Genomic DNA, 71,014 nt, shown 5'->3' with positions numbered 1-71,014 from the left:
TTTAGTATTCTCTAGTTTTAGCACTTATCTTTCTTCCTTTAACTCTGTTGCATTCCTGTTTAGTTAGAAGTTTTTGGCAAATATCTGACAGATTTGTGTTCATATCTATGTTTCTGTCTCCGATCCATTTGCGATAACAATGTTATCACCCAAGTCCTTCTGAGTTATTTCTTCAGGTGCAACCAGTTGTCTACTCAAATTCTGATGTTAATTAAACTGGGGCATGTCACTGAATGGGAAGAGAACCATTTGTGGATCTCCTCTTTTAGTCTGTCCCTTGCTATTGTACTCTTAATTAAACTAGCACATATGCCTCTACTTCGATGATTGGTTCGCCCATATTTTCTTTGGTTGCAATATTGCTACTTGCCATGGCCTTAAATCAGGTTATTCACAGCCAGTCTACTTCAGGTTGATAGTCTAATTCAATTCAATTTATCCGAGAATTTTGTACTTCATCCAATAATCTTCTGCTCAAACAGGAGATTGTCGGAACCAAGAGCTGTACGAAGTCTGCGACTGTGCTATTGGGGCATTACATCCTTTTTGTTCCATGGCTTTAAGAATAATGATTTTTCTCAAAGCCCGACCTTTGGCGAATGGATGTAGATAATGCTAAACACCTAACCTTTGTTGAGTATGAGATAGTTGTACCAAAAAAAAAGAAGGGGAATACATTCCTTGCACTTGACGGAGGGTTGAAGCTAATGTGAAAACGAGAGATCTTTGAGTTGTTTATGCCAAGATAATACACGTCGTGGAAAGTTTTCCAGTCGGCAGAATCAAGGATAACTCTGGAGAGGAGACTTGCCATTGCAACTTGCTGTGAAAGTAGCTTCAGATCAAAGTCTAGATCCCAAAGAAAATACTTGAAATTCCCAATTATTAAATCCTATAGATGCCGAATTTCAACTCTCAAAATTCTCTCTCCCTCTCAATATAAACGTGGGCTACCAAGTGGCCCATCGTTCCTGATTACAAGATCCCTATCATCAGATGCTGCCTTGCAGGGAAGAACATAATGAATTGAGCATCGTGAGATGCTTCTTTTTAGAGAATGCTTAACATGATAATATTAGAAAGACATCTGGTTTTACAATAAAGGAAGATCCTACAAGAGTATGACAAACTTGCACCATCTTTACGGTACACAAATAGACACATACATTATATGTAAAGTGATAGCTTAAGTTTCTCTCTTCTCCCCCTTCTCCAGCACGGTGCCCTCACGTTGGATATTAGCGGAAGGAGGAAAGTGACAATCCTCGACAGTTTTGCTTAATTGCATGTATTGATGCCGCGAGTTGTACAATTCATGAGGTGAAATGAACCAAAAATTAACTTGGTCTTTATTCCCCTTCCCAGCCCATTTGGCGGGCTCGTTTCTCCCACATCAATGTCACCTTTCTCTCCTTTATCAACAATGCCTCCGCACGCTCTCTTGCCTCCTCACAAATTTCTGTGGCAGAGTTGCACTTCTCTGCTTCCCTTTGATACTGGGAAGCCACTCTTTTTGCTTCGGCAAAGGTGATGTTCATATGGCGAATGTGCTCTTCAGCCACGCCTTCTTGCAGCTTTAACTCCTCCGCTAGAAGATCAACAAACTGCTTCTCCATCTCTTGCTTGAGATCAGGGTCGTTACTCCCGCAATCTGCATTTCTCAATATAGAGAAAGCACTTATAGTTTCAGATCCTTAAGTTTCAAATAAAAACCAGATTTGAAATTCTTAAATGCAAAAAGAGACTCAAAGCCACTATTATAACTAGGGGTGTGCAAAAAAACCAGAAACCACTCGGAACCGGACCGGACTAGCCCAGAACCCGCGGTTACCGGTTCCAATTTATTGGAACGGTGAGTACTAGTCCGGTTCCCAATTCCAAGCATGGAACACCCGGACCGAACCGGACCAATATATATATTTAAAAAAAAATGGGAGCATTTATCCTAAAATCACAATATTATTTTGTGTCAAATGATAAGCAAGAGATGGAACCAAATGTCCAAATGGGAGTATTCATCCTAAAATCATAGTATCATTTCGTGTTTGATAAGCAAAGACCCTCATGCAAATTTCTTTATTATTCTTACATTTTCCCTTGCAAAGAAGTACCCACATAAATTTAGGTTCACCATGACATCAATTGATGAATGTAATTTTGTAGAGATTGGGGACCAGTTTCATGGACCTACTCGGGAACTGGATTGGACCGGCGGTCCGGTTCCCGGGTGGATCTATGGAACCAACGGGCGGTTCTCGGCTCCAATTTTTCAAAACCGGTCCTTAGTGGGCGGTTCCCGGTTCCAGGGTAGGAACCACCCACCCGGACCATACTCACCCCTAATTATTACATTATCCCTAGCAAATGAGATGCTTCCTATAGTTCAAGATGTCTCTTTGTGCATATATATATTCAAAACAACCATCATTGACGAATGACGAGGGAAAAGGAACAGGGATCAGCGAAGAAATCTGTTTTGAGCCTAACACTGCTGCAGTCAAGATTATCTTAAATGATTCTCATCTGCAATTAATGGTTATCACCACATCTGACGAGAGGCCTATATTCTGCACATATTGTGAACAAGAAAATCACAATTGGATGGTGACAGAGCAAGATGAGCTTTGCGACATCTTTTTACATGCTAAGTTGCTTTCTCAAACAAATAGCTCCCACAAGAAATTGACTAGCGACTTGTGAAGCTATTTCAATAGTTGTCCAACCCAATGACTAAGAACGAGATCAAATATTCAAGAGTAGATTTGCAATTTGTATGTAAAAAAAGTGTGCGAGAAACCAAAGTTAAATGAGAGTTGGCAGTCTGACCAAAAAGAAAATGAGAGTAGGCAGGATGAGAACTGACCTGTAACAGAGAGGTTTGCCAACCCTGCCAGAGTGACAGAAATATTCAACCAAGAATCAGTACATTAATAACACATTTCCAGCATCTTATCGAACATAGTGATACAGCAATTAACATGAGAGAGAGAGAGAGAGACTAGTCTAAAGGACAAATCAACATAGGCTACTATAAGAGAGAGAATGCGACTTATCACTCGAATGTGACTAATTGCTCAAAGGTACACAGAGAAAGGTTGCGAAGATGAGCATGTATGCTCATATGACCAGATGTGCAAAACCACTCACCCTTCAAAAAAAGCCTTCCATGAAGAAACCATCCTAACAAATTCCATGGCGTTTTTGTTTCAACAGTAGAAATCAAAAGATACTTCTTGACTTTATCAGCAAGACGAGTTATTTCGCTATAAATGGCTTAATGCAAACTTTTATATTTATTAAAGGTTTCAAGTATTGAGTATTGAACAAAGACACATTGCAAATGCTAAAAATAATAGTATAGATAAAAGTTAAAAGCAAAAGTTCTTCCAAACACACCACAATGTCAGAGCCCGATGACTCCTGGTGATAGAAGAAACCAATGGACTTCTATCATCGTAGCTCGAGCTTTCTTTCCCACAGTCAGAAGGAGATAAGGTGCAATTCCATTCAACTAGAAAGCTAGCAAAGAAAAAGTAAGGACGAAGTGAACAAGCCACATCACCATCACTACAATTTGGAAAATAGAATCCTTTTCCGTGTGAAATTAGTAGCCTTCAACACCATTTCACAATGTTATTAGCTAACTGGGTTGAATGAGGAACTCCTTGGAGATTCTTATGAGAACGCATTTCCACATACTCATGGAGAAAATGCAACTTTAGATCACAGGTACAGACGAATGGTTCAGAGGAGATTGTTTATCTTTCCACTTCTCATTACGCCTCACAGTGCTTCAATCAAGGAAATCTTCCCGTTTTCAATCCGAAGTTAGTTCACATTAGTCCCGACAACTCTGCAGTCAATTTACACGCTATCGAGACATGGTGATACAATCAACCTAAGCCTGCAATAGGCTCATACGTCCTAATAATTCTGCTAGACAAGCTCTACAATGGCTCAGATGACATAAGAAAAATTCACCACCATTGACACGAAACCTCCTCATCAAACAGCTGCTACAGTTAGTTCTCTCATCACACCAGAGCCAACTGGTAGGAAGAGAATGTCCGAGCAGATCTCCGCACCTAACAAGAATAGCAAGCTGACAACTACAACCGCACAACAAAACACGGTCCGCATCCCAACATGCGGAACAGCTCAAATTTAGTTTCGTTTCGTTTCATTTCATTTCATTCCCTCTCGTGCGCAGACATCAACCCATCCAAAAAAATCAGACAGAAACGGCAACAATGGACAAAGATCTCATCCCTAAACCCATCAATCACGCCCCCAATCTCCAAGTCCAGCTACTCAAACCCACGAGCACCCAGGAACGCGCATCCGCCAATCACGCCAAAGAATCAACCAATGTCTAACAAAACCAAATCAATCATATCAAAACGCCACGAGAGGGGGGGCAGCGAATCACCGGGAGCAATGTTGAGGAGGGAGAGCGGGGGAGGGCAATCGCAGACGCAGGGAGGGCAAGAGCGGTGGTGCTTGTCGTCGGCGCCGGCGAGCTTGATGCCCTTCTTGAGCTTCCAGTAGAGGGCGGGCCCGCACACGCCCAGGGCCGACACCACCGCGAACACCACCAGGCAGCACCGCAGGCAAGCGCCCGATCTCCTCGTCATGTCCTCCTCCTCCTCCTCCTCCCTTCCTTCCTTCCTTCCTTTCCCCGCCCGCCCGTCGCCTTTCGCGCTCAGCGCATCCACCACCGCCGCCCTCTCTCTTTCTCTCTCTCTTCTTCCACCTCCCCTATCGCGCAGGAACAGCAGCTGAAGGAGAGATCTTTGGCTATGGCGAGCGTTTGCAGAGACGGGTTCTGAAATCTGAATCTACCTCTCTCCCTCTCTCCTTCCTCGTCCTCCATGTGAAAAATGTGAATTTTTTTTTCTTTTATAAATTCTGATATTCTTCCATGATCACTCTCAGTCTCAGTCAAAGCAGTTATTTTTTCCAATTGCAAAAACGCGTGGCCCGTGGCAAAATTGCAAAATATTTAGTAGATATATATGTACGTGCCAGCAGTTATATTTATTTTTGTGAAAAATACATCAAAAATCCTGAACCATTCCTGTTGTAACATATTTATTGTGAATTTTTTTTGCGACACTAAAAATCCCGAATTATGTCTACCATGACACGTTTATTTTAACCTTTTTTTTTACATTAAAGCCCCTGAACCATTTACCACCCGTCAAGATTTTGTCGGATGATTTTTCAGCCAAAATAACGTTATCACATGAGTGCCATGTCAATAAGATATACTTTCTTGTGTCCATCTAAATCTATCAAATGTGTCACATGGACAGAATAAAATTAAAGGTAAATGTGAGACAGTGGACATAATTTTTTATTGGTTTTTTCCCTTTATGTTTTTATAAGAATTTTTGAATAGATCACTTTTCTTTCATTCGTCGGTGAAAAAAAAGAAGATAATGAGTGATTTTCGCTCGGACCTATTGGGTACAAGGAAATAGGACGAGAATATAAGTATGATGTTACATGTAGGGGTCACGGCTCAGTTGTTTGGGAACAATATGGTGACTTAAGCTTCCTTGGATTGAGGCCACTAGGAGAGAATACTTTATAGTTGGATAGATACAAATGAGAAGGATGATACATTTATATAGTAGATGGCCTCAGATTACATCCGTTGGTCGACTCTTGAACGAGTGGCTAGGATCACATCTTTTCATTCACCAACTACCGGCATTTATGCCGAGAACTCTCTTAAACACGTTACAATTACCATCTCGCCTGTCCTTGGGAATGTCCCAGAAGCTTCATTAGGGATTGGAGTCTTAGTCGATGTTGCATGGTTCTTGGCACATGAAAACCTCGCGATCGTGACATAGAATCGGGAATCGCACCGGACCATGGAACTGTCCACTTTTTTATTTTTTTCCCACCACAATGAGAGAGCGACAAATCTTGACATATTGATGGAAGCGACCATGAGTGAAGAATCATTGTGATACGACGACAAGGGAAAAGCATTGTACGTGGTCTTAGTCTACATTTTACTAATTTTTTTGAAAAAAAAAAAAAAAAAAAGTATATGTAGCCGGTCCAAATTGATTTTCACTTAGAACTGGGAAACAGGAATCGGACCGTTCGGACACCGGTTCCACTTTTAGGAACCGGAAATCGGACCGACACTCCCAGGAACTGGACCAAACCGGCCAGTCCGGACGGTTCTTGATCCGGGCGATCCGTTTTACACACACCTAATTACATGTACATCGAGCGGCGACTTGCGTGTTTCTAATGTCGTTGGACTTCAAGCTCGAGTCGAATTCCAAGTCGAATCGGGTTTTCGCTTCGAGCCATGAATGATAAACCCATCATAACGTAAATGTGAATGCTGGCTTAACTGATCACGATCATTCCTCACTCTGTTAGTGTATCCTTCTCCTTCTCAATAAGCGATCGGACATTAGCAACCTTTCAGCCATTTTCCATTTCAGGGGGCGGCCAACTTTGCTTACCTGCTCTACACCATGCGTACAAGCTCGGGCGCAATGACTTCCATTTGACTCCTCTCGGACAGCCTGGAGAACGTACCGTTCTACAGATAAGTGCACGCGCTCGTGCACACGCAGGCACCGTCTTCTATGCAGATCGAGAAAGCCGAAATGAACGCAGTTCAGCCATTCACATTTATTTAAGTTCAATCTATAGAAACTCCGGAATTAGAAGAGCGAGAATACAGAAGTAGTGTAATTGAGCTCTTCAGGGTCTGAACGTGGCATGCTTTGGAACCATCGTTTGCTCATCATGATCTAAGGTCGGCGTAATATTCGTCAATCCAGCTGTGGATGATGTCCACTTCCTGCCTCCTCTGCTGAACAAGCCAGTCGGGATCGTCTTTAGTTGCAGACCGAAAATCGACATGGTGGGCTCCTGAACATTGCATATCATCGATGGTAGGCAGTTCAGTGTTACCATGCGGTAAACAGAAAAGGTAAGGACGAAATGAATATAACAACAGTAGAAAAGAACTGGTACCTTCTTCAGTGACAAGAGCAACAATGCTAGCAGATATGTTTTTGAGCACGCTGCGAAGTAAGTGGAAGTTTGACACCGGTTAGATTAGTACGAACTGAACCGGTTGAAACTAATGCATCAAACACAATGTTCAGATAGTTTTCAGATGATCCAACAAAATCAGCTCTAAATATAATTGTGCTTTACATCATTAATGAGGTCACTCCAATCGTGCTTTGAGTTTGTCTCGTGTGTCTGAAAAAGTTCGTGAGGGGCCAAAAGTTGTGATGCACAATATCATCCCTAAAAGCCATTACAAAGTAACCCGCAAATTTGTCAGTCTCAGAACCTAAATGTAGGTGCTTGCCTGATTCGTGAGAATAATGTCCGCACAACAATGTGTGCGCATGATCATTGAGGTAGTATCATACTCGTGAGTGAGATTGTTAACATCTCATGATGATACAAACAGTAGGTGTGTTAAAAATGATATCATGGACAAGAAAACAGTATAAAAGCAGCACTCAAAAGAGAAGGAGAAGAAAAAAGAAGTGATTACCCTCCTCTGCTCCAAGGATCTTGCATCCCATTAGAGAATATGATGTTGCTGCCAAATCTCTTAAGCATTAACTCGATTCGCTGAAGAAAAAAGAACATAGTAAAGATGATATTTTTTAGCCTTTTAATGGAATGGCACTTTATGTTCGAAGCATGTAACTGACTAGACTATTTGACTCACTTTGCCACCAAATTCAGTTGTGATCCAATGTGGCCGAGGTGTGACTCCATACTTCTGCCTGCACTGTTCCGCGAATGCATCGTAATTAAAGGAATATGGAGTAAACATGCTCTCGTTAGAGCAACTCAGGGGCATGACCATCTCCGTGCAAGCCTGCACAATTACTTTAAAGGGATTAGATCAAGTCGGGACATATCTCGTGATCAACCGCTGGTACTTGATCGGTTTAATCTAATTCAGTTGCTGTATTCTACAGATAGTAGAAACAAGATTGTTGTCGGGTTTAAGTTGAGAGGAGACTCTAACCTGCCAATCCCAACCATGCAGGCCATGAGAATCGGATCCGTGTTCGATGTTAAAGCAGTTTTCAGTTTGTGAATAATTATAGTATAAACTTGCAGCGGCAAAAGCCTTGCTTAGCTTCGTCTCTCCAGGAGGAAGTGCGTCAATAATCTTGCACATCTTCGATGAAAACAATGGGAAAGAAAAAAAAAATTAGAACAAGGACATCCCACATTAGAGGCTTCACCAGATTTGATTCGGTTAGACAAGTGCATTTAGATCGTACCTCCTTCACAGGATAGGCAGGTAAATGCATCATGAAATTGGCTTCAGTTGGATAGTTCACCATTGCGGTGTAGACGAAAGCAGACCATAGCCAGTCTTGAGCTGCATCTACTGAGTGGAGGCCTCTGAAGGTAAAAAAAAATCAAAAGGATAGGAATTTCGAAGCTATGAATATCTTAAAGCAGATTAATAGGTCGTGATACGATAGTACATGCTAGTTGTGTTTTAATTTGGAAGCATACTCACAATTAAAAGGTAAAAAGAAAGTGCTTCCCTTCAATTTCCTGTATGACACTTGATTCTTAATTATTTTAGCCCAACCCACTAAGTAGAATAAGGCTTTTGTTATAGTTGTCGCCGTCGTTGTATGTTGTTTTAAGGGTTTTAACTTGCACTAGTGCGGTAAGTTCAACACACTCACTGTTAAGAGCTCTAGACTTTCCCTGTATCGATAAAAAGTGAATGGAGAAAAGGCTTACTTGCAAGATTTGAAGTTTTTGCTTAGTTCCGCCAAACCTTGCCTTTGAGATGACAAGGCCTCTAGCTCTGCCCAACTTCCCTTGATCACTTGAAAGCAATTCAAGCTCACAGACTACACATGAAATTGCAATTAACAAACACCAAGATGAACAAAAAGAAACAACTTTATAAACACATGCACACGGCAGAGAATTGCGAGGAGAGACGAGACCACCTTAAAATCCTGGGAAACACCATCATAGAAGCCTGTTTGTGGAGTGATGTCATCAAAATACAAGATAGGGGCTGAAGAAGCCAGGGCTCCAATTGCAATATGAGGGTACTTCAGTCTGAACCAGGCTGCTAGCACTGGAGAAGAAGTAACATCTCTTAGTAAATAAGCACATCAGCCTTTTCTTTGAGGGTGGCTATCATCACAATCTCATAAAATGCGGATAACCTTAAAATATACAAAGCGCATTAATAGCTCATCATTCTAAAAGACCCTCCCATTCATTTATTGCAAAAAAAAAGGGATTCATTTATTGCTAGTTCTTGAAAGAAATGGAGCAATATTTGGCACTTTTAATTATGGTTGTACCATTCATGCTGTTTCATCAGACATCAAGAACCAAAAACCCATTCCTAAAAGAGATCATTGAGGGAAAAAAGAAGGAAAACGAGTTCAAAATCAGATAGCTTACTTCCTCCATAGGAACCCCCAAACACAACGACAGGGGAAGCTTCAGAAGACAGATTCTGCTTCAAGCTCCTTATGAGAACGGCATAGTCAGCTAAAGCTTGCTGTGAATCTAAGTACCCCACCGTCTCTGCAGAATTATAAGAGTCTTTCCCAAATGGCATTGACTCTCCATAGAATCTATGCTGAAAAAATACGAGAAACAAACCCATCAGCCAAAAGTCCCAAAAGCCCAAAAAAAAGAAGAAAACTATGGCTTGGATTAGCTCATTGACAGTCGCTTCTTGTGAAATCATATCCTAACATTCCAAAGCTTTTCTCGGAAACCCAAATGCATATTTAATCTTTTCAAGAGCACTAAGATACCCTTTTGCGGTATGCTTCATGAGATAGCATAAAGGTGCAATTTTTATCCCCTTTTTTTTCCAGCTTAGTAGACTCTCGGGGGCTCTAAAAGTAAAGAAGCATTGAAAAATTACTTCGATGAAAACCAGGAGAGCTCGGAACTTGGGGGCAATGTCCAGTAAAAATCCAGTGTTAGCAGCGAACCACTCAATGTTGCCTTCATTCCCTGTGTAAACAAAGATTGGACCTCCATGGTGCCAAAACTGACTGTTGATGAGATACTTTTGGTAGAATATTTTGTAGCTCCGGGGTTTGTATGTGAAGTGGTCAAGAATCTGTGGGAAAAACTGGGTCTTGTAGGGAATTTTTGTCTCAGGGGTCTCGTTTTGTTCCAGTGCAGAAGATTGATAGGTTGCTCTGGGGAAGAAAACTGGTGGTGATTGTGAAGCTAGTGTTGCAGGGAGAGTGAAGAGCAGGAGAGAGAGAAGAGAGAGGAACAATGGGATCAGCACCATCATCATCATCATCATCATCATCTTGTTTCTGTCGAGTATCTTGGGTTGCCGCTCCAGGATTCCTTGATTTTTTATTATGTGTGAGTGAACAAGCCAGCCGTCCTTTTCATTTCCAGTTAGCCAGAAGGATTGGAATCTCTTGAAAAGGAAGTCCCGATTTTCCTTTTACAAATTATGACATGTTGTCATAGTAGCATGCCAATGAGATAAAAGACACAAACAATTCTTAAACTTTAACCTAATATATAATGTAGTCATTGAACTTTTAGTTAATTCAGTGGAGTCCCGAACTTTAGCCTAATATAGTAAATGTTCAATAAGGTCTTTGAACTATATTAAAATGATGAATGTAGTTACTGAACAAGAATTAATAGAAAATTATATTGAACATTTTATATAATTCAGGGACTAAATTGAACATGCACCAAAAGTTCGGGGACGACAATGAACAAATTAAAAGTTTAGGGATCACATTACACATTGAGTTAAAGTTCATGAACTACATTGAATAAATTAAAAGTTTATGGATCATATTAAACATTGCACTAAAGTTAAGGGATTATTTGTGTCATTTTCTTTATAATTAATTATCAATTATTTTTTCTAACATGACTGATGACTTCAACTTCAGGCACCGACTCTGCAGAAATGGAATAATGCTGGCACAAGCGCGGCAATGCGAATGGGCCAACGTAATGCAGAAATGGAATCATCACATGAAAATCTCTTTTCAGACAATAAGGGTGCGCATGGAATGTATTCCAGAATAAAAATTTTGTTCCGGAATGCATTCCGGAATAGAATGATGTTTGTTAAAAAATTTCCGGAATGCATTCGGGAGCGATTTTTACATTCTGGAATAAAAATGCGTTTGTTAAAAATACTTGATTCCAGAATGCATTCTTGATTCCAGAATGCATTTTTGATTCGGAATGAGTTTTGGCAAGAAAAGAGAAGCTACTTTTTGTAGCTTCGATTCGTTCATTCTTATATTTTCTCACAAATTTTTTTTTCAGAAAATGCATAAAAATTGAAAAATTCTAGAAAAATTCATAAAAATTTCAGGAAAATAAAAAAAAGTCAAATTTGGAAAATATGAAATTTGGTGAATTTTTTAAAAATAAAAAAATAAAAAATTTCAAAACTTCGAGATAGCTTAAAATACGTGTGCCACCCATTTTTGAGTGAAATTTAAATTTTTGAGGTGCCCAAAAAAATCAAAAATTTCAAAACTTCACAAAATGGCTTAAAATACCCATGCCACCTTTTTGGGTGAAATTTAAATTTTTGAGGTGCTAAAAAAAAAGAAAAATAATAATAAAATAAAAATTTTCAAAACTTCACAAAATGGCTTAAAATACCACGCCACCACTTTTATGAAATTTAAATTTTTTGAGGTGCTAAAAAATAAAAAATAAAATAAAAATTTCAAAACTTCATAGAATGGCTTAGAATATCAGAACCACCCACTTTGAGTAAAATTTAAATTTTAAGGGTGCCCAAAAAATTAAAAAATTAAAAAATTCAAAACTTACAAAATGGCTAATACGTACCCACTTTGAGTGAAATTTAAATTTTTTAGGTGCCAAAAAAAATTTAAAAAATCAAAAAAATCAAAACTTTACGAATGGCTTATAATACATGTGGCCACCACTTTGAGTAAAATTTAATTTTTTTAGGTGCAAAAAAATCAACAAATCAAAATAGATTTCGTTCCCGAAATCAATTTCTGGAAGCGAATTAGTCATGTTTTACCAAACAGATTTCTCCTCCAAAATCAATTTCAAGAAATTCAGAAATCAATTTCTTGCAAGAATTTGATTTACGGAGTAGAATTTCGCCATTTGCACCCAAGATAATGCAGTCTCCTCAAGGCTTGGATTACTACAGCCATTACATTATCCTTATTCTCCTCCGAGAAAACTCCCAAATAGAAACGCCCAAGAATATTAGTACAACGTCCACAGTTGTCCACATCATACCCAAAATCTCATTCCCTATTTTTCGCTATTACACCTTATCTTATAAAGGAAAAATGACATAAATAATCCATTAACATTATTTCAATGTACAATGTCGTCTTTAAACTTTTAATTTGTTCAATACGGTCCTTTAACTTTGGTCCATTGAGTAACATCGTTTCCGAACTTTTAATTCATTTAATTTGATCATTGAACTTTAGTACAATGTTCAATATGATTCATGAATTTTCAAACATTTTCATATAGTTTAGGAACCGCATTAAACATTTACCAATAATTTAAGGATCATATAGAATAAATTAAAAATTTCAGGGTGGTATGGCACATTAGGCCAAAGTTCAAGGATCACATTGCATGAAATAAAAGCTTAGGGATGATATTGTAGCAGAAGTCCTAAAACTTGTCACAAAAGTGCAATTGAGTCCTAAAACTTACAAAATGTGCAATCAAGTTCTAAAATTGGTCAAATTGGTTCAATCGAATCATAAAGTTAACGCCGTTTAATTTATTAATGGAAAATGCTGACGTGGCACTGACGCATTTTATTTTATTAATTTTCGTGAGATAAGTGGCGTTCAACAAGCGCCACGTCATAAAAATTTAAAAAATATAAATTAAATTAGAAAAAAGCTATACAAAATTTTTTAAAAAAAAGAAAAAAAGGAAAGAAAAAGCCACAACCAGAGGTGGGTTTTTTTTCCTTTTTTTAAAATTTTTTAGAGCTTTTTGCTAATTTAATTTATATTTTTTAAACTTTTTCTGACATGTCGCTTGTTGGATGTCACACCATTGGCACATGTCTCAAGAAAATTAATAAAATAAGACACTTCAAAGCCACGTCAGCATTTTCCGTTAGTGAATTAGACAGTGTTAACTTTGGGACTCGATTGAACCAATTTGACAAGTTTTAGGACTCGTTTGCACCTTTCACAAGTTTTAGGATTTAATTGCACTTTTATAACAAGTTTTAGGACTTCTATTGAACATATCTCAATAAAAATTTAGAGATTATATTTGTGCTATTATACCTATGAAGAAACTGCAGCAAATAAGGAAAACAAAAAAGAGAAACAAGAAAACCAAAAAGAGAAAGAAAAATCCTCCTTTTCCATGTGAACCTTGAGACAACCCCTTCTTCCTCTCATTACCTCAAAACCCTTAACAAGGAAAGTGAGAAATGGCGAAGAATCTTATAAAGAAAGAGTAATTTAGGGTGCGTATGTTTGAGGGATAGTATTTTCTCGGAATTAGTTTTGCGAACTTTCCCTTATTTGGTTCGCTAAAAATGATTAGCCAACGAAAACACTTTCCGGTTAGGGAAAATATTCATGCATAGAATTAGGAAATTGAATTCCTAAATATAAGAAGGTGAAAATATTTTCCGAAATTATTTCTCTCGAATTTTTTAATTTTTAATTTTATTTTTTCTTTTCCTTCTTTCTCCTTTGCCTGTCGCTAGGTCTTGGCGACAGGTGGCAATCGGCCACAGGCGAGATCGGCAAGCTCAAGACTCGCCATATCTCGGCGAGCTCCACCTTGCTCGAGGCTGGCCAGGTTGGCCCTTGACAGCCCTTGCTAGTGGCCTATCGCGGCCATTGCCGAGGCTTGGTCACAGAGGAGGAAGAAGGAAAAGAAAAAGGAAAAATAAAGAAAATAATTTTTTTGAAAATTTGAATATTTTTTTACTAAGATAGAATCATTAGATTCAAATCGTTTTTCGAATGAGATCCAAATACTAGAAAACGTTTTCGGTGACATATCACCAAACAAAGGAAAATTAACTATTTTTCTGAAAATAATTTCCCGAAAAATGTATTTTCTTATCATTTTTCTCCAAAGAAACGCATCCGCGTAAGGAAAATAAAAAAAAGAGAAACAGGAAAACCAAACGGAGAAAAACAAGATTCTCCTTCTCCCCATGAAACCCTGAGACCCTTCTTCAGTTCTTATAAAAAAAAAGAAATTGACAAATTACAAGGTGCATGATCTCGATTTGCTTTTACATTGTCCTTATCCGCTGAGGGAACTCCCAAAAAAAATCGCCCAAGAACAAGCCCACATCACGCCCAAGAACAAGGAAAGAGGAAAATGGGAAATAATCTTTATAAAGAAACCGAAACAAATAGGGAAAACCAAAAAGAGAAAATCCAAAAGGAGAAAAAAAAATGTCCTCCTTTACCCTTTAAAACCCCGAGACAAATCAATCCTTCTTCTCACTACCTCAAAACCCAAGCACAAGGAAAGATAAAAAAAAAATGGCAAAGAAAGAGATGGGAGTCGTGAAGGGACTCTTCCTTTTTGTCCCGCTGCTCTCTTCTATGTTCATGTGTGTGCTGTGCGTACGGGAATTGAACTTTGGACTCGACCCCTTTTACCAGCTAGACAGCGTGCCTTCGGTCGTGAAGGATTTTGATTTAAAGAGATACTCGGGACGTTGGTACGAGATCGCCGCCTTCTCGTCGTTCTTTGAGGCCAGGAATGCCGTGGACACGAGGGCCACATACACTCTGAAGGAGGATGGGACCTTGGATGTGTTGAACGAGGGCTGGGTCAATGGCAAGAGGGAGTACATTAGGGGCACTGCCTACAAGGCTGACCCGAGCAGCAACGAGGCCAAGCTCAAAGTGAAATTCTATGTGCCTTCGTTCTTTGCCATCTTCCCCGCGATTGGGGACTACTGGGTCTTGTACATTGATGCTGATTATCAACATGCTGTCGTTGGTCAGCCCAGCAGGAAGTATCTTTGGGTATGCAACTTTCTTGTCAAGTTTCCTTAGCTTTTTTCTTGATTTTTTCCCGTCGGAGACAGTTAAATTAGACCTATCAAACGGGTTAAGAAATGGGTTTATGACCCATTTTGACATGTCTAATTAGAATGGATAGTTTCTTGTTTTGTGAGTGATGGTTCCTCGGGCAGTTTGTCTGAATTGTGATTTGGGTCCTATTTCTTTTTTCTTTTGATTCTTTCACTTTTTTATTGGCTAATCGGTGGGATTTTTGTTTTTGCAGATTATAAGCAGAAAGAGTCATATAGATGATAAAATCTATAATCAGCTGGTTCAGAAGGCTGTTGATGAAGGGTATGATGTGAGCAAGCTCCACAAAACTCCACAGAGTGACGCACATCCGCCGCTATAAGAAGGATCCAAGGAGGACGGCAAAGCCATTTGGTGGATCAAGTCCGTCCTAGGGAAATTGGGAAACTTAACTTTTACAGCAGCTTGATGAAGATGATGTTGAAATTATATGCTGTCAATAAATAATAAAGAGAAGAAGTATTTGGATATGAAAGAAGTTATTAATGAAATGAAGAGAATAGATTGTCACACCTTAACTCCCACAAGAATCAGAGAATCACATTGTCATCCTTCCACCCCGAGATACGTAGTCCCAAACACAAATCAATATCGACTTAGAAATCTCATATATATCCAAATCGAAGAACTTAGAAACTATTTAAGATGAATGGTACGAGCAATCACACAGCAAGCACTGCCCAGCGAGTAGTACATAACTCTTTTAAGTAGATGGAGCATCTAATATGTGCATTTATAAAACAATATCAGAACACACTTGTTTCTAATCTAGTATATGATACACTTACAAGATCAAATGAGTCATATCACTTTAATATAATCATATACATATAAGAAATATTCATTCAATCAACAAATATCGGAACAAATATCAATTGTCCAGTTTATTTATTAATTTCTTGCTCAATATCCAATCATGGTCATGACAAAACGCAAGGTAACAAGGCGGCCAAGATCCCCCTCACAATATCCTCACATATTATTAGCCGGTAGCTCAGCCAAAAAGGTTATCTTAAAACCAGTATGTATATCCAGAAACCACTAACTAGGTTCACATCGATAATGATCATGAAACCATAATCGTCCAATAATCGACAAATCAAATCCAAAATCCATTTTCTGCGTCAGAGTACATTTTACAAACCATTTCAAAATTGATTTCCTAAATCGGGTTCAAACTTAGAACATATATTACATTTTCTAACACGTTTCTCAAATCATTTCTTAAATCATTCACAAAGGACCAAATAGTAGTAAATGCTCAATCCAGATTTTATGCAAAAAACATATATTTAATAACTCATGATATATCGAATCTCCATAACTTTCAAGACACGAGTTTACGAATTTAAAGAAGAAATAAGCACCACTCACTTGAAAATTTTTAAAACAAACCATGAAAGTTATTTCAAGCCGACAAATTTAAAATCCTATCAATTTAGTGGAAAACAATATCAAAATCAAGTAAAATGGTTACCCAACTACAAACCGACTAAATTAAGCTTATTCGACAACAAAATGACTTATATGCGCTAACAAAATGTTCATGCAAAACAAATATTCAAAACTGTCCACAGCGTGGAGTTTGCGCTCAAAACTATACAAAATTGTTTCGATCAAATCGTAATTCGGAATTAATTTCCCTCTAACCCCTATGGCTCCACAACACACTAAATTATCATTTCCATAAAAATTCACAATTTAACAACTCGTAAATTGAACATCGCAATTCAAAATTTACATAACTTCAAATTTGTAATTTAACTCCAAAATTTTCTCTGATTAAATGAACAAATGGCTTAAATCCTTATCGTGCGTTGCGAAATGTAGTTGTTAATCAAACTCGTCAAGAAGTTTGAAATGCACTTGCACTTTCTATTCTCTGCTTTTTCTTTCTTATTCCCCTTCTCTTCTTGTTATTCTTACGGTCTCCCTCTCTCTCCTTTCGATCTTCTTAGTTATTTTTCTATGTTTTCATCTTCAGGCGGTGAAGCTTTAAGGCCACAATTGAAGGGTTTTTGGGATGGGCATTGGGCCCATTATGTTGATCATGAAAAGTAGTGATGGTTCCGATAAGGTACATATTACCAATAGATGTTATTGAAATGATAAGAAATAGAGGTTGATCATGAAAAGTGGCGATGATTCCAATGGGACAAGAGATGAAATATTTGATTATCTAAAACTAGGACCAGATAACACATTTTTCATAGTAACAACTTTCTCTTCTTCATGGCTCTCTCTTCTTCACAACATTCTCTTTCTTCATAATTTTTTATTCTTCTCTTTTCTTACACAAGCTTGACACACAGTCTCTTGGACATCAACAAAGCAAACATGTATTTGTTACTAAATTTATAGCACTACTGGCGGCTGGTAAAAAGGTTGAATGGCTACGAAATATGCTATCAGATATAGGGTTCTGGCCACAACTAATGACAGCCATATAGAATGAAAAATCTAGACATATTAGTTTATGACATGAGTATGTTCGACAATTAATTACTAATAGAATTATTTCAATAATTTATGTTTAGACATATAATAACTTAGCTGATCCATTCACTAAAAAACACAATTCGCGGATAGTTTTGAGATGATCCGACCAAATTAGCTATGCATTTTATCGTGCTTTACATCAATGAAGTAAATTGCGAATCCTGCTTTGCTTAATCTTCGAGTGTTTGAAATGTAAGGCTTGTCGCGACCGACCTCCCGCTCTCTTTTTTTTTTTTTATCGCACATGCAAAGAAGGGGGTTTCGCCTGGTACGTGCTAAGTCTAGGTTCGGGACTTAACTCGGGCTCTCCCAAGCTCATACCATATCGCGACTTAGGGTTTAAGTTTTTAACATGCAAGTGGTTTATATCAAAGAGTCGCCACTAATCGATTTGGGGTGGGTCGATTTGAAACCCAAATAGGGTGATGAGAGAATCGCCCTATTCCTACGAACCAGAGATTAAATGAGTTCCGGGACTTGGTTACACTAGTTGGATAACTAATGCCATTTCGGCACCTTTTTACCCTGTTCATTTCTGAAAATATTTGTCAGGTAATTTGGATTGATTTTTTGACCTTTCTCCTAATAGGTGAGGTAGTCAAACGAGTGCATAATCATAAACGATTAGCAGTTAAAATAGATATGCAACCTAAGGTTCTAATCCTAACTAAGTTAGATGACATTAAAAAATACAACAATTCATGAAATTATTTTTTAATTAAAAACATGCATAATAATAACGCAATGGTAATAGAAATAACATGCAAAATACTACCGCGCAATCTCATAGGCTTGTCTAAATTAAACATAGCAATTTATGAAATTATAAAAACATGCATAATAATACAATAAATTGAAACATTCAGATATACTACGTAATTAAAAAAAAAAGTAAATACGGAAGAAAAAGAAGAAAAAAAAAACGGTTTTTTTTAATTTTAAATTTTTTTTAAAAAATAAAATAATAATAAAAATAATAATATAATATTAAAACCGGGTAGGGTCGCGGATCCGAGTCGGATTCAACCCGGGTCAATGGATCCGACCCAAGTCGTTGACCCGGGTCGGATCTCCGGATCCGAACTGGGTCAGGGTCAACCTGGGTCGTTGACCCGGGTCTTGAACCGGATCGGGCTCCTCGCCCGACCCGGATTTTCCCCCTTCACAGACCCGGTTTCTTCCCCTGTTTTAGAGCTTCGCTCGGCCGGGCAGAAATCCGGCGATTTGCTGCCCGGGCCATTGGTCCCTATCTCCTCAGTACCTCAAGCTGAAGATATTGGGGGCGACGGCTCACCGGACGGCTGATCGGAGCGGTCGCCGGTCAAGCTCCGATCGGGGCTCGTTGAGCCCAAACGTCGGTCGGAACTTGGCCAGTCGACCTAGGTCATACTTTGACCTGTTCTGGCTTCCAATGGTCGTCACAAAGTCGATCAAAGGGCTCAAAGGTCGCCGGACAGCCTGTACATCGCCGGCCGAGGATCGTCTCAAACGGACTTCACGTGGGCATTTCGTCGAACACGTAGAGTGCATGACCTAAACAGGGGAGTTTTGACCTATTCCGAGGTTCCGAGTGCTGCTCCGACGACCATGGCTCGCTCCCGACGGCGATTATTGACCGGGAGGAGGATCGGTATGGGCGGGATTAGCGCGCTAACGGCCGGCGCGAGTCCCGGCCAACCTGCGCTTGAAAACAGGGGAAAGCAGGGTACAAAAAAGGGCGAGAAGAACCTACTGGTCGGGGGGGTGCTTCCGGGAGTCGCCGGTCGGCTTGATGGCGACGATGAGGCCGGCTGGCTTCCCTATTCAACCTGCGAACACTCAGCTCTCACAATTTCTCTCAAAATCTCTCCCAATCTCTCGGTTTCTTTTTGTCTCTTCTCTCTCTATTTTTTTTGTTCAGAACCGCCCTCGCTCGGCGGCCGGAGGTTATGCGCAACGGCGAGGCTAACTGAGGCTCCCTCTTCACTCTGTCTTCTCTCGAATTCGCTCAATTTCTCCGGGTCTGTCTCTCACGGCCTCTCTGTTCTTGCTCACCAACGAACCAGCCCAGCCGACCTCCTCTCTCTCTCTCCTCTCGCTGGCTGTATAGCCGACGGAGGCCACCTGCTCCTGCCCCCAAAGTCGTGGCCTTAATGGCTCTGCACCGGCCACGACTTTGGTGGCCATGGCCGTGTGGTGGAGCGGTTTTTCCGCGTCGTCCCGGGCGCGGTCGGGACGGGGAGAATAGAGAAGCGGGGGGAGAGAGGGGACAGCCGAGCCGAAGAAGAAGAAGAAGAAAGAAGAAGTGGGTGGGCCGAGCCCAGCTCGCGGGAAGAGGAAAGAAAAGAGAAAGGCGGGTGGGCCGCAGCGGGAGGAAAAAGGAAAAGAAAAGAGTGGGGTCGGCCCGGCCCCGACCCTGCCCAACTCAAATTTTTTTTTTAATTTTGAATTTTTTTTAAAATTAAAAAAAAACTCTAATAGACCCTATTAATACAAATGTGCCTAATTTCTATATGCAATGCATTTAAATTGAAATATATATATTTTTTTAGGAATTAAAGAAAATTAACTCCTAAATTTGTGCAATTAATTTTGGGCAAATTAAAAATAGGTCTCAACAGCTGCCTCTTTTTGAAGGTGAGCTCGCAGAGGTTGATCTCGTAGAGGTTACATTCAAAGATAAAATGACACCTAAATTTGGCACATGCATGCTCAATGAATGTTATTTTTGGCGAGACCGTGAGTCCCATTTTTTTTTTTTATGATGTGATAAGATGATGCGTGCTAAAGCAAATAAAAACATACATGGGGCTACTTACTTTGCCGAAGGGTAAAGTAATTCCAGATAGTTGATATTGTGTGTCGAGGACCCGAACCTTTCTTCAGTCGCCTTAACGGGGGAAATGGTTTGTCTAAGACCCGAACCTATCTTTGATCGCCTTGATGAGGATTACTTTTGTCTAGGACCCGAACCTTTCTTCGGTCGCCTTGACTGAGAAAATCACTTGCCTATGACCCGAACCTATCTTCGGTCGCCTTGACTGGATTTCGTTTGTCTAGGACCCGAACCTTTCTTCGATCGCCTTGACTGGGGTGCCTAATGGCTTTGGTGAACAGAGGATCGGTCCAATGTTCAAGGGGTACCTGGGGGTCCTCGCCCGAGGATTTGATGGTTTGCCTGGTGGGTCCTCGCCAGCAGGCCTTGAAAAGGCTCAAACAATGAGCACCTGGAGGTCCTCGCCCGAGGATTTGATGGTTTGCCTGGTGGGTCCTCGCCAGTAGGCCTTGAAAAGACTCAAACAATGAGCACCTGGGGGTTTTCGCCCGAGGATTTGATGGTTTGTCTGGTGGGTCCTCGCCAGCAAGTCTTGAAAAGACTCAAACAATGAGCACCTGGAGGTCCTCGCCCGAGGATTTGATGGTTTGCCTGGTGGGTCCTCGCCAGCAGGTCTTGAAAAGACTCAAATGATGAGCACCTAGGGGTCCTCGCCCGAGGATTTGATGGTTTGCCTAATGGATCCTCGCCAGTAGGTCTTGAAAAGACTCAAACGATGAGCACCTGGGGGTCCTCGCCCGAGGATTTAATGGTTTGCCTGGTGGGTCCTCGCCAGCAGGTCTTGAAAAGACTCAAACCATGAGCACCTGGGGGTCCTCGCCCGAGGATTTGAAGGTTTGCCTGGTGGGTCCTCGCCAGCAGGTCTTGATAAGACTCAAACGATGAGCACCTGGGGGTCATCGCCCGAGGATTTGATGTGAACAGAGGGGGTCAGTCCCATGCTCAGGAGGGGTACCATAACAATCATAGGTATATGGCGAACAGAGGAGTCAATCCATTGTTCAGTTTGTGAACAGATGGGTCAATCCAATGTTCAAAGGGTACCATAACAATCGTAGGTACATGGATTTTTGGAACCGGGCATGGGTAGAATATACTTACCTGGGCACGTTCCTGCCTCTTAAGGGCATGTCTCCTGTCAGACAAGTTTTTTTGTGCAAAGACATACGCATTCATTGGAGAAATAGACAACTGAGGCTATTCTAGAATATCGTATGAAATATCTTGACCAGCACGTCAAGATACTTTTCTTTTTCAAAAGAACAACCTGTTTACCTTCTGGGTAGTTTGAAAAGAATTCTGATGAAATACCTAGGGTTTCTTACCCGGAGGTTTGATGTATTATCTGCTGAATACCCGACCTTTTTCGGGGCATCTCTTTTGGGATGATAATGAAGGCTCTCCAGCGCCCGAATTTTCGTGTCCTATCACTGGGGATTACAACTCTGAACTGTCAAAGACGATTAGTGCAAACATGCGTGCATTCATCAAGGATAGACAAACTAGGCTATTCCAGAATGTGTATTTGAAAGTTCATGCATGATGATTTTGCCATGTTTGCATCACCAAACATCCACCGAGGGTAATTATCAATCAAGACAATTTTCGCTCGCAAGGTGGACTTCTATAGATGATGAACGAGGGACCTTCAGTCAGAAAGGACTTTCTACTCACTCTCATTGAAAAGAGTTGTTTGTCCCGACCATTAAGGCGGGAACATCGAAAACACTCAATCTGACCGTTGTCACATCAACAAGGGTTTGAGTTTTTTCGCAAGCGGTACGACGATACCAATCTGAGAGGTCTTCTTCAGGGTCATAATGTAGGCTTGGTCAATGGTTTAACAAAGGTGACTGTCCAAGTTAAGGCTATGAAAGAAAATATTCTGCAATCATCTCTAGGTTTACAAGTCAAGAACCCTGCAAAACGAGATAGAAGTAGTCTTGCTCGCACTTCCTCGAGCGTTATTTATAAACATTTGAAATGCCGCGTTAATTCAAGTGCCCTAGTCAGAAGAGACTTCATGAGGGATGTAACGTAGGCTTGGTTCACAGGTTGAGGAACGAAATGATCGTTGGGCTAAAAAATGTGTGTAAGGGTGAGAGTTGGTGATCATCTTGGCATTGTCACAAGTCTTCTTCTCCACCGTCAGGATCCTTCTGGAAAACTCCCTGGGTAATCCCGTGCTTTGGCTTCTTGCACAGCTTTTTCTTAAGGAGCTTCTGTGTCAAGTATTTTCCTGGATACCATTCAATCTCTGTCCCAATTGCTTTCTCCAAAATAGGTTCGTCTTCATCTATCATGTGATAGATCTTCGTCAAGACAGAGATCTTAAAGTGGGGGTTTGTATCGAATAAGAACTCAAGTTTAAACCCTTTGGGGTTGTCTATTCTACACCGCTTAACATCTTTGAGGTATTTGAGAGCGCCTTCATCACGCTCAGAAATCTCCTCAGCTAAAACTTTATTGTTTTTTATAGCAGTTACCTAGAAATTAGGGACTCCTTTTTCTTCATCTTTTTTATCGTTTTTCTTCTTCTCCTTCTTTTTATTTGTTTTTTATTCATGGGCATTGGCCTTGCTTTTACCAGGCACACTGCTTTTTTATGCCCCTAGTTTTCAGCATTTTTTTTTTGCTGTTCTTTTGGTGTTGTCAGGACTAGCCTAAATAAGTTTGAACAGAACAATGTTATTAGGCTCTTGGAGTCTTCATATTCATTCGGTACTTTGGACCATGATGCTTAAATTGTGGTGACTTTTGCCTTGCCCCGGTGTGGGGGATGATCACCAACTGGGTTCGTACGAAATGAAATCGCCGGCTCAATTGGGCTAGCAAGGGATACAAGTGTATGGATAGAAGAAGAATTGCTTTTCGTCATCCTAGGGCACTTAAATTATCGTGAGAGTTCATCTGCAATAATAACACTCAAAGATTAATGCAAGTGAGAGCAAGAAAATTTCTATTCATCTTTTCACCTTGTGCGAGCTGTTGCGGCTGATGATATAGAAAATTTTAGATATTACAAACTCCTCATCCTTCTTGTCTTGCCCAGTTCCTAGGTGAAAACATCACTGTTATCAACGAGATGTTGGCATTTCGGACAGGCTTTAGCTTGCTGCTCCTCTCTTGACAAAGCCCTCTTAGCCTCGACCGTCCTGCCATCGATGGTGTGGTTGTCTTGGAGGACCCTGTTGAGGACCACCGGATCCGTGAAAATGACGAGGCCGAAGCCACGGGAGCGGTGATCGAAAGGGAGGGATGCTTTTCTTGCTCTTTCTGAATTTGAATCCTCTCTGTGATGCGGATTTACCTCAAGTTGCTCCAATGTGGGGTGATTTTTGACAGGGGTAATTTAAAAGGAACCTCCGAGTGTATGGGCTAAAAAATGGTCAAGCAAAGGATCAATGGTAGTGTATGGGGCAGAGAAATGAACTGTCTCTCGTCATTTTGGCTACCGCACTTTATGTGAGAAATCCCTTTACCTTGTAGAAATGAAACCTTTTCACTCATCTTGCAAGGATTTGGTACGTGAGAATGTGTATAGACTAAAGATTGCCTCTCCTTATCCTGACACATCTCGTTCAAAACATCGAAGCAGTTCGACACCATTCGTCGAATTGTCAAGAATTTTCACAAGGAATTGGTGAATTAAACAAGTAAAATTACCATGCGAAATTCTTTTCAAAAGACATGCGATGCACTTGGGGGAAGGTTAAACATTTATTTGCTTTAACATGCTTCCTCTTTCTCTGTTTCTTTGTACTCTTATGAAAATTTTTTTAGAGAAAGAGATACTTACCTATGCTGCAATAGTAGGGCAAACCTGCAAGGTAATAAGAAAGACCGTGTTAATGAACGGCTCTTTGAGGGACAGGAATTGAGAACGATAAAACATTATCCTTCGTGATTCCCCTCAATTGAGATTAAATTGACAACTCCTTGAGTTTTCTCGGATGTCGATAATTCCCTTCCGACAAAAACATGAGCTTATGTTAGAAATGAGATGATTGAGAGTAAATTGAGAACGATACAAATTACCCTTCTTCCATTTTACCTTCAAAGCTAGTAGAGTCTTTTTTCCTCTCATGGTTGGTCTCGAAGCTCGAATGAAATCCTCTATGATTAGGGGTGCTTCCAAATAGACGGTCCTATTGTCAGCACATGCTATGTTAATACGGCTCCGGTACGTCGGGGAGTTTCTCGGGAATCATATGATTCCTGACTGCACAGGACATGTGCAATTGCTTGCATGGGGATCTTCGCAGCAAAGCTAATCTCTGCTTTAAAGGTCTTTGACGGACATGAGCGTGACTACTATCGAGACTTTCATGGTTGCCAGGATCGGCCTTGACGCAATTTTGTCATGTGTGAAACCCTTTCCGATTAGACTTGCTACCATGAGTGTTCTTTACTCAATTTTGTCCTATGTAAAAGGAAAATATATGTCATTTCTATACTAAAGTGGATGAACTTTAGGAACGAAATACACCCTTTTCGATGGACTAGGAGATCGCATGCCCCTTAGTCTACTCTTCCAATTAAGCACTTCTTCGTCATGTTTCATTCGAGAGGTCCCAACATTGGTGCTCTATCCGGCTCGCTAGCACGTCAGAGTCTAGCATGTTCCCCAGTTCATTATCTGCAAAAGAAAATGGATGGAATTTCATTTCCAAAATTTGTTAAGGAATAAGACATACCTTTTTTCTTTCAAAAGGGATAATCTTTTCTTGATCTGCCCCCGACTTTTGTACGAAATGATGTTTCACTCATCATGGAGTCAAGGAATGCTCAGCATTCTCTTTACTTTCTGGGGCTGATATCACCTACTGGTAGTAATGAGATTTGCCCCATGTTTCATTTGAAGGTTGGATGATCTTCGCTCGGACTGCCCCTATTAGATGAGTTGGTCTACTAGCATCACTAGGGTCTGATGTGCTCTTCAGTTTGTGTCATTTTCAAATGTCCCCTTTGTAATAACAAATCAAAAAGGAGTATGCTTTGAGACACGAAGTGAACAAGTTAGAAAAACAAATAGGGCATGAGCATGCACGCTTTTCCACCACCGTTCTTTTTTTCCCTTTTGAAAAATGATAAAACGTTTGTTTTATTTTCAAAAGCTTAGAAACAAGGAAGCATGAGGAAGCCTGGGCCTCAGAACACTTTCCTTGGCATGGCTGGATATAATCAACGGGCCGGTTTGGTATACTACCTCATGCCCTCAAAACATTGTTTATTTACAATATATGGATTTACAATCTCAAAAGAGGGAGAGTTCAAAAAGACATTTCTTCCAGTAGAAATGACGACAAAAAGCAAAAATACAAGGATAGCTCCTTTTCTAGGAATTCATTCAAAAGGATGAGAGGAGTTCTACTCAAGCGGGCTTGCGTCCATTCCCTTCACCAGTCTCGAATGAGAAAGTCTTGGTATCCAGCAGGTTTTGAATTCAGTGCTTAAGAGTATAGCGCCCATCAGTTGAATGTCCCACCTCGCCCACGTGATAATCACATTTTTTAGGCGGATTATAGTTTGAAAAACTCTCAGGATTAGGTCGCTTTGGTTCAGTGGAGAGCAGTCCCTTCTTCCGTAGTATTGCCAGTATCTGAGACGGAGGTCCTGGGAGGGGAGTGAACTGTCTCCGATTGTTTCGCTTTTATAATGGAGGGATACTGGGTTTGTATTGTTCATGTTGCATGAACTTTGGGCATAGGGTGCTCAATTCCTTAGGATCGGGGGACTCGTGAACATTGTCAACTATGACATCTTTACCCTTTTGGTTGACACTAGAGGGCTCCATTTGAATCATCGCCCCTGATCTTGGATAGCAAAACGGAGTCATGGTGAGTTGATCTGAGCGGACTGACAGATGTTCCACTTGTTTCGAGAGTTGTCAAAGAAAGGCGAAGACTTGCTTCATTCAGTCTCCATGTCCGCCACACGAGTTGTCATATCTTTTTCAGCCATTTTTACTTGGCGGGTTGGTATAATTCGTAATTACCTGTTAAAAAAAATGGTAACGAATGAGTATAAAATCTCATAAATGATCAGTCCATGACTTAGTCTAGTATTGTGTCTAGCTATCAGATATTTTTTATATTTGCAAAAAATAAGAGAAGCCAAAAAAAGTTTTTTCATTTATATATTCATTACAAACGGCGTCCCCGGGGTTCGAACCCCGGTCGCCTCGGACCGCCTTCATTCCCGGATACCACTCGGCTAAGGCCGCGATGGTGTCATTAAAGCGTAAATTCTTTTATTTATAACAAATTTTCTCCCTTTCAAAAATGACAAGAAAACGTATGGGAGAACAATAATTTGTAATGTACTTATAAAAATAAGGGTATGGGTTGGAAGTAAATACTTTGAAAAAGTTTTAGTAACTATTTCTTCCAAAACGACACGATTTTAAATCCACAACTAACCTAGACTAATCATGGACCGATCGGGATATATAAAAAAATAAATTGCAAAGTGCATGAATAGAAAAACTTACTTTACCAGGAACCATGTAAATCACAACAACATGCACATGAGGAGTGAGATTCGATTTCTATCTAGACTGGTTCAGCAAAATGAAATTAGAAGGGTGCCTGACCGTCGCAGTCTCGCGTTGGTGTCAAGTCCTCTTAACCTCGGCCAAATCGAAAGGAATATCTTATAGTCACGCGAATAGCGGCTAAAGATATTTCTTTACGATTTTTTTAGAAATAAATTTCGGGGAAAAGAAAGGCAACCTCTACATCGCGGGCTCGCGTTCGAGGTCGTATCTTTATTAACACCATCCTAAAATGCCCTATCGCGACCCTGGTTCGGCAGTGTGGTTGTGTGTGCAACAGTGTAGTGCTAAATCATTAAAGCATGCATAACAATTCATAAACAATCAATTTGCACCTACAAGAACAAATAATACCTTAATGTTAAGGTCATACCTGGAATCCTCGCTGCCAAACAAAAATTATTGTTGAACAGGATAAAAAATTTTGGCTTAAGTCCACTTTAAAAAAATGAAAGTCCCCAGCGGAGTCGGCAGTCTGTCGCGACCGACCTCCCGCTCTCTTTTTTTTTTTTTTATTGCACATGCAAAGAATGGGGTTTCGCCTGGTACGTGCTAAGTCTAGGTTCGGGACTTAACTCGGGCTCTCCCAAGCCCATACCATATCGCGACTTAGGGTTAACATGCAAGTGGTTTATATCAAGGAGTCGCCACTAATCGATTTGGGGTGGGTCGATTAGAAACTCAAATAGGGTGATGGGAGAATCACCCTATTCCTACGAATCAGAGATTAAATGAGTTCGGGGACTTGGTTACACTAGTTGGATAACTAATGCCATTTCGGTACCTTTTTACCCTGTTCATTTCTGAAAACATTTGTCAAGCAATTTGGATTGATTTTTGGACCTTTCTCCTAACATGTGAGGTGATCAAACGAGTGCATAATCATAAACGATCAGCAGTCAAAATAGATATGCAACCTAAGGTTCTAATCCTAACTAAGTCAGATGACATTAAAAAATACAACAATTCATGCAATTGTATTTTAATAAAAAAACATGCATAATAATAACACAACGGTAATAGAAATAACATGCAAAACACTACCACGCAATCTCATAGGCTTGTCTAAATTAAACATAGCAATTTATGAAATTATAACAACATGCATAATAATACAATAAATTGAAACATTCAGATATACTACGTAATTTAAAAAAAATTAAGTTTTTTAAATAAAAAAAATTAAATACGGAAGAAAAAGAAGAAAAAAAAGGTTTTTTAAAAAAAATTTAAAAAAAATAATAATAATATAATATTAAAACCGGGTCGGGTCGCGGATCTGGGTCGCATCCAACCCGGGTCAACGGATCCGACCCAAGTCATTGACCCGGGTCGGATCTCCGGATCCGAACAGGGTCGGGGTCAACCCGGGTCGTTGACCCGGGTCTTGAACCGGATCGGGCTCCTCGCTCGACCCGGATCCGACCCGGATTTTCCCCCTTCACAAACCCGATTTCTTCCCCTGTTTTAGAGCTTCGCTCGGCCGGGCAGAAATCCGGCGATTTGCCGGCTGTTCTGCCCGGCCATTGGTCCCTATCTCCTCAGTACCTCAAGCTGAAGATATTGGGGGCGACGGCTCACCGGACGGCTGATCGGAGCGGTCGCCGGTCAAGCTCCGATCGGGGCTCGTTGAGCCCAAACGTCGGTCGGAACTTGGCCAGTCGACCTAGGTCATACTTTGACCTGTTCTGGCTTCCAATGGTCGTCACAAAGTCGATCAAAGGGCTCAAAGGTCGCCGGACAGCCTGTACATCGCCGGCCGAGGATCGTCTCAAACGGACTTCACGTGGGCATTTCGTCGAACACGTAGAGTGCATGACCTAAACAGGGGAGTTTTGACCTATTCCGAGGTTCCAGGCTGCTCCGACGACCATGGCTCGCTCCCGACGGCGATTATTGACCAGGAGGAGGATCGGTATGGGCCGGGATTAGCGCCTAACGGCCGGCGCGAGTCCCGGCCAACCTGCGCTTGAAAACAGGGGAAAGCAGGGTACAAAAAAGGGCGAGAAGAACCTACTGGTCGGGGGGGTGCTTCCGGGAGTCACCGGTCGGCTTGCTGGCGACGATGAGGCCGGCTGGCTTCCCTATTCAACCTGCGAACACTCAGCTCTCACAATTTCTCTCAAAATCTCTCCCAATCTCTCGGTTTCTTTTTGTCTCTTCTCTCTCTGTTTTTTTTGTTCAGAACCACCCCCGCTCGGCGGCCGGAGGTTACGCGCAATGGCGAGGCTGATTGAGGCTCCCTCTTCACTCTGTCTTCTCTCGAATTCGCTCAATTTCTCCGGGTCTGTCTCTCACGGCCTCTCTGTTCTTGCTCACCAACGAACCAGCCCAGCCGACCTCCTCTCTCTCTCTCCTCTCGCTGGCTGTATAGTCGACGGAGGCCACCTGCTCCTGCCCCCAAAGTCGTGGCCTTAATGGCTCTGCACCGGCCACGACTTTGGTGGCCATGGCCGTGTGATGGAGCGGTTTTTCCGCGTCGTCCCAGGCGCGGTCGGGACAGGGGAGAACAGAGAAGCAAGGGGGAGAGAGGGACAGCCGGGCCGAAGAAGAAGAAGAAGAAGAAGAAGTGGGCTGGGCCGAGCCCAGCTCGCGCGGGAAGAGGGAAAGAAAAGAGAAAGGCGGGATGGGCCGCGCGAGGAGGAAAAAGGAAAGAAAAGGGCCGGGTCGGCCCGGCCCCGACCCGGCCCAACTCAATTTTTTTTTTAATTTTGAATTTTTTTTTAAAATTAAAAAAAAACTCTAGTAGACCCTATTAATACAAATGTGCCTAATTTCTATATGCAATGTATTTAAATTGAAATATATATATTTTAGAAATTAAAGAAAATTAACTCTTAAATTTTGTGCAATTAATTTTGGGCAAATTAAAAATAGGTGTCAATAATGCTAAAAGTCTTGATGCGCAAGATCCTTCTCAGACAAGGCCATTAGAAAGTAATCAGCAGGATCATCTCTCGGTGCACAGATGTAGGTGCTTGAACTCTTGAAAGTAACATCCACAACAATGTGTATGAATGTCGGAGTATGTCATTAAGGTAATATCAGATTCATGAGTGCGATAGTTAACATTTCGTGATGATAGGAATAGTAGGTGCGTTTAAGCATAAAATCAGCACACAAAAAAAGGAGAAGAAAAAAGAAGTGATTACTCTCCTCTGCTCCAAGGATCTTCAATCCCATTGGAAAATATGATGTTGCTGCCAAATCTCTTAAGCGTTTCCTCTATTCACTGCAAAGGATAGAACATGATATTTTTTAGCCTCCTAAAGAAATGGCACTTCGGGAAAAAAAGAAAAAAAAGAAAAAGAAATGGCGCTACATGTTAACAGCATGTATCATAGGTAATAATTGACATGACCAAACTTTTTGTACTCACTTTGCCACCAAATTCAGATGTGATCCAATGTGGCCGTAGCGTTACTTCATACTTCTCCATGCATTGTTCCGCTAACGCGTTCCAGCTACAGGAAAAAATGGAGCAAACATGCTCTCACCGGAGAAACTCATTGGCATGATCATCTCCATCCGAGCCCGTATAATTACTTGAAAGGGAATAGATCAATTGGCAGTCGGCACAGATCCTGTGATCAACTGCTGGTAAATTTTACCTTGATTGGTTTAATCAAATTCGGTTGCTATATCCTATAAATAATGGACACAAGACTGCTGTCTGGTTTAATCAAATCCGGTTTGCTCTCTTTCAAACCCACCAAAATAATTCTGTGTCAAGCGGAATGAACTCTGGAGAAGCCAATAGTTGAGAGGAGACTCTAACCTGGCAATCCCAACCATGCAGGCCATGAGCAACGGGTCCGTGTTCGATGTTGGAGCATCTCTCAGTTTGTTCATAATTATAGGACAAACTTGCAGCTGCAAAAGCCTTGCTTAGCTTCGTTTATCCAGGGGGAAGTGCGTCAACAATCTGGCGCATCTTCAATGAAATTGTTGGAATAATAAAATTTGGAATTGATATTCAAATATGTCTTGAAGGATTATATAATATTTATAGACCCTTTAGATAACTAGAACAATTAAAAACTATCTTGAAAACAAGCAACAATAAGTAAACATAATTTCCTCGATAACAATTTCCAAGACTCCAAGTCTCTAGATAATAATTGCAAGAATCCAATTTACTAGATGAGCTTGGATTACGAAAAGTCTTTTTTATTTCCAACAGCCTCCCTTAAACCAAGCTCATCTTGACCATGCCGATCATTCTCTTGAGTTTAAGGAAGGAGTCCGTCTTCAACGGCTTAGTAAACATGTCGGCCACTTGGTCTTCCGACTTGCAAAACTGTAATACAATCTCCTCAGACTTCACTAGATCTCGAATGAAATTATACTTTATATCAATGTGCTTGCTTCTTCCATGAAAGACCGGATTCTTTGCAAGGGCAATTGCGAACTTATTATCACAATTAATCACCGTCGGATGCTTACCTCAAAACCCTTAACAAGGAAAGAGAGAAATGGCGCAGAATCTTATAAAGAAAGAGTAATTTAGGATGCGTTTGTATGAGGGATAGTATTTTCTAGAAATTAGTTTTCCAAACTTTCTCCTGTTTGGTTCGTTAAAATTGATTAGTCAATGAAAACACTTTCCGATTAAGGAAAATATTCATTAAATTCATATCATTTTTCGAATGAGATCTAAACACTAGAAAACGTTTTCGGTGACATATCACCAAATAAAGGAAAATTAACTATTTTTCTGAAAAATGATTTCCCAAAAAGTATATTTTGTTATCATTTTCCTCCAAATAAACGTATCTGTGTAAGGAAAATACAAAAAGAGAAACAGGAAAACCAAAAGGAGAAAAACAAGATTCTCCTTCTCCCCATAAAACCCTGAGACCCTTCTTCAGTTCTTATAAAAAAAAAATGACAAATTACATGATCTCGAATTTCCTTTTACATTGTCCTTGTCCGCCGAGGGAACTCCCAGATAAAATCGCCCAAGAACAATTGCCCACATCACGCCCAAGAACAAGGAAAGAGGAAAATGGGAAATAATCTTTATAAAGAAACCGCAACAAATAAGGAAAACCAAAAAGGAGAAAAAAAAATATCCTCCTTTTCCCCTTTAAAACCCCGAGACAAATCCTTCTTCCTCTCACTACCTCGAAACCCAAGCACAAGCAAAGAGAAAAAAAAATGGCAAAGAAAGATATGGGAGTTGTGAAGGGACTCTTCCTTTTTGTCCCGTTGCTCTCTTCTATTTTCACGTGTGTGCTGTGCGCACGGGAATTGAACTTTGGACTCGACCCCTTTTACCAGCTGGACAGCGTGCCTTCGGTCGTGAAGGATTTTGATCTGAAGAGATACTCGGGACGCTGGTACGAGATCGCCGCCTTCCCGTCGTTCTTTGAGCTCAGGAATGCCGTGGACACGAGGGCCACATACACTCTGAAGGAGGATGGGACCTTGGATGTGTTGAACGAGGGCTGGGTCAATGGCAAGAGGGAGTACATTGTGGGCACTGCCTACAAGGCTGACCCGAGCAGCAACGAGGCGAAGCTCAGAGTGAAATTCTATAGGCCTCCGTTCTTCCCCATCTTCCCCGTGATTGGGGACTACTGGGTCTTGTACATTGATGCTGATTATCAGTATGCTGTCGTTGGTCAGCCAGCAGGAAGTATCTCTGGGTATGCAACTTTCTGGTCAAGTTTCCTTCGCTTTTTTCTTGTCTTTTTCCCGTCGGAGACAATTAAATTAGACCTATCAAACATGTTAAGAAATGGATTTGTGGCCCATTTTGACATGTCTAATTAGAATACATAGGTTCTTGTTTTGTGAGTGATGGTTCCTTGGGCGGTTTGTCTGAATTGTGAGTTGGGTTCCAATTCTTTTTTCTTTTGATTCTTTCACTTTTTTATTGGCTAATGGGTGGGATTTTTGTTTTTGCAGATTATAAGCAGAAAGAGTCATTTAGATGATAAAATCTATAATCAGCTGGTTCAGAAGGCTGTTGATGAAGGGTATGATGTGAGCAAGCTCCACAAGACTCCACAGAGTGACGCACCTCCGCCGCTATAAGAAGGATCCAAGGAGGACGACAAAGGCATTTGGTGGATCAAGTTCGTCCTAGGGAAATTGGGAAACTCAACTTTGCAGCAGCTTGATGAAGATGATGTTGAAATTGATTGTTGTCAATAAATAATAAAGAGAAGAAATATTTGGATATGAAAGAAGTATTTAATCAAATGAAGAGAATTGATTCACACCCCAACTCCAACAAGAATGAGAGAATCACATAATTATCCTTCCACCCCGAGAGACGTAGTCTCAAACACAAATCAATATCGACTCAGAAATCTCGTATCCAAATCGAAGAACTTGGAAACTATTTAAGATGAATGGTACGAGCAACACACAGCAACCACAACCTAGCTAATGTTTGTGGCCTCAACTAATGGCAACCACATAAAATGAAAAATTTGGACATATTAGTTTGCGACATGAGTATGTTCGACAATTAATTATTGATCGAATTACTTCAATAATTTATGTTTAGACATATAATAACTTAGCTGATCCATTCACTAAAAAACACAATATGCGGATAGTTTTGAGTTGATATGACCAAATCAACTATGCATTTTATCGTGCTTTACATCAATGAAGTAAATTGTGAATCGTGCTTTGCTTAATCTTCGAGTGTTTGAAATGTATAGCTAAAATTCTTGATGCACAAGATCCTTCTTAGACAAGGCCATTAGAAAGTAATCTGCACGATCGTCTCTCAGTGCACAGATGTAGGAGCATGAATTCTTGAAAGTAACATCCACAACAATGTGTATGAATGTCTCAGCATGTCATTGAGGTAATACCAGATTCAAAAGTGAGATAGTTAACATTTCGTGATGATAGGAAGAGTAGGTGCGTTTAGGTGATTTCATGGTTAAGAGAAAAGCATAAGATCAGCACACAAAAGAAAAGGAGAAGAAAAAAGAAGTGATTACTCTCCTCAGCTCCATGGATCTTGCATCCCATTGGAAAATATGATGTTGCTGCCAAATCTCTTAAGCATTTCCTCTATTCACTGCAAAGGAAAGAACATGATATTTTTTAGCCTTTTAAAGAAATGGCACTTGGGAAAAAAAAAGGAAAAAGAAATGGCACTCCATGTTAAAAGCATCTATCATAGGTAATAAATGACATGACCAAACTTTTTTACTCGGTTTGCCACCAAATTCAGTTGTGATCCAAGGTGGCCGAAGTGTGACTTCATACTTCTCCATGCGTTGTTCCGCTAGCGCATTGCAGTTATAGGAAAAAATGGAGTAAACATGCTCTCACTGGAGAAACTCATTGGCATGACCATCTCCATCCGAGCCCGTACAATTACTTGAAAGGGAATAGATCAATTGGCAGTCAGCACAGATCCTATGATCATCTGCTGGTAAATTTTACTTTGATTGGTTTAATCAAATTCGGTTGCTATATCCTATAAATAATGGACACAAGATTTGTAAGGACCTGGGGTCTATACTGTGTAATATTGTCCGCTTTGGGCCAACTGACCCTCACGGCTTTAAAACGCGTTACAGAGACCTCTGGTCGTTGGACCTGGTTGTTACATTCTCCCCTCCTTCGAGCACAGCGTCCTCGCTGTGGCCCCACACGCGGTCGGGAATCGGCTCTGATACCATTTGTAAGGACCCAGGATCTATACTGTGTAATATTGTCCGCTTTGGGCCTACTGACCCTCACGGCTTTAAAACGTGTTACACAGAGTAGAGAACCCAAGCCTTATAAACTAGACCAGGACTCCCCCCCTAAGCGATGTGGGATAAGAGACATGCCCCTCTTGCCATCCTAGAAGCTTGCTAGGAGCCGCTCCTTGTCCAGGCCCTCTGGCCCCGGCGACCACTCCCCGCCCTCGTCAGACCGGGTCGTTACAAGATTGCTGTCTGGTTTAATCAAATCTGGTTTGCTCTCTTTCAAACCCACCAAAATAATTCTGTGTCAAGCGGAATGAACTCTGGAGAAGCCAATAGTTGAGAGGAGACTCTAACCTGGGAGTCCCAACCATGCAGGCCATGAGCAACGGGTCTGTGTTCGATGTTGGAGCATCTCTCAGTTTTTTCATAATTATAGGACAAACTTGCAGCTGCAAAAGCCTTGCTTAGCTTCATTTATCCAGGAGGAAGTGCGTCAACAATCTGGCGCATCTTCAATGAAATTGTTGGAATAATAAAATTTGGAATTGATATTCAAATATGTCTTGAAGGATTATATAATATTTATAGACCTTTAGATAACTAGAACAACTAAAAACTATCTTGAAAACAAGCAACAATAAGTAAACATAATTTCCTCGATAACAATTTCCAAGACTCCAAGTCTCTAGATAATAATTGCAAGAATCCAATTCACGAGATGAGCTTGGATTACGAAAATTCTTTTTTATTTCCAACAGCCTCCCTTAAACCGAGCTCATCTTGACCATGTCGATCATTCTCTTGAGTTTAAGGAAGGAGTCCGTCTTCAACGGCTTAGTAAACATGTCGGCCACTTGGTCTTCCGACTTGCAAAACTGTAATACAATCTCCTCAGACTTCACTAGATCTCGAATGAAATTATACTTTATATCAATGTGCTTGCTTCTTCCATGAAAGACCGGATTCTTTGCAAGGGCAATTGCGAACTTATTATCACAATTAATCACCGTCGGATGCTTACCTCAAAACCCTTAACAAGGAAAGAGAGAAATGGCGCAGAATCTTATAAAGAAAGAGTAATTTAGGATGCGTTTGTATGAGGGATAGTATTTTCTAGAAATTAGTTTTCCAAACTTTCTCCTGTTTGGTTCGTTAAAATTGATTAGTCAATGAAAACACTTTCCGATTAAGGAAAATATTCATTAAATTCATATCATTTTTTGAATAAGGTCTAAACACTAGAAAACGTTTTCGGTGACATATCACCAAATAAAGGAAAATTAACTATTTTTCTGAAAAATGATTTCCCAAAAAGTATATTTTGTTATCATTTTCCTCCAAATAAACGTATCTGTGTAAGGAAAATAAAAAAAGAGAAACAGGAAAACCAAAAGGAGAAAAACAAGATTCTCCTTCTCCCCATAAAACCCTGAGACCCTTCTTCAGTTCTTATAAAAAAAAGAAATTGACAAATTACATGATCTCGATTTCCTTTTACATTGTCTTTGTCCGCCGAGAGAACTCCCAAATAAAATCGCCCAAGAACAACGAAAGAGGAAAATGGGAAATAATCTTTATAAAGAAACCGCAACAAATAAGGAAATCCAAGAAGAGAAAATTCAAAAAGGAGAAAAAAAATATCCTCCTTTTCCCCTTATAAAACCGCAAGACAAATGCTGTCACGCCTCGTACCCCCATCGAGCTCGCGACATCCCCTGCTCCGGTCGAAATGATGCGACGTCTCAGGAATGTCGCCGACCCAATCCAAACATCAGAGCCACATGCGGAAGCGAAATATAAAAGCCCCGAACAGAAAGATGACGACAACGGGGTAGAACAACAGAACAATCCAGCAACCACATATACATACAACATCAAATATACAAACATTGTAATACAAACATATATAGCAACCAGCATCCGGAATCACCGTTATAACAAAAGATCAGGGTTTGGTTAACTTAACTTCCCTATGGGTCAACCCAATTTATACAACCCCTAAAATGGCCTAGGGAAAAACCTAAGGGTCGCCCTTCTCCATTCTGCCCCTAATTCATCTGGCTCAATCCTCCGAAAATCTCTTGGGCATCGCTTGCGAATCCACCGGCACCATGGGCGGCTCTTCGTACTTCAAAAAGAGGAGGCGGTTCCCTGGGTTTATGGCTGGGGGTCTGAAAGTGGCGGTTATACAACCGTGAGACGAATCTCAATAAGTGTACAACCCCAAACCCCACGTAGGCACTCACGTACCGCCAGACGAAAACACACATAACACACAATGATCAGCCAAACTAACAATCACATGCGACCCTACCTGGAATTCCTCACGCACGTCCCTGCACGTTAGTCAACCACACAGCCAGTATGCCACAGAAATACATCACCGCCGCGCGCGTGCCCCGATTATAGAGCAAAACCCACTTAGGCACGTCCCATACCATGCCTAGCAGTTTTTACCCCATAATCGAGCATCACACCACGCGATACAAACACGCTCGCACACCTCACGGCCATACACACGAGGCGTACGGCCAAGCCACATTCTGTCCGAAACACACACCAAACCAGCCAACAACAACAAACAATATAATTAATCCAATAAACTCAATCAAGCCAATATAATTCCAATCAATCACACTATTAATCCCGATCGATCCTCAACATCACAGTCCTAACCGAGCCTCCTAAACCTCGAATTTCCCTCGTCAATCAGTCCACAATCACCTAAACAACCAGCCATTAAACACAATTCACACAACCATGTACAAATTTCCATTCAAGACGCAATCCCGTCAATTAATCGCACAATTCAGCCGCGATCATTTCGCATCACCTCAGCCCTATTCGAGCCTACCAAACCACATAAATTTAGTCCCGAAATCAGTCCACAACCTCCGAACAACCAGCCTCCAATTCAGTCCCAAAACAGCCACAAAATTAACTAAACCGAGTCCTAAACGAGCCTAGAAATACCCGAGGTCCTAAATGGCCATTGGGGAAGTCACTTACCTAAGAAAAACGCGACAAACTGGCTGGACAAGGGGCTGGAACAGCCGGACCACCAGCAGCAGCAGCAGCGCCGTTGGCGACGTACGGACGCCGACGTACGGACCCGTACGGACGTCCGTACAGAAACTGTACGGACTCGTACGGACGGCGACGTGCGGCGACGTACGGTGCGGCTGGACGTCGTGGCGGCAGCGGCTCGGTCGTTCAAGCTCCGGTGCGGCGGCGGCGAGCTCCGGCGTCCTTTGCCGAGAGAGAAAAACCAAGAGGGAGAGGGAGAGAACATGGGAGAGGAGAGAGAGTGATCAGGTCAGAAATGAGAGGAGAGAGAGAGAGCTGGTCAAATGTAGTGGGCTGGTGGGGTGACACGTGTCGCGATCCTACGCGATTTCCCATTTTGCCCTTGATCCAACGGCCCTCGTTCGTTCCAATCCAATAATGCAAGGGTAAAAGCGTCCAAGGTCCAATAATGCAGCTGATTTTTCAGACCTGATCAATCCCAAAATTATTCTAAAATTCGGAACTGAAAAATAGCCCAAGGGCAAAATGGTCATTTTTCCGGTCCCGAGGCGAAATTTCAATTTTTGTCCAAATCAACCCCAAATGTGCGTGGCCACCATAATATGGCGTCGGAATCGCGAAAATAGCTTCTTAAGCCCTCGAAAATCGACTGGAATAAAATAATATTATTTTTCGCTTCCGAGCCAAAATTCCAATTTTTGGCCGTAACTACTCCAAATGCACGTGGCCACCCCAAAATGACGCTAGCCTCGAAAAATAACCTCAAACGACCTCAAAATCCAACATTGGTGTCCCCAGGGGCAAAACCGTAATTTTTCCGGCCCCGAACCGAAATCCATTTTTTTGCAGAAATGGGTGGCCCCAAGGTTGGCCAAGCCAAAAACGTCATCGGACGCTCAAAATTGTCACTTTCAAAATTCTCGATTCCCGGGCCCGAATTCCAAGAAATGACTAAAATTGAACAATCGCGACTTTAGCTTATCTCTGGCTAACGGGTGGCTCATTGGGATTACGCGTTCTCGACCCGTGACCGACACTAAGTCAAATCACGTTTAAGTTTACTCTACCCGGGACGACCTCGGTTGTCATATAATTGCGAAGGTCTGTCACTAGTGCCCTTCGGACACGATCAATCAAATAGATTGGTCTCTGTTGGCTCAAAACATTCCCTCGTCAATCGATATGGTCGAAGATCGAACCAAGATCGAGTTCTTTGGTGGTGCGAACTCAATCCCGTACTGGGCTTACCCCTAAGGTTAGCATCCCGAGAATGCGCGGGTCCCGGGTGAGATCTCACTATAGTGCATTGGTCAAATTCATTTCCTAAATCCCGGGAAAAGGATCGAAAATTCAGACGGTTACAAATGCTTCTTCCTCTCACTACCTCGAAACCCAAGCACAAGGAAAGAGAAAAAAATGGCAAAGAAAGAGATGGGAGTTGTGAAGAGACTCTTTCTTTTTGTCTCGCTGCCTTCGATGTTCACGTGTGCGCTATGCGCACGGGAATTGAACTTTGGACTCGACCCCTTTTACCAGCTAGACAGCGTGCCTTCGGTCGTGAAGGATTTTGATCTGAAGAGATACTCGGGACGCTGGTACGAGATCGCCGCCTTCCCGTCGTTCTTTGAGCCCAAGAATGCCGTGGACACGAGGGCCACATACACTCTGAAGGAGGATGGGACCTTGGATGTGTTGAACGAGGGCTGGGTCAATGGCAAGAGGGAGTACATTGTGGGCACTGCCTACAAGGCTGACCCGAGCAGCAACGAGGCGAAGCTCAAAGTGAAATTCTATAGGCCTCCGTTCTTCCCCATCTTCCCCGTGATTGGGGACTACTGGGTCTTGTACATTGATGCTGATTATCAGTATGCTGTCGTTGGTCAGCCCAGCAGGAAGTATCTTTGGGTATGCAACTTTCTCGTAAAGTTTCCTTTGCTTTTTTCTTGTCTTTTTCCCGTCGGAGACAATTAAATTAGACCTACCAAATATGTTAAGAAATGGATTTATGACCCATTTTGACATGTCTAATTAGAATGCATAGGTTCTTATTTTGTGAGTGAAGGTTCCTTGGGCGGTTTGTCTGAATTGTGATTTGGGTTCCAATTCTTTTTTCTTTTGATTCTTTCACTTTTTGATTGGCTAATCGGTGGGATTTTTGTTTTTGCAGATTATAAGCAGAAAGAGTCATTTAGATGATAAAATCTATAATCAGCTGGTTCAGAAGGCTGTTGATGAAGGGTATGATGTGAGCAAGCTCCACAAGACTCCACAGAGTGACGCACCTCCGCCGCTATAAGAAGGATCCAAGGAGGACAACTAAGGCATCTGGTGGATCAAGTCCGTCCTAGGGAAATTGGGAAACTTAACTTTACAGCAGCTTGATGAAAATGACGTTGAAATTGATTGCTGTCAATAAATAATAACGAGAAGAAATATTTGGATATGAAAGAAGTTATTAATCAAATGAAGAGAATTGATTGTCACACCCCAACTCCAACAAGAATGAGAATTCTCTCATAATTATCCTTCCACCCCGAGAGACATAGTCTCAAACACAAATCAATATCGACTCAGAAATCTCGTATCCAAATCGAAGAACTTGGAAAATATTTAAAATGAATGGTACGAGCAATCACACAGCAATCACAGCCTAGCTAATGTTTGTGGCCACAACTAATGGCAACCATATAAAATGAAAAATTTGGACATATTAGTTTGCGACATGAGTATGTTCGACAATTAATTATTGATTGAATTATTTCAATAATTTATGTTCAGACATATAATAACTTAGCTGATCCATTCACTATAAAGCACAATCTGCAGATAGTTTTGAGTTGATATGACCAAATCAACTATGCATTTTATCGTGCTTTACATCAATGAAGTAAATTGTGAATCGTGCTTTGCTTAATCTTCAAGTGTTTGAAATGTATAGCTAAAATTCTTGATGCACAAGATCCTTCTTAGACAAGGCCATTAGAAAGTAATCTGCACGGTCGTCTCTCAGTGCACAGATGTAGGAGCATGAACTCTTGAAAGTAACATCCACAACAATGTGTATGAATGTCTCAGCATGTCATTGAGGTAATACCGGATTCAAGAGTGAGATAGTTAACATTTCGTGATGATAGGAAGAGTAGGTGCGTTTAGGTGATTTCATGGTTAAGAGAAAAGCATAAAATCAGCACACAAAAGAAAAGGAGAAGAAAAAAGAAGTGAATACTCTCCTCTGCTCCATGGATATTGCATCCCATTGGAAAATATGATGTTGCTGCCAAATCTCTTAAGCAGTTCCTCTATTCACTGCAAAGGAAAGAACATGATATTTTTTAGCCTCTTAAAGAAATAGCACTTCGGGAAAAAAGAAAAAAGAAAAAGAAATGGCACTCCATGTTAAAAGCATGTATCATAGGTAATAATTGACACGACCAAACTTTTTTACTTTCTTTGCCACCAAATTCAGTTGGGATCCAATGTGGCCGAAGTGTGACTTCATACTTCTCCATGCATTGTTCCGCTAGCGCGTTGCAGTTATAAGAAAAAATGGAGTAAACATGCTCTCACTGGAGAAACTCATTGGCATGACCATCTCCATCCGAGCCCGTACAATTACTTGAAAGGGAATAGATCAATTGGCAGTCGGCACAGATCCTGTGATCAACTGCTGGTAAATTTTACCTTGATTGGTTTAATCAAATTCGGTTGCTATATCCTATAAATAATGGACACAAGACTGCTGTCTGGTTTAATTTAATCCGGTTTTCTCTCTTTCAAATCCACCAAAATAATTCTGTGTCAAGCGGAATGAACTCTGGAGAAGCCAATAGTTGAGAGGAGACTCTAACCTGGCAGTCCCAATCATGCAGGCCATGAGCATGGGGTCTGTGTTCGATGTTGGAGCATCTTTCAGAGTGTGCATAATTATAGTACAAACTTGCTGCTGCAAAAGCTTGCTTGGCTTCGTTTATCCAAGAGGAAGTGCGTCAACAATCTGGCGCATCTTCAATGAAATGATAGGAAAGAAAAAAAAATTAGCAACGACATCCCACATTAGAGGCTTCATCAGATTTTATTCGGTTAGAGAAGTGAATTTTCGATCGTACCTCCTTCACTGGATAGGCAGGTAAATACATCATGAAATTGTGGCTTCAGTAGGATAGTTCACCATCGCTGTTTAGACGAAAGCAGACCGTAGCCATTTTTGAGCTGCATCTACTGAATGGAGGCCTCTGAAGATCAAAAAATTCAAGAATAGGGTATAAGTTTACTCGTGGGGTGGCTAGCACCACAACAAGAAAATAAATTCAAGAATAGTATATCTGAGAGTCATTCCCAAATGGCATTGACTCTCCACAGAATCTGCGCTGAAAAAACACAACCGAAACAAGCCCATCTGCCAACTGTCCCAAAAACGAAAGACAAAAGAAGAAATATCTGGTTTGGATTAGCTCATTGACTGTCGCTTCTTGCGAAGTCATTTTCTAACATTCTAAAGCTTTTATCGTGAAACCCAAATGCAAATTTAATCTTTTCAAGAGCAATAAGAAACCCTATTGCTTTCGGCTTCATGATATCGCAAAAGGGGGCATTATTTATCATTTTCTCCCCAGCTTAGAAGACTCTCGAGAGGGCTTTGAAACTAAAGAAACATTTAGAAAATTACATCGATGAAGACCAGGAGAGCTCGGAACAGTTGGAAAAGTATTAGATAATATTTAAAATAAGAAATTGATGAAAAATCTGTTAGAAGAGTTGAGAAAATAAACTTAATTGTCTGAGGTGTGCAAGTATTGTTATGGAGGATAATTCCCCCCCTCGGAGTATTAAACTCGGTGCGATAGGCTCTAACGGCTATAACAACAAACCTTTTTCTTTATTCCTCACAAAATAGTAAAATGAACATGTACAACATTACGTATATAACCTAGCAAAGAAAGGAAGGATATATAAAGAGGAAAAAAAATATTCTTATTTTGATATATTTATATCACTTTTGAATTATGTTTGGAGTAACAATTTGTAGGTAAAAGAAAGAGAGAACCGTTTTCCATAATCAATTTTTGCATTTAATTGAAAAACGTTACAAATAGTGGCCGGAGTCTAGGTAACTTTTCTCTGGAATAGTCAGGGAGATGATCGGTTCATGGTTGCGTCGATAAGTTTCTACCCTAGTAGCAAACTCATTCGAGAAGTCTTGACACTTTTCTTTGAGTTCAGAAGACTAGGTAGAGCTGATATTATCTTTGCACAACTCGCCCAGTAGACTTTTTTGAGCCTGCCCAAGATTAGCCAGTTGTTTACGATCATTATAAAGCCACCGCTCGAGAGATCCAGGAACTCCAGCAATTTGATTCTTGTGTTTTAGATGATGGTTTCAGGAGAAGTTGGAATTCTGGAGGCTAAGTCATTAGGATCGACAGCTAAAACTTGACAGGCCTCTTCCAACATGTGTCTAGCTTTGACAAGAGAACTCGGAGAATCCTCAGCACTGGCTTGATGTGGTTGCTGCACCAAAGAAGGAGACGGCAGAGGAACACCAGATGGGTTCTCGGTGGGAGTAGAAGTTGATGGAAGATCATAAGTGGCTATGACAGCAGGACCAATGTCTTTGCTTGGTTCAACAGAAGGGCATCCTAAATCGACAACTTGATTCGGAGCAGACGATGGAGTCAGCAATGGAGCCTTATTGACACCTAACGGAATTGAAAGATAGACTTATTTGACTGAGTACACCAGACAAGATCAGAAAAGAAGGATAACATACCTTGTCCGACCGCAGGAAGGAGTAAGAGAGCAGGTTGTGTCGACAAAGGTCCCTGAGACGTGTCCACTGGCACATTTGGTGAGTTCTGGTTATTGGTATTAATCGGTGTACCTATAGATCGGTTCTGAGCCATATCAGTATCGTGTCAAATAAATAATCATCAATGTATTGAGAAATACTTACTCCCTGCTATGGAGTTGGAGCAGGAACGAGCGACATATGTGAAGGAGAAGAAGGATGGAAACTGTGGCTTACTCCGACGGGTGTACTACCGCCATCACCGGTAGAAAAATCATCAACAGAAGCAGCTCGATCTTCTGGATAAGGCGAAGTATCCGAAGTCCCAATTATATCAAGAGTAGATGAGGGAGGAAGCCGAGCCAAATCCATATGGCCATGAGGATTTTCAGATTTTCTCTCTGACAAAACCAAACAATTTCTCTTTCTCTTCCTGGATAAGGGCATGTCGATATCTATTCTCTCCTTTTCTTGAGAAACTTGAAAGCTCAGCCAATTGAGAACTCCTAGTCTTTAGAGAAGTATATGTCGAAGACAAGAATATACCAAAAAAGGTAAGTTTGTGTTTGAATCTCTTCAGTTTCTTCACCCATCACTCCATCAGCGAGTCTGAGTCTTGTCAAGGAGAATCATTTTGGTTGCTAACTTGCTGCAGTTCCATTTGGACAGAGGCCCCCGTTTGATCTTTAGAATCGATGACTTTCTTCCCCTTTTTATCGACATCTTTTGATTTAGGGCGAGGAGTACATGATTTTATTCGGCTCAAGGCAGACTTAATGGCATCTTCTTAAGGACTCTCGAAAGCAAAAGAGATCCACCACGTAGTGCAAGGAAGAGTGCAGCCAAAATTAGGATTAAATGCATCGATGTCAGAGAAATGCCGAGCACGTATTGTGTCGGTGATTTCAGAGCAACAATCGACAGGGCCATTCTCCAAAGACTTATATTTGAGCTTGTTCATGAAAGGAAATTCAAAAGAATAAGGGATTAGCATGGGCGTCAAACCAAATTGCCTAGCACAATATTGGGACAATATACTTCGAATCAGTGATAGAATCTCCCCTTCTTAGGTAATCTTAGAGGAAGGTCAACTGTAGTAAGCACACAAATTGTGAAGTAGAACGACTGTTCTCGAGAGGAAAAATCGTAGAGATAAAAATGCTCACCGGAATCATAAGGGAAGAATTCAAAGTTTTCCGAGTCAATTTCCAGAAGCAGCTGGAGATAGTAAATGGACGAGGAAAGCACATTCAAAGAGGAACGATTCAGCAGTCGACCCCCAAAAGAGTAAGGGACACGAGGTCGGAAATCTGGTTGATCATGATGAGGAAAACTTGAGGCTCATCACTGGAAAGAGACAGTAGGCACAGAGCCATCCAAGATTGAATGAGCCTGAACGGACCAAACAGGGTACCGTCTTCTTTGGACCGCATCCCTAGAGAAGCACGGGTAAAACCTCTTTACGATGTAGCAAGAATAAATGGACCCAGGGTAATCGGCGTACCTGCTGCAAGGATAGAAGCAATATGCAAGAAGTCCCTAGATGCTTTGAGTGATGGATTGAAAAGGACGTACTAGGAAAGTCAGAAGAGCAAGAAAGCCATGTGCTCATCAGCAGCGGTCGGGCCAGATGTTCATTAAAACCTATCAAGAAACTTACCGTAGGCAAGAACGTTATCAGAAACATTGATAGGTTCAGGAGGACTGATTTCCTTGATAAGTATGCCATTGCGGAGAAAACCAGCTATGGCATAAATGTCTAGAAGAGTAATCGACTTTGGGGCCCCAAGGGAAAGAGAAGTAGTTGGTCGAAGGAGACTAACTGCTTCTTCATCGAGCACGTCCTATTATTTTTGGTAATCTTCTCGTCTTTGATTTCTTTTTCGGGTTTGTATGTTGAACTCGTTCAGCTTGTTTCGAAAGATCCCAAGGTGTTTGTCTGAGAGTTCCTTTCTTTGTCTTATTTGCCGAACTCAAAAAATCCCAATCAACTGGTTTGTACCTCTTCTTTTCATGGACTTTTCAAATGAGTGCTAACTTCTTTTTGCTCTAAAAATGAGGGCTAATTGAAACAACAAATAAATTCTTAGTTGGGAGGTTGTGAATGAAGAGAGTGCCAAACGTGAGCACGAAAATTCAACAGAGGATTAAAAGAGTGCAGTGATGAGTGCGCCTGGGTGAGTGAATGCAAGGGACGAGTGAAATTAAGCAAGACGACAAATAAAGAAAGGGATTGCTTTAGATGGGAATAAGAAGAGAAGATGAAGCTGAGTATTAAGACTAGACCCGTTCTGGGTAAAAAATAAAACATTTTTTTTTGTTATATGGAGACGTACAAATTAAAAATATAAAACTTATTAAGAATAAAATAATAAAAAAGATAAATTTGAATTTTCATGTGGACTTGTCACGTTTTCCGAGTTATTACGACATGTCATTCTAGTTCAGTAATTTAACTGACGGAAACTAACATAAGGTAAATGTGAAACAGATGTATCAATATGGGGTTTTTTGTAGCACAAAAATTAATTAGCAATAAATGTGAACGGGCGTACTAATTTGATATTAAACCTTCTATTTATAATTCCAACCCTCCTCCACGTGCACCTATCTTTATTGTATGCATGCACACCCAAAAATAATTATGTATCATGTGTGTTACTTAATATTGTAGGAACTAGCTCACATGCAGAGCCCTTTCTCCAAAAGAAAGATATTGGAGTGATGCTCGTGTGGTTTTCATGTACTAATTATTAACATTATGAACAGAATCGATTGCAGTATATATAAATGTGTAGAGTGTATGTATTGAAGCTTGCAGAGAATCCCATGAATATCACAAGATTTCGTACACATAGTAGACTCATTATTGCTTACTTGCACGTAAATGTAAATATATAGGTGGGATCTGGAGTAGTTAATTTGATGTGCATTTTAAGACCCTGCAAAAATCAACCTGAATATGGAAGAGTTTGAAGAGATTCGGAGGTATTGGTGCTTTTACCACATAATTTTTTCTCATTCCCCATTTTTACCCTTACTGTAATTTTCATTACACTCACATAAAAAGACATTAAAGTTACAGTCGTAACATGACATTTTATTCCTTCCTCTTGCTAGAATCCGAACAACATTATTAGTTAATCTCTCCAATTCCTTTCTCTTATGATAATTTGAATCCCTTCTTTTCCTTTGAAATATAAGGTATATTATAAGAGTTAATTCGACCTAATTCTTTGGTCTACATGTTAACCTTATGTGCAGCTCCAAGAACTTGGTCTTTTCTCAGAAAAGAATCACAGAAGAAAACTCTCGTGAGTTGTTTGTTTTGGTCAGCTAGACAGTGCAAACAAATTGGATCAGTTTGCCCACAGACTAACACAGTGTTTTTATCAACTTGACTATCTGGGACCATCAAAGATTGGATTCAAACCATCATTAACAACAAAATTGACCGTGGCATTGGCCGTTGCACTGTCATTTCGGTCCCTCTCGAAGCTCTCAAAGAAGGCCCTACAATATTATCATTCTGACACCAAAATGCAGTTCTTTCTAGTCGGTGACAATACAATGCTTAACACCTCCCCAGAACTCAAGCTCACAATGTCATATGTTCTCAGAAATCATGTACTGACCCACTTTATTGATCAGGAAGAAACACCGAAACTAATCATGGGGCAAATAATATCTTAATTTTAAGCATTACTTGGTTTCAAGGCTTCCGAGCAGAGAACATGACGAAGGATTGCTGAATTTTGCTTGTGTAATTGGTTAGGCCACATGCTGTGCACAAATCCTCGATCTCTTCGGCAGTCAGAAAGCTGATATTCCGCGCATTTCTCTGCCACACAACCAAACATTGTCACAAACAAGCTCGACGCGCATTATGAGAATAATAGCTCGTCTTTGAGACAACCTTCAGGAAATTGCTCTGTACGCAAAAAGAGTTTTCGTGGAAATCCACCTAGACAGAGATGCTAAGACCATGAAGGAAGAAAGCCTTTCGGTCTATATTGTTGTCTGAGTGCGTTTCATGTCGTCTTCACAAGACACTTTATGAGGGAATTTAACATAGGACGAGATCGTCCAGCAAACATCAGAAAGTTGAAAGAGTACGTGGCATGTGGCAATCAGAAGCTGTACTCGTATCACAAAAAACAGTAATTGCACTATGCAGTTATTCAGTGTGAGGTATAGGTGCACGGATTAGAACCATTTGCTCAAGAAATTTCAACTTCGGAAAGGAGATGGTCAGATTCAGCCTCGGTAGAATGGTCTAGCCAAGACAGTGAACGAAAAAGGAGATCCAGACTAATCCGCTCATTAGATCATCTACCACAGGGAATACGTTTTGAATATTTGAAATAGATCTCTCATGTGGGTGTTGCAGTAATTTGAATTACTTATGAATGCTCCATGTTTTCGTTGCTGAAACTCAAGTCGATATTACATTTTACAAGGCAAATAGGAAACGGTTCTTGAAAACAGTCACACAAGTAATCATTGATGGAAGTATATACTATATCCCGAGCAAACTGGGCTTGCTACCAGTCCACGAGATGGATTACTTGTCAATACACATGCATTGGATGTTTAAAATCTAAACCTCTATGACAGACCTTAATGAAACGACAATCCATTCGTAAGTGAATTAATTTTTCTTATTTCCATCTCTTCATGGTCCAAGCGTAGTAGAAATATATGCAGGTTAAAGTGTACAAAAGAGGTCCCTCACTTATTTCAAACAGCTTTAGAAGTTAATTACAAGAATAAAAATGGGTCTAATGTGCCAAGCAGTATGCATACAGATGTACCTGTCTGAAAGGCCGTATTATCCAGGGAGTGGTCGAACTGTACCGGAGGAAAGTGGTTCCCACAAAAACTCCACCGCTTCTCAATACTCGAGTAATTTCTGCAATCTGCCGATACATGGCAGAGGGGTTGAGAATTTTTTATGAGCTATTTAATGGAGATGAAGAATAGTGTGTATATCAGGAACATATTCCACAGCTAAAGCTCGTCAGACCTGGAATCACCAAAATTTCTTTTCCACATCCTTTTTCACATTCAGCCATGATGAAATTTGCTTTGAGCACTTTAGGGAGGAGTTGCAGAATCTTGCAAACTAGATCCATGATTATCATTTTTTTTTTTTGGGTGTAAAATCCATGATTATCATTATGTTTCCATTCAGGTATGAAATTATAAACTTCTAAAATTACCTTCAAGAAGTTATTTGAAACGGTACAGATTCCACAACCCTTCAAAACCAGATTCTAAAATATGCTAGTAAATATCTAAAGCTACAAAAATTTCAAACTCCCCAAGCACACCCCATCCCCTATTCCACATGCTTCTGACATACTTCTGCCTTCTGGAGGCAGACAAAGCATAGTGTCCGAAGTTGCCTCTAGCCGTAATTGTCTATAAATCCTTCAATTTTCATATATATGTGGTACGTAATTCCCTTGTCATAATGGCAATTGTTGGCAACTCAATGCTAATCTTTGTTGAAAGTGAGTAGTGCAATAAACATGTCCAGGGCCATTGCAGCTGGCCAGTTTTCATTTTAAATTGATAATAAGCTAGGCCATCCTTCCACGAAGTGACTTTGCCAGTATGACCACTAAAAATAGGTTGATACGGTCTATAGGCCATATTCAAAGTAATAATAGCTTGGCCATATTCAAAGCGATAATGGCTACATAACTGTCTTCTATATTTGCAAACGATAAAATCTCTTCCAAGTTTTAATAGGAATCCCCACTGAAGGAAATGATGACCCAGACAGAATTATCTTCAGGAAATCAAAATAGAAAATACTAAGCTAAGCTGCTTGGCTTGACATCCATATGTGATACAACTACGAGCCTAACATTCATTTGATGGTATGTGTCATCATTAGTACTAGAAATTCCCTTTACTCATTCTGAATTCTGTGAAGCACCCGCATATAACTCCAGTATCTAGTCAATTTCTGGGATTTACATGCGACTTATGAGACAGTACGGCTAAGGGTCAACAACACTGAGCTAGATTAACTGAGAGATGGAAACGTACAGCATTGGAAGGAGAAGGCCAGCAGTGCAGTGCTGCCCCAGCATGAACAGCGTCAACCAAACCAGATGAGAATGGAAGCCTTGAAACATCAGCTCTAACAAGAGCTAGATTCCTGCAATATGTCCCAGAATGATGGGCATCATGAAAGCCATCTCCTCTATGATTTATTAATTTCAAAGGCATACAAGAATAACAGTTTACTTGACAGCTTTCATAATTTCAAGTTCCTATGGAGTGAAAGAACTTACGCTTTTAAAACAGCATCATCCTGTTTAATGAAATCATAACACTGGCGCAGCATATTTTCAGAATAATCAAGAGCAATTACTCCAGAATAAGTCCCGGATCTAGCGAATTTTCTGGAAAACAAACCACTTCCACAGCTAACATCAACTAGAAGGCCACCCTGTGCAGGTTTGAAGTACTCTTGAGCCATTTTGAACTGCATTCAGAGAATATATTATGCCTTTAGCAGCTTATCATGGAAATCTTGCAAGCACGATAAGCTTAGACAATCAGAATTAGCTTGATCCTGCATAACAGGTTTAGTGGATGAATCCGAAATTTTTTTATAGCCCATGTATGAACACTGCTTGCACATTTTACATGGTAAAATTTCTACAGCTAGTGCAGTCTCAAAATGACCTTCTACATATTCTCATAGCTAATAATTCTAATGGATAAAATGAGCCAGAAACTGTACTTCTTCATCTTGACCAGGAAAGCCCCTACTGTTAAAATTCTGGCGCCAGCCTCTCTCGTATAAGAATGAAACAAGGGGACTCCTAGCAAAAGCAAGAATGCAAGGTGAGAAATCAGAACCTTCACAGAAAATTTATCAGTGAATCTTTAAGGCAATTTTGAGAAGGCGAAGTAGTGCAGAAATTGCGCAAGAATATACATTATGTCCTTGCAATTAAATATGGTGGGTTAATTAAGAAGAAAAGTATGATCTGAGAATGAGGAAATTGCAAAAAGACCAAGTATTTTTCTCAGTGGGTGCAAGGAAGCTAGCACATCCATCCTTGGGGAAGGGAAATCTCCTATTTCTTATGTGAATATCCTTGCCATCACACAGTCAATTCAGTAGTTAAAAAGTATAAAGTCATCTCAAATAATGGCACAATGAACTAATAAGCATTATAGAATTTATAATATGCAAAGTTCCCTTCTGGCTTATATGAACTTCCACAAACCATAGAGGAATCTCAACCTGCTGCCTATAGAAGAGAGGACTCGATTATCACAGTTCAACAAATGAAGTATGGATTAATTCTCCCTCGCCTGCTTTCCACCCCGACCAACTGAACATGACGTCCGAGATGGAGCTAAAGAGCAAAAAAGGTAATGGTGAAAAGGTAAAGAAGAAGATGACCTTTTCACCATTAGTGCAAAAGGTAATAAATGATGATAATTCCATAACTCAAGTTGAAGCGGCCTGGTCGTAGCCACAGTTAATGATACCTGAATAGTTCTGTCCGTGCTGGCTTCACTTCGATGTATTCCCTTGAACCAGCAGTAACGGTCAGGTCTAGAAAGTTGTCTTTTCTGTAATATGACTTATTGCACTTATTACACTTAAAACCAGACCTATACACAGCTTCCCTAAACATTTTGAAGTTATGAGTCAGAACTAATCCCATCAAAGCATTAATGCAGAATCAGTTGCCTAAATCAGAAAATGAGTGCTAGAACTTACAAGTTTAGACCAGATGGGCCTCTTCTTATCAAGGGTTCATAGCATATTGGGCATGAAAATATCTCAGCCTCCAAAGTTTGATCTTTCTGAGTTCCCAAGTACTGAGAAATGAGAATTCTGATTTACTCACAAGCATATAAAAGAAAGAAAGAAAGAAAGAAGCTGGCACGCAAGTATGTCGGCGCCGGCATATATCCCAAAAAATGACATTTCAAAAGAGTTCAGTTTGTCAGGCACATTACTAAAGGAAAAAGATCTATCATTAACTGACTAGAGATCCAGCACTAAGACGGTTCACCTGCAGCAGATCCATTAAAATGAAAAAAACTTCTTTGGATGGCTCCATTACAGTTATCATTCCCAAATGCATCATAAACTAAATTGCTACACTACAGAAATGTCTCTACTTGCCACTCAACCCTCAAACCCGAAACACGGAAAATAAATTTGACTTACTAGTTGGCTCACCAATTCAAGAGGCAGTAAACAATCCCGTCTTTCTAAGTTGAAGTTGCAGCTCTTTTAAATTCCAAACATTTGCGTTTACATAGTATAACTTTAGTGAAGCGATAAATCGCGATGGGTTATCGTCAAATCACACTCGTTGTGGACTATGAAGACTAATACAATCAGAAAGTCACCACATCACAAAATCAGATTGACTACCTTGAAGAATATGCCACGGGAAACACACAAATAGAAAAATGCTGCAAAAATTCAGCAAGTAAGGCTCAATCGAATTTTTACTTTTTAGGCGTCTGGCTCTGGGGTTGCTCTTGACAGTTCGTCATGTCATTCTCTTTACAGTTTACTCCTTTTTTGTGGAATAAGAACACAAGAATTACAATAAGACAACACTATAGCATACATAAGGTCCATTTGTTTCACGAAAAATGAACCATTTGAAAAATATTTTCCTAAAAATGATTGGTTATATCGCTTGGAATAATTAATAATAATTTATACCTAAACTTTTTTGTGAATGATGAAATATTTTTCGAGTCATACATTCTTTTAAGTGATATAAGCGACCATTAAGGAAAAAGTTTTTCATCGAGAGTTTTGTACGAAACAAACGGACCCATAGTTACAGTATATCAACAGCCTAAAAAATACTGTTTAGCATGAACTCCATAATAGACGGGCAACAGCAGAAAAACAGAGACAAAAAAAAAGGCGTAAAGTGTACCGGCTCAGCAGCAAGAGCAGAGCTGGCTCGGACACTGAACGAAGGGAAGTGTGCGAACGAGAACTGGGGACAAGGTTGCAGCCGGAAATTACGAGGAAGAAGAGGGTGTTTGGCGAAAGATAGTTGGTGCATTGAAGACGAAGCCATGGTCATCAAGATCGTTGCAGAGCGTGGCCTCTCTGTTTTGTGATCTGAGCTTTTTGTGCATGAGTTCTTCTTTACCGTAGTTTGGCAGTTGGGTGATGTTTGTGTGTTCTCGAGTGTATGGCATGTGGCAATGCAGGCTCAAACGAAGCACCTTGGGGGGCTCCTTCCAAATTTTGCTGGAATATCACAAAAGTCGTACCTTTGCATCTTCCTTGTATTCCCCAAAATAGGAAAGATGACAAAAAGAGTCATCTTGAGTCAATTAAATTGCATGTGATTTGGTCCTTGATTTTTACAATTTGATCAATGGCTATTTTCAGCGGCGATGTTCGATCGGTCTACTCAATTGTTACATCTTTAGTTAATATTATATTTTTCTTTATGAGTTGTGGGCATCTTTCTCTACATTACAGTCCGCATTTTCTCTTTGGATTCTCTGCAATCACTCGGCGGTGATAGAGAAGCATGATGGGTAGACTCAGATTCTTGTTGAATTAAGGATTCCAGCAAGAGCACAAGAAGACATTGATAATGGGCTTATTTCAAATCAGCATATGAAAATATGTCTTTATCACCCTCAATCTGGAGAGCATGGTTTGAGGGGTGGGTTGTCCCAAGAAGTTACATTCGAAATGCCAGAAAATCGCACTTATTTTTGCATTCATATGACTTGAATCTTGTAGACTTTTGCTGAACAATCCAAGCATATGACCATATCGTGAACCAATTCCCTATTCTGTAATATAAATTATTACAAGCAAAATGTCGAATTCATCACTGATCATAAGAAGGATCATGTTTGTTGTTCAGTGTTTCTGATCAGCGAGGCCAGCATAATCAGTTGGTCCATAAGGTTGGAATTAGGCCAAAAACCCCTTCTTTCTTCTAGGATTGCAGTTCATGTCCTTGCACAGTTGGTCATTGTACCAAATGTTGGTGGTTCCAATGCATGATCTCCAGGAGTTCCTCCCGCCGTATCGCTTCATGTGAATTTACCACCTGGCTGCATCCTTTTCCATTATTCCGATGCTCAGTAGCTTGATGTTCTTGTTGAGGAGGTGCACGAGCCATTGGAAGGACGGCAGGTTTGGAAGGCCCTCCGTATATCCAATAACTGCGAGCTATGGAATTCGAGGATGAATCACCTGCCTGAAGTCCGTAAATAAGACCGTTACAACAAACTGGGATCGAGCGCAGCATCATTACAACATCCTATGGGAAAAAAACTACATTTTGAATACCCTGAAATTAGTACCACATCTAAATGTTGTAATGATACACAAGAGACCTTAAGGTTAGCCAAATGCTGCAATGCCGTCTCGGAGTTGGATAAAATCTTATTGTTGGTTCTTAATAGTTAATCCTCACTTGGACAATAAGATATGCATTTTGAATATCAAGGTTTTTTAGTAGAAATTGATGCTACATGGTGCTGCAACTGCAAGCATGAAATGGTACCTGTAAAGAGGATGGTTGAACTTGGTCAAGAGACGAGGTACTTTTGGAAGATTGAAGATATGAAAATGTTCTTGAGCTTCTGATCGCCTTTATATCCGATGGCAAGGATCGTGAGATCGCTTGAGATCGGTTTGTCTTCTCCGCCGACTATCAGACCTTCCTTGCAGAAGCAAAAAGCTCTGCGACCTCTTGATTAGGATGCTTCCCTCCTCCATTTTATCGAAGAACTCATCGGGCAACATGCCAATTTGACATGAGGACATGTCTTCGAGAAAGCTGTGTCTCGATACTAATCCGTAATTCTTCAATGGGAGTTTCAACTGGAAATAGATTTCCAAGATTTCGAGATCCTCATCTCTAGGAATTTTAGGGTTATCTCATGAGTTAACTTTTTGATTGACAAGTGGATGCACATAACAAAGAGAATCATGAAATAAAAACTTGAAGGATAAAAGTGTAATATTTGGGTTTAAAAAAAAAAGGTCAAAAAGTTAAAAAGCAGAACAGTGGAAGCTTCAGCTCATTTAAGCCGAGAGCATGCTCAACCGAGAAAGGGAAAAAGGAAAAGAAAGAAAGAGACGAAAAGAGAAGAAGAAGAAGAAGCTCATTTAAGCCGAGAGCATGCTCAGCTGAGAAAGGGAAAAAGGAAAAGAAAGAAAGAGCGAAGAAGAAGAAGAAGAAGAAGAAGAAGAAAAAGAGGGTTTTGTGCCGAACGAACCTTGCCTAGTCAATTTGACTTCGTATTTCAACACTCGGTAAGCACTCGCACCCCTCGTTCATCCGATCGGAGAAGTTTTCAAATTTATGGTTTAAATTCGGAATTTTGGGAAATTCAAGCCGCGAAGTCCGATTTTTGAGTTGTTGAGCTACGTATGTATATAGAATTGGTAGTTTAAGGTGTTGTGGAGATGTGGGATTTTACGGATCTTGATTTGGACTTACCATTTGCCCGAAACGAATTTTTGAAGTTTTCCGCGTGAAGTGAACAGTACACGTCCGGCAGCCTTCAGGCCTTATTTCATCGATTTTTGGCTCGATTTTGGGGCGGCCAAGCTAGGGCTTTTGTAATACTCTGAACAGGCTTTCTTTTGACTATAAGTTTGCTAGGATCGGAGTTCGAAGGAAAAATTTATGGCACGATCAAGTTTCGCGTTGCGGATAATTTTGAATAGCCGTTTCGGTTGTGAGTTTTGTTAGCATGTAGGAGTCTTTTAGCTAGCGTTTAAGCTTACTTTAGCCGTTGCATAGTTATCGTAGTATTTTACTTGGTTTTGACGTCGATTCTCATTTAATTGTTAGGATTACGAGATCGTCGACTTGTTTAACTGCGTGTTGTTGGTTTCTAGTATTCCGAGGTGAGTGGTGTTATCTCTTCTTTGAGTTTGTAAACTCATATTTTGAAAATGATATGAATCAGATATGTTATGAGTTAAATAGCATTGTTATTGCATAAAAGCTCGGATCGGGCATTTACTACCCTGTTGATTATTTGAAAATGGTATGGTAAAACATTTCTGGAAATGGCTTATATATTGATTATCGTGAAATGAATTGAGGAAATTCTTTATGAAAAGAATTCTTTTGTTAAAGGTTATACATATTGATTTATGAAGAATTTTGAAATGATGTGAGAAATGTCTTGTAAAATGCGTTTGGTTTGACGAACGAAGTTGAGAAAGATTATGTGTTTTGTTTTGTGAAATTAATTAGTGATATTGATTGTGGATTTGATTCCTGGTATTGGAGGATGTGTGTTTTATGCTCAATATCGCTATAAACCCATTGAGGGGTTTCGGGGTATGCATACCGATTTAGGATATCCTTTTAGGCCGAGCCACCGGCTTTGTAAGTGGAGACCTTGCCAAGGGGGGGAATCTTGATAGCCTTGTCACAAGACTTTATGTCGTGACCATAGTTTGATATTGAGCAATAAATTAGTGGATGGAATGGACCATCGACGTGTGATGTGATATGAGATTCATCAATGGAATAGACCGTTGATGTGTGATTTGAAATTAGTCAATGGAATGGACCATTGACGTGGTTTTTATAGAGATTGATCAATAGACTTGATCATTGATAGTTTGAATTGTGATGGTGAATTTAAATGTGTATTTGTGACTTGTACAAATCTTTGATGAAATGAAACAACTCTTATGTGATTCTATATGTATTTTAAACCTTGAGTTTGACTTCTGAATTTTTGGTATTGCTTTGTACACATGTATAGTGATTGCTCGATCTACTTAGAAGAGATGTACTATTCACTGAGCTGTAGTTGCTCATCCCTCTCTTTCCCAATCTTTTCAGGTTCCTCGACTAGCGACCATTAGTACGAGAGCGTTATCGCGGGGACGTTTGAGAGTTAGATTTTTGGGTATGATTTTTTGGAGTTGGTTGTAAGATTGTTGATAGTTCGTCAGGTTGGATGAGTTCTTGATGTACATGTTCTTTTGGTGGATTATAGAAACTCTGATGTTATAACCAACCCGTTGGTTTATCTGATATATATGTGGTTTGAGATATATATATTGACAACAGGTTGTTGGTTATTGTTGAGGCTGCGTCCTTCGTGTGGAAGGACGGCCGTGTCATCCCCCTTTTCTAGTTGTTTTGGGGTGTGACAAAAGAGTCATCTGTTTGTGATTATGACCGATAGACAAGTTGTGGACCTAAACTGAAAAACCCCCAACTTTAGGCTTTGTCCCAATTATACCTTAAATTTTTTTTTGTCTCGTAAAAAACTCCAAACTTTTACTTTTGTCCCAAATTTTCCACCGTTTAACTTTTCGTCCAATATGGCCATTAATGATCCTACATGGAATTTCCATGTCATCAATGAAATTTACCATGGAAAGCTGACATGGACATATTCTTTACAAAAATGACGTCTTCTTGGATGAGCTTTAGGTTTGGCTTTTCAATTACTATCTCTTCTTCATATGTCTCCTCTCTCTTTCATCTCGGTCGAATCTTCCATGGCGCTCATTGCTCCATCTCTCGTGCTCTTAGTCCCCCATCTCTCGTGCTCCCAGGCTCGAGACGCTCCAAGTCCTCCATCTCTCGCGCTCCCAGGCTCGAGACGCTCCAAGTCCTCCATCTCTTGCGCTCAGAGTCCCCTATCTCTTGCGCTCCTAGGCTCGAGTCGCTCGGACATCTCTCGGTTGTGAACATGATATTTTGAAATTTGTTGATCATAGACTTTATATATTGGATAAGATGATGGTTCTTGCATAATTGTTCTTGCTCTGTATTGCCTTTTGCCAAGATGCACTCAATGTGTTCGATGATTTGCCTTTGTGATTTTAGTGTCAATTTGCCTGTGTTATTAATCAAATTTGGTGATACTTGCATGATCTGGATGACTTCATTCTGATGCGTTGATCGTTTGAAATACTTCTTGATTTATTCTCTCTTGAGGTCGAGAACTAGGGTTAAGGTTTGTGAGAAAATTGTCTCTAATTCTGAATTTATTAGTAATATAAACACACATTGATGTTGCTGTGACAGTTTGGAATTAGACGACGTTTTGATGCTTCATTTATGCCTTCTGTTCAAACTAACCTCCACATGTTTGTTAAAATGCCCAAACGAATCAGTGTTCAAGTTTTAAAAGGGCTCTTACATTTTAGTGATTGATTGACTATTGCACATTTAAACTGAGGGTATACGTCTCTGAAACATGTCCATTTGACCATAGCTAAGACTTATCTATGCATGTTGCTCAAGAGGTTGATTGTCCAGATGTTTCAAAGTATATCTCCATTGGCAAAGAGTGATTTGACAGAGAAAACCAATGCTAGTCACCATGGAGAGCTTTGTGCGAAGTGGATCTCATGCAAATGATGTTAGATTGAGGTTAAGTGGTTGTAAATCTATTAAAATTAAAGTTCAGCGAGTGGGTATTAGATTAGTAGTTTGCTCCTATTTTTGAATGTAAATCAACGTAGAATGGAGGTTCTAACAGTGGCGGCAGAGCATTGAGTCAATTCATGAGTGACAATTGTAACGTTTCATGCAAGCAATAGCGACGAGCAACCCTCTATACCCTGCGGACCCCAAGAAATCCTATAAGGAGACTATTTCACCATTCAACATGGAGGGTAAGTAATTTATAACTGCTTTATGCAGTCATTCATATCAGAAGTAAAGCCATGTTTGTTAGTTATAATTTTAGCAATTTTGAACAATGTTGTATCTAAACTTGTAAAAAAGTATTACTTTGTTTTGACAGGTTGATGATTGTGGATTTTTAAAATGGATTGATCCTTATCTGACAATACAAGAGAAATAAGTCATCTGCCAACTGATGAATGATAATGAGACATTGAAGGAGAGGCTGCAAAATGTGGAGAATCAATTGAACAATGGCTTACAGAATGATATTATGAGAATGCAAGCGAAGGAGAAGACACGTGTTAGAGTTATACTTGTATTGGTGGAAGCTTTAATTGTGTTAATGATTTATAAGGTTGGTTGGATGGTGCAACATTGCTTGCTGTAAATGTTTATTTTCTGAGAATTTCTCTTTGCAACTATTAGTTCACTTGAACCGTTTGTCAGCCATTGTAGAGTTGGCGTTGTGGAGGGGGAAAGATGGGCTATTTTTGTAAACTCGTTATCTATTTTAACAAAAATGACCATAGGTAGCTTTTTTCATTTCAGGTATTCAATTTTTGTCTTGGTAAGAAAGTATGTACTTATCAATCATCAATAATATATCTAAAACATTAGTAAGTTCTGATGATACAAAATTTGTTATGTAAAATAGAAAATATTTGACCCAAATCTTGAACCAGCTTGATATGACCGAATATGGAACCCAAGCACATTACATATCACTTCGAATTATCGTGGTGATTTCGAAACCATGAAATAAATGTCTATTTTGATCAACAACATCGGCATGTGCTTGACCTGATAAGAGGTCATTGAGCGATCATTAATTGGTGCCTCATTGAAGCCATGGTTAAGTGTAGATGTAGATCAAAATGACCCAATGTTTAGAAAGAGGAGGAATTAGCTGCCTCTTAAACTAAATTTTGCCTCATTGCTAACATTATAACGTGAAAATCCCAAAGAAGAAATGACGTAAAGAGAAGAAAGACATACACTAGTTGGCGAGTTCACTACATCAGGCATGGCTTGCCAAGCCATGCGTCAAGCAAACATCGTTCTTCTCTGTGCTATAAGCCTCAGACAATAACATGGTCAGCAACATGCTGGCTTGCTTGAAAGCGCTAGACTCCAAGGAATTTGCTCTACACCGCACTTCTAAAGACTTACAATCTCTATCACTAAGCTTTGCATAAATCAAAGACAAGTCAAGATACCTAACTGGAAGTTTACTCTTCAAAAAACCACTTATAATGGTCAATTCATTCATATGGAACTCAAAACAACCAGCAAAAGGATTTTTGTGTTATGCACGACTCAACACAGTACATTACCACCTTACCAAAAAAAAAAACACTGTACATTACCAAAACATCACTAATACAAAACTACATTGTCAAATCCACATACAAACACCACAAAAACTGCCCTTTTCAATCTACAGGTCAACATCCTCATGTATCAGTAGCACTAATATTTTTCGAACCAACTTCACAGTCCACCAATTCCAGATTCTTGAGTGTGCGGAGGTTCTGAGATATCAATTGAAGAGTGGCCCGGTGAAATTTGAACATTTCTTGCTATTGTTTGTCCGTTGGAGATTGATGGACCTCCAACGTGAATAACTCTATCACTACCAGGCATCTGAAGTGGATAAAAAATCAACACGTCAATTTGCATTTCTTTTCAACATACATAAAAAAACATTAGACAAAGAGATTACCCTTAAATATGAATTCCCAGAGGTTTCAGACATGAAAAGTCCATAACCTTGTCTTGCCTGAAGATACAAAATGAGCATAAAAATGTTAATCACAATATACACATTCTGTGAAAATAATATAAGTCTAAAAACTAACTTGTGCCATCTCCTTCCTAATGATAGTAGAGTCGCTGTTAGATTGTACATTGGCCTGTGCACTGGTCTGTGCATCAATAGCCTTCTTTGGTCTTCCTCTTTTGGCCTACATAAGAAAAAACAAAAGAAATACTAATGTTTTTTTTTTTGTAAGGTAAAGAAATACTAATGTTATCAATCAATATAACCAAAAAAAATCTCTTTAAAAATTACACAATTTTCGAATAAGACTTACTTTGGGTAGCCTTGATGTTGTAGGATTCTTGCATGTCTTCTCGTTATGCCCATATTGAAGGCAGTTTGTACATCGCATTTGGACTCCAACTTTCAACAATTTCTTACTATCGCTACTTTGCTCATCCTTGTCCTTGCTTCTATTTTTTTTTTTTCTCTCCCCCTTTTTTCTTCTGTAAGGTGGGGGTTTGATTGGCTCACCACTAACTTGGGGCCACATTCTTTTTCCATTCATGGCTGGGAAGGGATATTGGTAGCATCTTTCATAAGCTTCTTTTTTGAAACAATCATCAACATAATCATTGATATCTAACTTCATGAAAGTAATACAACATATGGCATATTTACATGGTATTCCGGAGATATCACATTCCCTACAAGCACAAGTCTTCCCATTCAAGTCAACCACAAATTTATCATCATACACTTCAACCTGAAATTTATTGTCCATTGCAGCGCTAGCAATACAATTCCTAGACTCCAGTTTAGTTTTCTCCAACTTCATTCTAATCCTTGGGCAAAGAGGATCTGTTCGATCAACCATTAACTCACTTCTCTCTACCATCCTCTCCATCAACATTGTTCTTATTTCTTCAAGCATCTAAAGTATGGGTTTTTCTCTTGGTATGCAAATGTATCCATTGAAGGTCTCACTTAAGTTATTATCAACCGCATCACACTTAGTTCCTATCTTGATGAAAGCCCTACAAAAGTGCTCAGGGCCTTGCCTCAGGAAGTCTTCGTAACCTTTAGGGCACTCCATCTTCAAATCTGCCATTGCTAGGTCAAAATCAGCTTGAAATGTACATCTCATAGCCCTCCAAAAGAGATGCTTAAGAGCATCCCCTTTGTGCAATTTTTTCCAATTAGCATATATGTGTCTTGCACAATTTCGATGCTCTGCTTGTGGAGCTAGCCATGAAACTGCATTCATTAGTCCCTATAACCAAATTAGCCAATAAAAAGCAAACAAGTGACATCAATGATTGCACTAGTGTTGTGTAACAAGCAACAAAGACAAAAGGTTAGATATTACCTTTTGCTGATCGCTGATGAAAGTCCAACCTTTGCCTCTGCCCACCATCAAGTCATTGAATAATAGAGTGAGAAACCAAGTCCAAGATGCCTCGGATTCAACTTCGACAACTGCCTAAGCTATTGGAAACATTTGATTGTTTTCATCTCGTCCAATAACACACAACAACATACCTTTCAATCCAGTCTTAAGAAAGCACCCATCCAAGCCTATGACACGCCTACATCCCGCTAAAAACCCACGTTTGAACTCTACAAACCCCACATAAAACCTCTCAAATACTTTGGTTGTTGGATTAACTTCCATTTCAAATATTCCATCCTTGCTAACTTTGCATGCTTCCCTTTTTAAACATCATTGCCCTATTTAACTTATAAAATTTGACATATAAACCCGACACCTCGGGGTTTACTATTTATATATCCACAAAAATCCTTTTAAAAATTAAATAACAAGGTTTCACATAGGGCAATTATTTATCAGGGCAAAGTAGGCATTAAACAGCATCAAACGAGCATAATTCAACACTTAACTCAAGCAGAAAACGCCCAATATAAAATCCACTTATCGCTCTAATTGCGATAACTTATCATCCAAATATTGATAGCTTATTGCCTCTTGGTGATAGCTTATCATTAAATTATCGATATCTTATCACCTAATTGGTGATAGCTTATCATTCAAATAACAATAGCTTATCGTCCTTTTGACAATATCTTATCACCCTTTTGCCGATAACTTATCTTCCTTTTACGATAGCTTATCATCATTTCCTCGATAGCCTATCGCCTATTTGGCGATAGCTTATCACCAAAACTTTGATAGCTTATCGCCTAATTAGCGATAGCTTATCATCCAACTTTCCGATAACCTATCGCTAGTTGATAACCTATCAACTAATTAATCATCATTAATCACTAAACACCTAATTAACTTAATATAAACTAATCCTAAGTAAGTTTAACGTACTAATCGAAGGATTGGAGCGTTAACTCACCCATTAATGATTCCGACAACACGGTCTCAACGACGGCAGCGAGGGCTATGCGTGGCTCGGTCCGGAAACGACACAAGGTGGCGACGATGGCTGGACAGCAGCTTAGCAGATTCTGTGGGGCTGATTTGGGCTTACGGTGAAGGCGAACCGGCGACGGAAGCGGCTCGGACGAACAGCGCAAGGCGATGGGCGGTCACGGCGCTCGGCGGGCGGTGGTCGTGGCTCCACGGTAGTAAAATAACGGCCAAGGGGGGGCGGTTCTGCTGGTGGCCGAAGGAGGGAGAGAGGGAGAGAGGGGGCCGGATTTGAGAGAGAGAGAGAGAGAGAGAGAGAGAGACATGGAAAATGAGAGACGAGAGAGAGTTTGGGAGATATTATCTCTTCCCCAAAGTCTTCATCATCAATGCAACTTCCCCAAAGTCTTCACTCATCAATGCTTTGTCTCTTTGTTCAATAATGCAAGAACGGTATTTTGGTCATTTCACATTTTGGCACAAATCTCCCATTTTGCCCTTGGGCCAAAGTCAAGAGATGGGGCCTTGAAATGGACCTAATTGAATAGAAATGGGCTTGAAAAGTTTACGGGCTCAAATTGGGCTTAAATTTGCTATTTGGGCTTGAAAATGGTGACTTGTTTGGGCCCAATGGCCGAAGCACCTTGGGCATGAGGCCCAATGGGCCTTCGCTCGGCTCACTTTCTCGTGGGCTCCAATTCTCAGCCCAAAACTTCCTTTTCCGAGAGTTTCGAGCAAACCGATAAATCGGAAGATTAACAAGGCGACGTCCAATAGGTTAGACTTGAAATCCTTAAAAGTTCGATACCCAAATTCGGATTCTAATTCATGGTCAAAATCGATCAATTGCGACTTTAGTATATCTCAAACTAACGGGCGGCTTTTAGGAGTTATGCGTATTTGACCCGTGATTGATTTGATATCAACCATGTTTAAGCTTTCTCGAGTCATGGGTGACCTCGATTGTCATGTAATTGCAAGGAGTCAATCGCTAGTTCCGAAGTACACGATCATTAAGAATTAGTTTAGGGTCATTCGCAATCCATACAATGGTCAGACGGAATCACTTGCGATCCGATTGTATACTATCGGCGAATCATTCTATAACCGTTCCTTCATCGGTTTATAATGGCTTGAAATTGTCCCTCGTTAATCTTTATGATCGAATTGTCAATCCATGATCGAATTCTCGGGTCGTGCGTACTTAATTCCTTAATAGCATTTCCCTATTGGTTAGTCCTGATCAATTCAGAGCGAGATTTAACCAACAGTGCATCAATGAAATAATCATTTTATATATTTTGAAAATGGTCGAATTTCAGGATATCACACCAAAAGCACATTTAAGAGGATTCATTTTCAATTTAAACTTCTACATCCTTACGAAAGTACATTCAAGATAAGTTAGATGACTTATCTGGTCCAATTTAACAATGATGTCGTCGATATATATCTCCATGAAATCCCCGATCATGTCATAGAAAATAAAGTTCATGGCACTCTAATAAGTTGCCCTAGCATTTTTTAATCCAAATGGCATTACTAACCATTCGAACGCCCCAATAGCTCCCGAGCATCGAAATGCTATTTTGTGGACATCTTCCTCCAATATTAAATTCGGCAAAAGGACACTATAAGTGCCATAACTTGTGTACGGAGATCACTTTGGTGCCATAACTTTTTTTCGGATCACTTTGGTGCCAAGTCGGAGGAAAAATGATCACTTAAGTGTCATAAGTTTTTTTTGGATCACTTTAGTGCTAAAATTTTTGAAAAACGATCACTTAAGTGCTAAAATTTTTTAAAAACGATCATTTAAGTGCTAAAATTTTTGAAAAACGATCACTTAAGTGCCAATCTCCGGCGAGCCTCCGGCGAGTCACGTCAGCTTCAGAAATTAATAAAAAAAATGCCACGTCGGATTTCCGGCGAAAAATTGTGTACGGCACCGGAGTTGGCACTTAAGTGATCGTTTTTCAAAAATTTTAGCACTTAAGTGATCGTTTTTCAAAAACTTTAGCACTAAAGTGATCCAAAAAAAACTTATGGCACCAAAGTGAGCGCCGTACACAAGTTATGGCACTTGTAATGTTCTTTTGCCTATTAAATTCTGATTATAACCCAAATGGCCATCAATTGGTGACATAATCGCATTGCTAGACGCCGAATCGATCAGCATATCCGCCATCGGCATTTAGTATTCATCTTTTGGGGTTGCAACATTTAGGTCACAGAAATCTGTACACACCCTTAACTTACCGTTCTTCTTTTTAACCAGTACCACATTGGATAATCATTCGACATACCTCGTAATTATGATAAAGTCTGCTGCCAACAAATGCTCAACCTCTTGCTTGATTTTATGCACAATTTCCGGTGCAAATCTTCGTGGTAGTTGCTTATGTGGTCGAAACTCTTTCTTGATAGGTAACCTATGCTCGACCACATCTAGCCCTAATCCTGGCATTTCGTGATAATCACATGCAAAGCAATCTTTATATTTCCTTAATAACTCAATTAGCTGGACCTTCGCAGCGTCATTCAATAATGCGCTAATGAATATTGGTCGACGGTTTTGAGAATCCCCAATATCAACCTCTATTAATGGGTCTTGAGCTTCCATCACTTTATTGTCTTCTTTAAGAGGCAATTCTTCAAACTCCATAGTGCAATCACTGGCATCTGCATCTTACTTACCTAATTTAGCCGTATAGGCCGTATATCTCCTATTGAGGTCGTCCAATAATGTAAGGTTCTCCATAGACAACCTTATCTAAAAATCCCGCCAGGTCATTTTTGGGAATTCATTGGACATTTCCCTTGCCAAACAGGCAGAATGCTACATTCCTTGAGTCAATTTTGGGTGGCTCAATACTGCATGAATTCTTGTCAGACATCTTTCTTGAATCTCGATTAGTCCTTAAGGCATGTGCCCAAGATACATGCGCCTTGCTTTTAGCTTTAACATACTCAATTTTGTTCCCGTTCCAAAAGGCTAACATCTGATGAAGGGTCGAGGGTACACACTAATTTCCATGAATCCAATCTCTTTCCAACAATAAGTTATACAATCTATATGCCTTGACAACACAGAAAGCTGTCCTAGAGGTTTTCGATCCTACAGTCAGATCAGCTACGAATATCCCTTTGACTTTTGTTACTTCTCCTGTGAAATTGGACAACTGAATATTCAACGGAATAATTTCCTCATCCTTTTTAAAGAATCTAAATGGAACCAGATTGAGAGTAGACCCTCCATTGACAAGAACCTTAGAAACCAGGCGTCCATCTATCCTAGCGTTTATGTTAAGTGCCCTAAGGTGTTTGAACCCTTCATAAGATGGTTTCTTGAACTCCATTAATTCCTCTTCATCATCAAATTGGAATTATGTTTTGTCTTCCTTGTCGATGATCGAATCTCCATTGGCTGTCGAATCCACAGAAGTCACTCTTTATTGCAACGGGAGCCTAGCTTGGACCATACATAAGCTTATAGGAGATATCGATCTTGACAACACTGCTGTTCTAGACTCTATTTTCTCATTGATCTCAGAATTCCTCTGATTGTTATTCTTTTTACTCTGACTAGAGCTCCGAGGATTCCTTCTAAACACCAAAATCTTAGCTCGAAATTTTTTAGGTTTATAAGAGATTGGCGAAACATGAGTAATATGGATATGGTTGACCTGTCCTTGTAACTCATGCATCTTCTTTTTCGTTTGCAATCTTCTTTTTTGAGTTCTAGTTGTATTACCCCCTAGACCTTGAATTTCTCTAGATTCGAACCATTCATTCTCTGGTGGATCGATTGGTATTTTCAAAGTCCTCGTACAATGAGGTGTTACAGATACTTTGGCCTCTCTTCCTTATGGATCATCAAATCCTTCACCCCATCCAGATGCGGTCACCTCTTCTAAATGTCTGGGAGGTGGACCATAGTTAACATAGTAATCGAATTTTCCACTGGGTTCCCCTAACGTTCCAATTCTCGGATCGCTTTCTTCGTACCATTGTTTGAAAGATTTCCACTTTGTCAGCCGTTGTCTCGAGTTGTCGACAGTTTGGGCATTTCGAGCTCGATTCCAGCATCCGTCAACATTTTGGGTAGTTCGAACTCGACTCCAATGTCCAACCATCCCATTATAATTTTCATGTTTGTATCGATCCCAAAAAGGTCTTCCTTGCGGGGAAGCCCGTGTTGAGAAAGATCTTCCTTTTGGGTTATAATTGATCTCTTCTTTACACCGAGCATACAAATGTGGTTGTATCATTTTACCTTTAGATTTTAAAAACACCATCCCAGTCATAACGGGGAATAGGTCAACATCTACATCCATGGGAGCCTTTTCCTTATTATCCACAAACCTAATATTCCCTTGTTGAATTGCTTCTTGAATGTTCTTTCTTAACACAATACAATCGACTGTATTATGACTCCACGAATGATGCCATTTATAGTATTTCTTTCCCATCAACTCTTCTTTGCTCGGTATTACCTGGCCTTTAGTAAGCATGATTTTTCCGTCGGCCAAAAGCAAATCAAATATCCCGTCTACCTTATTTATATCGAAAGAACAATATTGCACATCTTTCGATTTTACCATAACACTTCTCTTTTCTTTCGCCTTAATCGATTTCAGCGCAGGGCACGTATATGATTTTCTATTATCATCTTTGCCACTGCCACCTTAGCATATTCTGATTCATTTTCATCGATCAATGTTTCATCGACAAATTCATCTCGTGTTTAACATGCTTTCAATCCTTTTCTTTCAAAAAATTTTCATGTTTCACGGCAATGGAAGCTAATGAAAACATATCATAATAAGGCTAACCCACCATTCTTTCCTTGATAGCAAATTTTAAAACATTAAACGCAAACTCAACAAACATCTTCTCAGGTAATGGTACGAGACACCTGCTCCTTACCTTTCTAAATCGAAACTTGAACTCATCAACGGACCCATTGTTATGTTGTCTCATTGCCGACAAGTCCGCAACAGACACATCCAGTATAGCTCTTTGAAATTGACTATGAAACATTGTTTCCATTTGATCCCAAGAAAATATAGAATGAGGTGATAGATATGTGTACCAGGTAAAAGCAATCTTGGATAATGATAACGGGAATAGATGCAATTTACAATGATCTCCATTTGTAGCATCCCTACACAAAGCAGTAAACCAATTGATGTGTTCTTGCGTCGATTGATCGTCCTTACTAGTAAACAGACTAAATTCTGACATCTTGAACCCCCTTGGGTACGGAATTGCATCCATCCATTCCGAGTATGGTTTTCTATATACCTGCCTAAAACCTCCCACATCGCCACCATATTGCCGTAGCATTTGATCGACTGTGTATTGATTTTGTCTAGCTGGAATCATAACCGGTGGTGTGACTGCTTGAGTCGCCTGCACAATCTGAGACATCATTTGAGATATATTTTATTGCAAAGGTTGATACATTTGGTATTGAGGTATTGGTTGTCGTGGTATTGGCTGCGGCAATAGGTACTATGGTATTAGTTGTGGATGTTGCGGAACTGGGTATTGTGGTACTGGTTGTGGCGGTTGTGGAAATTGGTACTATGGTACTAGCTGTGGTGGTATTAAAATCTCCCCTGGATCTCTGCATTAGTATATGGCCTGAACAAGGCTTGAAGGAGATTAGGTTGAGTAGCAAAACCACTTGATAGCGTGTTGTCATGCGACTAGCACAATGCACTATGTTGAGGAGCCAAATTCGCATTAGCCGCATTTGTCTGAACTGACCCAGATAGGCTACTACCATTGGCTTTTGATGACCTATATTAGTATTCTCATTCCTCAATGATAAATTAACTACGTTATTTTCATTTGTCGCCGCTTGGCCATATGCTTGGCCTACTAACGTATTATCTCCTCTCTAAAGAATCCTTACTGGCATCAGAGGCATAGCTTGTCCTATGGTTCCAATGCTAGGGAGTGTAGTGGAAGGCTGTCCAAGACCTTCAACTATGGTAAGAGGAGGAACAGGCATGGTCTGTGATTGAGTAGAAATAATCGAGGGATTCTGCCTATTAGTGATCTCCTGGACCATATTAATAATAAATGGTTTGATTGCATCAACTACACACCTGACCAGATTGGCTAAACCATTGTGCTGTTCTTCAATAATCCTTCTCATAGTAGCAATTGTAACGGGATTCGGTTCCAATTGCCTTCTCTGTTCCTCAGTGAGATGCCTGGGGATGTCCATCTCCCGTGCTTGTCCTTGTTCCGCCACTGTCCATCCATTCAATGATTCCACACGTGTCACCCGCTCCATAATACGATTCGGGGGTGCACTACTCCCTGCAACGGTGTTGTTATGATCCAATTAGCTCTGACTCCTTGTTCGTGCCATTGTAACTCCTCAAATTGACCACACAGGTCCCACTGGGCGTGCCAAAATTATGTTTCGCCAGAAATATTCCCACGACAAAATATAATTCACTGAAAATTGTTCTTCGATTTTTAATTAGAGGAAACCGGGTTATGTGACTAATTCTGGATAGGAGATAATCCAAGCGTGAGCAAAGAGCCTGATTGTCTTGATCGATAACACAAGTTTCGTACAATGACGAAATTTGATTTATATTTATGAATAATTCAGACAAACTCGTCCAGTTACTAACTGGCGGCATCCGAATTTCTTCGATGCAACATTACAAAGCTACTGGCTTAAAAAGTGAGCAACTACAACTATGGAAACTAAAGGTGCGAGACTGGAAAATAAAGATAAATGAAAGACAACATTTTTTATATGTATTCGTGGGGGGGCCTTCTTTTGGCAGCCGGGTGCTATTTATAATGTGGGCTTGATAACCACCTTGTGATATCGAGTTCAATAACCAACGTTGATCTCATCTTCACCGTTTGTCTAATGACATCTGTCCGCCAACTGCCATCGATCTTATCTTTTTGTTCTGACACCTGTCCTCCCTGAGGTGATAACCGTCATCGAGCTCATATCGTCTTGATACCCGTCCTCCCCAAGGTGATAACTGTCATCGAGCTCTTTTCGTTTGTCCTCCCCAAGATAATAACCGTCATCGAGCTTATATCATCTCGACACATGTCCTTCCCAAGGCAATAACCATTATCGAGCTCATATCATCTTGATACCTGTCCTTCCCAAGACAGTAACCGTCATCAAGCTCGTATCGTCTTGACACATGTCCTTCCCGAAGTAGTAACCATTGTCGAGCTCATATCGTCTTGACACCTGTCCTCCCCGAGGTGATAATCATCGTTGAGCTCTTCTCGTCTTTACACCTGTCCTCCCCGAGCTAATAACCGTCGTCGAGGTCATATCATCTTGATACATGTCCTTTCCGAGGCAGTAACTGTCGTTAAGCTCATATCATCTTGACACCTGTCCTCCCCGAGGCAGTAACTGTTGTCGAGCTCATATCGTCTTGACACCTATCCTCCCTGAGGTGATAACCATCATCGAGCTCTTTTACTTGTTGACAGCTTCGATGACTTAGATCCCATATGGTAATTTCCGTCGACAACTTTTGGCGCTCACTTCTTCTACGGTTCAAGCTTTTTCAATTTCAAATTTCTAAACTCCCCGCCGGGACATCCCAGTACTTGCCAACTGTTTTGCTTACGTGACCCATCTTGTATGGACTACGTCATCCTTTGACGTATTTTACTAATTTATTTATTTCGATTGTCGACAACCTAATTAATTATAGGTGTCAACAATAGGAGATTGTTAAAGAGAAAAGAAGACGCAATTCCTATATGATAAAAAACTCAATTTGCAAGCTCATAAAAAGCGTCATTGTTGTGGCTACAAGTCCATGTCAAACTCTATTCCGGAAAAAACCCTTTTTTATCGAATGGTATCAATTAAGATGTTGCAACTTTCTTCTGGAAAATAGCTCGCTACGTAAAGGGTTAAGAGTTTGCGGTCCAAAACATCAAGGAAAGTGGTGAAATTGGCTGAGAGTAGTTTAAATTTCTTGTGTAAGCGATCACTTCTTTTTCAGGGACCATTCTTTGACGAAGCCATCAGATGAATAAAGGCATGTGATCTACAGTTTTTCCATAGTATGAAATACATAGATAATGTGCAAGTCTCTAATCCTAAAGATGTGAAGCTAAAAACCCAAAAATCAGTGATTTCTTTACCAATTAATTCCTAAAAGTTATCATGCTAACAAAATAAAAAGGAAATGGACAGACTACATGGTGCATGATCTGGATTTCCTTTTACATTATCCTTATCCTCCGAGAAAACTCCCAAAAAGAAACACCCAAGAAGTACCCCACAATACATAAGATCTACAATTGTCCACGTCACACCCAAAAATCTCATTCCTATGTTTCAATTTTATCTTATAAAGAAGGCAAAATGACACAAATAGTTCATGAATTTTAATCTAATATCCAATATCGTCTTCAAACTTTTAATTTGTTCAATATGGTCCCTTAACTATAGTTCAATGTATCGTTTCTGAACTTTTAATTTATTCAATATGATCCTTGAATCTTGATACGATGTCCAATATGATTCATGAATATTTTAGGAACCTGATTGAATATTTACTAATAGTTTATGGACCATATTGAATAAATTGAAAGTTTATGAATGACATTACACATTGGATCAAAATTCATAGACCACGTTACTCAAATTAAAAGTTTTATGATGATATTGCACGTTGAATGAAAATTTAGAGATTATATTTGTGTTATTATCC

At 40.2% G+C, this 71,014-nt stretch overlaps 6 protein-coding genes, 1 long non-coding RNA gene and 2 pseudogenes across 7 annotated transcripts in view; 5 read left to right on the top strand and 4 right to left on the bottom strand.

The window, feature by feature from the left end:
- The window catches only part of LOC115677352 (two-component response regulator ORR24-like), a 4,820-nt gene extending 4,653 nt beyond the window's left edge, over window positions 1-167 (top strand). The window contains exon 6 of the mRNA XM_030600505.2: window positions 1-167. This exon is cut by the window's left edge and continues 197 nt beyond it. The gene's annotated coding sequence lies outside the window, so the exon portion shown is untranslated.
- An 891-nt stretch (window positions 168-1,058) lies between these two features.
- On the bottom strand, window positions 1,059-4,882 carry LOC115677426 (uncharacterized). The gene is made up of 3 exons (XM_056320761.1): window positions 4,430-4,882; window positions 2,864-2,887; window positions 1,059-1,651 (listed from the first exon to the last, which is right to left on the bottom strand). The coding sequence occupies exons 1-3, from the start codon at window positions 4,632-4,634 to the stop codon at window positions 1,350-1,352; spliced, it is 531 nt and encodes a 176-aa protein (XP_056176736.1). The 5' UTR covers window positions 4,635-4,882; the 3' UTR covers window positions 1,059-1,349.
- A 1,760-nt stretch (window positions 4,883-6,642) lies between these two features.
- LOC115677486 (uncharacterized) lies at window positions 6,643-10,409 on the bottom strand. Its single transcript, XM_030600663.2, has 10 exons — window positions 9,938-10,409; window positions 9,463-9,643; window positions 8,994-9,127; window positions 8,779-8,891; window positions 8,301-8,424; window positions 8,039-8,194; window positions 7,733-7,885; window positions 7,553-7,632; window positions 7,015-7,064; window positions 6,643-6,909 (listed from the first exon to the last, which is right to left on the bottom strand). Exons 1-10 carry the CDS (start codon window positions 10,337-10,339, stop codon window positions 6,782-6,784), a joined length of 1,521 nt encoding a protein of 506 aa, XP_030456523.2. The 5' UTR covers window positions 10,340-10,409; the 3' UTR covers window positions 6,643-6,781.
- Window positions 10,410-14,555: 4,146 nt separating this feature from the next.
- On the top strand, window positions 14,556-15,554 carry LOC115677487 (temperature-induced lipocalin-1-like). The gene is made up of 3 exons (XM_030600664.2): window positions 14,556-14,600; window positions 14,721-15,047; window positions 15,310-15,554. The coding sequence occupies exons 1-3, from the start codon at window positions 14,556-14,558 to the stop codon at window positions 15,436-15,438; spliced, it is 501 nt and encodes a 166-aa protein (XP_030456524.1). The 3' UTR covers window positions 15,439-15,554.
- Window positions 15,555-32,146: 16,592 nt separating this feature from the next.
- LOC130140765 (temperature-induced lipocalin-1-like) lies at window positions 32,147-33,165 on the top strand (annotated as a pseudogene).
- Window positions 33,166-39,099: 5,934 nt separating this feature from the next.
- Window positions 39,100-40,099, top strand: LOC115666407 (temperature-induced lipocalin-1-like). Its single transcript, XM_030588140.2, is given in 2 exon segments — window positions 39,100-39,588; window positions 39,851-40,099. Coding segments are annotated over 2 exon segments (738 nt in total).
- A 6,938-nt stretch (window positions 40,100-47,037) lies between these two features.
- Window positions 47,038-52,582, bottom strand: LOC115677300 (uncharacterized methyltransferase At2g41040, chloroplastic-like). The gene is made up of 8 exons (XM_030600427.2): window positions 52,417-52,582; window positions 51,228-51,328; window positions 50,993-51,133; window positions 50,232-50,313; window positions 49,777-49,970; window positions 49,529-49,640; window positions 48,283-48,387; window positions 47,038-47,309 (listed from the first exon to the last, which is right to left on the bottom strand). The coding sequence occupies exons 1-8, from the start codon at window positions 52,567-52,569 to the stop codon at window positions 47,181-47,183; spliced, it is 1,017 nt and encodes a 338-aa protein (XP_030456287.2). The 5' UTR covers window positions 52,570-52,582; the 3' UTR covers window positions 47,038-47,180.
- Window positions 52,583-56,944: 4,362 nt separating this feature from the next.
- LOC130140731 (uncharacterized) lies at window positions 56,945-58,680 on the top strand. Its single transcript, XR_008818721.1, has 3 exons — window positions 56,945-57,879; window positions 57,989-58,124; window positions 58,256-58,680. It is a non-coding gene; the product is annotated as an uncharacterized LOC130140731 (long non-coding RNA).
- Window positions 58,681-59,657: 977 nt separating this feature from the next.
- LOC115677298 (uncharacterized) lies at window positions 59,658-61,495 on the bottom strand (annotated as a pseudogene).
- Window positions 61,496-71,014: the final 9,519 nt, after the last annotated feature.

This window comes from Syzygium oleosum, unplaced genomic scaffold, assembly GCF_021117445.2.
Source record: "Syzygium oleosum isolate NSW1041296 unplaced genomic scaffold, Sole_v2.1 Sole_v2.21, whole genome shotgun sequence".
In the NCBI taxonomy this organism is placed as follows: Eukaryota; Viridiplantae; Streptophyta; class Magnoliopsida; order Myrtales; family Myrtaceae; genus Syzygium; species Syzygium oleosum.
The sequence above is the reverse complement of the archived record's forward strand: the minus strand, read 5'-3'. Positions and strand labels throughout refer to the sequence as shown.

Bases quoted from the DNA above. Each gene is read 5' to 3' on its own strand.
- LOC115677486 (XM_030600663.2), bottom strand. From the start codon at position 10,339: ATGATGATGATGATGATGATGATGGTGCTGATCCCATTGTTCCTCTCT. The intron at 8,892-8,993 runs GTGGTCTCGTCT...TTTCATGTGTAG, and splicing joins GTGTTTCCCAGGATTTTAAG to TCTGTGAGCTTGAATTGCTT. The intron at 7,065-7,552 runs GTAATCACTTCT...CTTACTTCGCAG, and splicing joins GATCCTTGGAGCAGAGGAGG to CGTGCTCAAAAACATATCTG.
- LOC115677487 (XM_030600664.2), top strand. From the start codon at position 14,556: ATGGCAAAGAAAGAGATGGGAGTCGTGAAGGGACTCTTCCTTTTT. The intron at 14,601-14,720 runs GTCCCGCTGCTC...TTTGATTTAAAG, and splicing joins TGAAGGGACTCTTCCTTTTT to AGATACTCGGGACGTTGGTA. The intron at 15,048-15,309 runs GTATGCAACTTT...TTGTTTTTGCAG, and splicing joins CCAGCAGGAAGTATCTTTGG to ATTATAAGCAGAAAGAGTCA.
- LOC115677426 (XM_056320761.1), bottom strand. From the start codon at position 4,634: ATGACGAGGAGATCGGGCGCTTGCCTGCGGTGCTGCCTGGTGGTGTTC. The intron at 2,888-4,429 runs GTGATTCGCTGC...TCACTCTGGCAG, and splicing joins CCTCCTCAACATTGCTCCCG to GGTTGGCAAACCTCTCTGTT. The intron at 1,652-2,863 runs GTCAGTTCTCAT...TGAGAAATGCAG, and splicing joins GGCAAACCTCTCTGTTACAG to ATTGCGGGAGTAACGACCCT.
- LOC115677300 (XM_030600427.2), bottom strand. From the start codon at position 52,569: ATGACCATGGCTTCGTCTTCAATGCACCAACTATCTTTCGCCAAACAC. The intron at 51,329-52,416 runs GTACACTTTACG...CTCATTTCTCAG, and splicing joins CTGCTCTTGCTGCTGAGCCG to TACTTGGGAACTCAGAAAGA. The intron at 48,388-49,528 runs GTACGTTTCCAT...ATGTATCGGCAG, and splicing joins GGCCTTCTCCTTCCAATGCT to ATTGCAGAAATTACTCGAGT.